At 51.8% G+C, this 69629-nt stretch overlaps 2 protein-coding genes across 4 annotated transcripts; one reads left to right on the top strand and one right to left on the bottom strand.

The window, feature by feature from the left end:
- Window positions 1–20547: 20547 nt before the first annotated feature.
- On the top strand, window positions 20548–58773 carry SMARCD3 (SWI/SNF related BAF chromatin remodeling complex subunit D3). Of its 2 annotated transcripts, XM_007983512.3 has the most exons (14): window positions 20548–20670; window positions 22484–22621; window positions 52051–52262; window positions 54021–54063; window positions 54878–55000; window positions 55118–55240; window positions 55491–55586; window positions 55745–55846; window positions 56070–56231; window positions 57218–57315; window positions 57494–57629; window positions 58000–58122; window positions 58249–58350; window positions 58592–58773. In XM_007983512.3, exons 2-14 carry the CDS (start codon window positions 22583–22585, stop codon window positions 58643–58645), a joined length of 1413 nt encoding a protein of 470 aa, XP_007981703.1. In that variant the 5' UTR covers window positions 20548–20670; window positions 22484–22582; the 3' UTR covers window positions 58646–58773. The 2 variants fall into 2 exon arrangements, with proteins under 2 accessions (XP_007981703.1, XP_007981702.1); XM_007983511.3 differs by lacking the exons at window positions 20548–20670; window positions 22484–22621 and adding an exon at window positions 48585–49241.
- A 160-nt stretch (window positions 58774–58933) lies between these two features.
- Window positions 58934–65206, bottom strand: CHPF2 (chondroitin polymerizing factor 2). 2 transcript variants are annotated; one of them, XM_007983509.3, is made up of 4 exons: window positions 63475–65206; window positions 62123–62687; window positions 61147–61329; window positions 58934–60382 (listed from the first exon to the last, which is right to left on the bottom strand). In XM_007983509.3, exons 1-4 carry the CDS (start codon window positions 63735–63737, stop codon window positions 59075–59077), a joined length of 2319 nt encoding a protein of 772 aa, XP_007981700.1. In that variant the 5' UTR covers window positions 63738–65206; the 3' UTR covers window positions 58934–59074. The 2 variants fall into 2 exon arrangements, with proteins under 2 accessions (XP_007981700.1, XP_007981701.1); XM_007983510.3 differs by lacking the exon at window positions 61147–61329.
- Window positions 65207–69629: the final 4423 nt, after the last annotated feature.

Below are 69629 nucleotides of genomic sequence, written 5' to 3'. Positions count from 1 at the left end.
GAACACTTGACCAAAAAAAAATATAGATGGCAAATAAACACATGAAAAGATGCTCAAAATCATTAGTAACTAAGAACAATAAAATTTATTTATTTATTTACTTATTTAGTTTTGAGACAGAGTCTCGCTCTGTTCCCAAAGCAGGAGTGCAAAGGCGCCCTCTCAGCTCACTGCAACCTCCGCATCCCAAGCTCAAATGATCCTCCTGCCTCAGCCTCCTGAGTAGCTGGGACCATAGGCATGTGCCATCATGCCTGGCTATTTTTTGTATATTTTATAGAAATGGGGTTTCACCATGTTACCCAGGCTGTTCTCAAACTCCTGGACTCAGGCAATCCGCCTGCCTCGGCCTCCCAAAGTGCTGGGATTACAGGTGTGAGCCACCATGCCTGGCCAAAATGAAATTTAAAAGAGATATCACTACACACCCACTGAAGTAGCTAATATTAAAAAGACTGACTGCAAATATAGAGCAAATGGAACTCCCATACACTGCTGGTGGTATAATCACATTGCAAGAAAGCTTAGCAGCTTGTTAAAAGATAAAACATACACCTACAATATGACCCAGTCATTCCTCATCTAGGTATTTATCCAAGAGGAATGAAAACATATGAAATGAAAACGGAACGGGCATGGTGATTCATGCCTGTAATTCCAGCACTTTGGCAGGCTGAGATGGGAGGACTGTTTGAGGTCAGGAGTTCAAGACCAGCCTGGACAACACAACAAGACCCTGTCTCTACCAAAAAAAAAAAAAAAAAATGTAAAAATTAGCCAGGCCTTGTGTGTTGCACCTGTAGTCGTAGCTACTTGGGAGCTGAGGATTGCTTGAGCACAGGAAGTTGAGGCTGCAGTGAGCTATGATTAGGCCACTACACTGTAGCCTGTGTAACAAAGCTAGACACTGTCTAAAACAACAACAACAACATAGTTTCACAAAAAGATTTGTATAAGAATGTTGTAGCATTTTGTTTCTTTAATAGTCCCAAACTGGAAACAATCCACACATTCAACAGAAGGTAAATGGACAAATTGTGGTATATCCACACAATGGAATACTATTCAGCAATAAAAAAGAATAAGTTATTGATATATACAATTACACAATAAGTCTCAAAATAATTATTCTGAGTGAAAGAAGCCATACCAAAGACAAATACAGTGTGATTCGATTTATATAAAATTCTAGAAAATGCAAATGAATCTATAGTGATAGTTCAGTGGTTGCTTGGGGATGGTGAGGGAGGACATAGAAAGCAATGGATTACCAAGGGACACAGGGAAACTTCTGTGGGTAATGGATACATTCATTATCTTGATTGTGGTGATGGTTTCACAATAAATACATATGCCAAAATGTATCAAATTGTATATTTTATATGTGTGCAGTTTATTACAAATCAATCATACCTCAGTAAAGCTGTAAAAAAATTACTAGGCATACCAAAAATCAAGACCAAATGAGAGAGAACCAAGGGGAGAATAGAAATAGAAACAGGTTCACAGGTGATCTAGATATTGGAGTTACTAGATGTAGATTTTTAAAATAAATACGTTGACATGATTTGGATCTGTGTCCCCACCCAAATCTTATGTCAAATTGTAATCCGCAAGGTTGGAGATGGGACCTGGTAGGAGGTGATTGGATCATGGGGATGGTTTCTCGTGGTTTAACACCATCCCCCTTGGTGTTGTCACGGTGAGAGTGAGTTATCATGAGATCTGGTTGTTTAAAAGTGCGTAGCACCTTCCCGCTCCCTCCCTGGCCTTGTGAAGATATGCCAGCTTCCCCTTCACTTTCCACCATGATTGTGTTTCCTGAGGCCTCTCCAGCCATGCTTCCTGTACAGCCTGCAGAACCATGAGCCAATTAAGCCTCTTTTCTTTATAAGTTACCCAGTCTCAGGGGTTTTGTTTTGTTTTGTTTTGTTTTTTGAGATAGAGTCTCACTCTGTCACCCAGCCTGGAGTCCAGTGGCACAATCTCGGCTCACTGCAACCTCTGTCTCCCAGGTTCAAGTGATTCTCTCACCTCAGCCTCCTGAGTAGCCGGGATTACAGGCGTGTGCCACCACACCTGGCTAATTTTTGTATTTTTAGTAGAAACGGGGTTTCACCACGTTGGCCAGGCTGGTCTCAAACTCCTGACCTCAGGTGATCCACCTGCCTCAGCCTCCCCAAAGTGCTGGGATTACAGGCGTGAGCCACCATGCCCAGCCAAGTATTTCTTTATAGCAATGTGAGCGTGAACTAATACATATGTTCAAGAAGACAAATAATTATTAAAGAATATTTTAAAATAATATTTTCAAGAAAATGGGAAGGAAAAAGTGGGAAGTATTATTAGAAACCTCAAATCTAAAAAAGGAGAATTTAAAAAACCATAAACTGAAAAACAAAATAGCTAAATTCAAGACTCTAGTAGATGAATTCAACAGCAGACGAGAACTGCAGATAAGAGGCTTTGTTAACTAAAAGTTAGCTCAGTAGAAAATATTCATATTGAAGGACATAGACAACGGAGAAAAAAGTAAGATACAGAAAACAGTATAACAGACATATAAGACCCAGTGAAACAGCCTAATATACATGATTCTGGTGTCCCAGAAAGACAGGAGAGACAATGAAGCAGGAGTACCATATGAAGGGATAGTGGTCAAGAATGTTCAAAAAATGATGAAAGATTTCAGCCACAGATTTAAGAAGTCCCATATGACCTGTAAGCAGGATAAATACAAAGAAAACCATGCTTGGTTCCACTGTAGTAAAACTGCAAAAAGCCAGAGTCAAAGAGTAAATCTAAAAAAACAGCCAATGGAAAAAGATATATTACCTTCAAAAATAAAGGCAAAATAACGTGTTTGTTTTTTTTTTAATAATCATGCCAACAGAATTTTTACCAGCAGACCTGCACTAGAGCAAATAATAAAGCAATTTATTTGGGAAGAAGGAAAATGATACCAGATGGAAGCACAGTAATGCAACAAAGAATAATGATCCCAGGAAAGGATAAATAGGCGGAAAAATCTAAATCTAGATCCTGTAAGGACTAAAGTAACCTTGTCCTTGGAGTACCAAGTAACAGTGGGGCATGAGCTGTTCATCATGGGCTGAGTTTATCTAATCCACCAAGTCATAAAGCTGAATACGTGCAGCTTGCGTTGCATAGCAGCTATAAGAATAAACTCGCTCAGGTCCAGAAGGTACAAAAAATTGCCTGGGTCAGCGGCTCAAACTCCAATGGTATCCACTCCTACTTTTTTGCTACCTCTCCCTCAACTCACAACTATGGCTCCATAGTGAGCTCCCTCTGCTTACTTAATAGACAATGAAGAAAAATCAATCTATTGTTTACAGAAGAGTCATCAGATGGAAATGTATGACCACTGCACTAAGTTCAACCCAGAAATGGGCCCAGAAGACAGTAGTGAAGGGAAAACCTCCCAGTAGACAAATTTTAGCCAATCTAGTTGTCTGCTTTGCTTGGAGGCAAGATGACTTAGGGTATGGCTCTACACTGACTAATGGGTAATGGGTAATAGATTGTGTGGTTGATCAGGAACTTTGGTCAAAGCCAGAAGACTGGTGACCAGGAAGTCTGGGAAAGAGGTAATGTGGACAGAAGTCCCAGAATGGGTGCCATGTGGAGATAGTCATGTATCATGCACATTCCCATTAGAGTCACCCACTGCAGAGGAGGCTTTCAATGATCTGGCTGATGAAATGATAAATTCCTCCTGTGAATATCAGCCAGCTTGTTTTCCCCCTACCCAATCCTTCCTCAGTAGGTACCCACCACTAGGGCTTATATGGATGCCATTACCATTGGTTCCCAAACTGCTAAATACCAGCAATAACCAACATTGAATTCCTGACATTGCAGCATCCACAGGAACTAGCAAGCCCCCTGGAAATAGGTTGATGCTAACTTTGTATCACTCCTTCATGAGGAGGCTATCAATTTGTCCTCTTAAGAAAGGAGTCTTTTGGAGTAACTAACAGGATTGTATTATTAAAACAAAGAAACAACAACAACAACAAAAGAACAAGCACAAAGAGTGGAGTCCTATTCCAGATACAGACTTGTTTTCCCTACTTTCACTACTTCTGCCAGTCCCACTGTTTGAAGATTTCCAGAATGCCCTATTTATTGTCATGGTAACCCCCACAACACCATCTCCAACCAAAGAACTCATAATAACAAAAGGCCTGTGGCACTGAGTTTATGTCCAGAGAATCCACTGGTCTTACGCTGTGCCTATCACTCAGTTGCAACTGTGTAGGTGGATCTGGGAAATGGCCCACTGAAAGCTCAGTTATGGCACTGAGTGGAGGACAGAACTCCGTGAGGCTGGGGTGCTCCCCTAGAGGATGTGGTAGATACTTTAAGCCAATGGCCAATATATGGTGCTGTTTCCCCTATAGTCAGAATACACAGGTTCCTGTTCTTTGATAGAGTATTCCCGGAGACTCAATTTATTTGCTCTGAGAGAGATGTCAGAGATTTGAAGAGAGTGGAGAAGGCAGGAAACAATCGTTTAGGAGTAGAATGGCTGGGTCATATGGGAGACATATGTCAAGAAACTGCCAAGCCTTTTTCAGTATTTGCTCTGCATTCCTGCCAGTGCTTGGGTTGGTCAGTTTTCTTGATTTTAGCCAACATAATGGGTGTGAGCTGGGTCCTTTTATTCAATATTTTTATTGTAGTAAAATACAGATAACATAAAATTTATCATCTTAACCATTTTTTAAGGCAAAGTCTCACTCTATCTCCCAGACTGGGGTGAGGTGGTACAATCATAGCTCACTACAGCCTTGAACTCCTGGGGTCAAGGAGTCCTCCCACCTCAGCCTCCTGAGTAGTTAGGACTACAGGCATGTGCCACCAGGCTTGGCTAACTTTTAAAAAATGTTCTTAGAGACAGAGTGTCACTCTGTTGCCTGGGCTGGTGTCCAACTCCTGTCCCCAAGAGATCTTTCCACCAAGGCCTCCCAAAGTGCTGGGATTACAGGCAGGAGCCATGGTAAGTGTTTTCTCTCAACCACTTTTTCTTTTTTCTTTTTTTGAGACAGAGTCTTGCTCTACTGGCTAGGCTGGAGTGTAGTGGCATGATCTCGGCTCACTGCAACCTCCATCTCCTGGCCTAAGCAATTCTCCTGCCTCAGCCTCCCAAGTAGCTGGGATTACAGGCATGTGCCACCATGCCTGGATAATTTTTGTATTTTTAGTAGAGTCGGAGTTTCTCCATGTTGGCCAGGCTGGTCTTGAACTCCTGAGCTCAGGTAATCTGCCCACCTCGGCCTCCCAATGTGCTGGAATTACAGGCATGAGCCACTATGCCCAGCCGCCGTCACTTTTAAGAGAGAACACATCTTGATTTCACTCCATTGTAAGCTAAAGCATCCTACTGGCCAGGTTGGGCTTCTCATGCTGCTGAATCCATAGGTGTCGAAGGCGGTCACCATACTGCTCAGGTTGATAGATCCCAGTTACCAAGGGGAATTAGCTGCTGCTGTGGAATAGGGGTAAAGAGGGTTCTATCTGGACCAGAGGACTTGCTGGGGTACCTCATAGTTCTTCCTGTCCAATAGTGATGGCCACAGTGGTAACCCCATAAAGATAGGGCTGCTAAGGGCCAGGTGCAGTGGCTTATGCCTATAATCCCAGCACTTTGGGAGGCCAAGGCGGGCAGATCATGAGGTCAGGAGATCGAGACCATCCTGGCTAACACAATGAAACCCCATCTCTACTAAAAATACAAAAGAGATTGCACCACTGCACTCCAGCCTGGGCGACAGAGCAAGACCATCTCAAAAAAGAAAGAAAGAGAGAAAGAGAGGAGAGAGAGAGAAGAGAGAGAGAGAGAGAGAGAAAGAAAGAAAGAAAGAAAGAAAGAAAGAAAGAAAGAAAGAAAGAAAGAAAGAAAGAGAGGGAGGGAGGGAGGGAGGGAGGGAGAGAGAGAGAAAGAAAGAAAGAAAGAAAGAAAGAAGAGGAAAGAAAGAAAGAAAGAAAGAGAAAAGAAAGAAAGAAAGAAAGAAAGAAAGAAAGAAAGAAAGAAAGAAAGGAAAGGAAAGGAAGGAAGGAAGGAAGGAAGGAAGGAAGGAAGGAAGGAAGGAAGGAAGAAAGAGTATAGGGAGAGTGATCAATTATGAGAAGCTTTGGATGCTGTGATAACGTCAGCTATACGAGGCATTGGGCAAGTTACCTAACCTCCCTTACCCTCAATGTCATCACCTATGGAATAAGGGCAGTCATCAGACATGCCTTTTTATTGATAAATAAAAAGCCTCCAATATTTCAATGTAGGTTCTTTCTATTTTCCCTAAGTGTTGGCTGGTCTCAGAAATAAAGAGAAAGAGTACAAAGAGAGAAATTTTACACCTGGACCTCCCGGGGTGTCATCACATATTGGTAGGACTGTGATGGCGACCCCAAGCCGCAAAACCAGCAAGTTTTTATTAAGGATTTTAAAAGGGGAGGGGATGTATGAACAGGGAGTAGGTCACAAGGATCACATGCTTCAAAAGGCAATAAAGATCACAAGGCAAGGCAAGATTGGAATTACTGATGAGGGTCTGTATCTCACTGTGCATGCATTGTCTTGATAAACATCTTAACAGGAAACAGGGTTCGAGAGCAGACAACCAGTCTGACTAGAATTTACCAGGCTGGAATTTCCCAATCCTGAGGGTACTGCAGAAGACCAGTGCATATTTCAGTCCTTATCTCAACCACATAAGACAGACACTCCCAGAGCAGCCGTCTATGGCCCTACCCCCAGGAATGCATTCCTTCCCCAGAGTCTCAATTATTAATATTCCTTGCTGGGAAAAGAATTCAGCAATATTTCTCCTACTCGCTTTCTGCAAGAAGAAAAATATGGCTCGATTCTGCCCGACCCCACAGGCAGTCAGACCTTATGGTTATCTTTCCTTGTTCCCTGAAAATCGCTGTTATTCTGTCCTTTTTCAGGGTGCACTGATTTCATACTGTTCAAACATACATGTTTTACAAACAATTTGTACAGTTAACACAATCATCACAGGGTCCTGAGGTGACATACATCCTCAGCTTATGAAGATGATGGGATTAAGAGATTAAAGTAAGACAGGAGTAAGAAATTATAAAAGTATTAATTTTGGAAACTGATAAATGTCCATGAAATCTTCACAATTTATGTTCTTCTGCCATGGCTTCAGCCAGTCCCTCTGTTCGGGATCCCTGACTTCCCACAACACCTTTTGGAGTGCCTATGAGGATCAACGTAAAGAATACACATAAAGCACTCAACACAGTGATGGCCACAGCCAGGGACTGACAAATGTGAGCTGATTATTGTTAGGGATGGTAGCTCACGGCAAGATTTTAAGCAAGGAAGTGATCAGGGCCGATTTGGTAGTTCAAGAAGTTACACTGGAGGAAATGTAGAGAAGCGATGAAGTTTGTCAGAGGCCACATGAAGTGCAGCAAGACTAGAGACAGGAATACCAGTAAGGAGACTACTGCACCAGTCTTAGCAAAATAATAATAAATAAATAAAATACAATTATGAGGATCACCCCAATAAGGAATTAAACTAAAAAAGAGGAAGACAGGGAATACAAGAAACAAGAGTTCTGATGCAACATCTGGGACCTATAGATAGTTGTGTTTTGCTGAAGCATCGAATGTGAGGCTGCTCCTCCCCAGTTCCACCCTTCCATTGACTGAGATCCACAGAGAATCCTCCCATATCTGTCTCTCTGCTACCTCCCCTGTCTTAATTCCTGATCATTTGTCTTTTTATTTTTTTATTTTTTGGTTTTTTGTTTGTTTGTTTTTTGTTTTTGTTTTGTTTTGTTTTGTTTTTGAGACAGAGTCTCACTCTGTTGCCCAGGCTGGAGTATACAGTCATGATCCTGGCTCACTGCAACCTCTGCCTCCCAGGTTCAAATGATTCTCCTGCCTCAGCCTCCCAAGTAACTGGGATTATAGGCACACACCATCACACCCAGCTTACTTTTGTATTTTTAATAGAGACAGGGTTTCATCATGTTAGCCAGGCTGGTCTTGAACTCCTGATCGCAAGTGATCTGCCCTCCTCAGCCTCCCAAAGTGCTGGGGTTATAGGCATTAGCCACCACACCTGGCCAATTCCTGATAATTTGAATGTCCATGTAGAGGATCCTTCCAGGACCCTGGTCTCTCAATTCTTACCCTCCTCTCATCCAATGAGCCTGCCCTTTATTCCCCCTTTGCATCTCATCTCCCTAGCCTTACCCTAGACCTCATCATTACCGATGACTGCAGCCTTTCCACACCAAAGTCACCATTTCACACCTGCTCTTCCCCTCAAACCTCCAAAATCTCCTCCCCTATCATCACACTCAGTTGATAATTTTGCTTCCTATTTCACTGAAGAAATAGCAGCTGTCAGAAGAGAACTTCCACACACTCCCACAACTACACCTCACACCCACCTGTTTGGTGCCCATATACAGTTCCTTCCCCACGTTCTCTGTCAAGTCATCCCCACAGACTCTGATTTCATGGGTCTGAGGTGTACCCATGGTGATTTTTAAGTGCTCTCCAGGTGATTTTTAATATACATCCAAAGTTCAAAACTGCTGCTATAGATGAATGGCCCCTGCTTTTGTCTCCAGCTTACTCAAGAAAACTACCCCAGCTATGGTCTTCTCCCTCCCCAGCATCATCAACATTTCCCTCTACTGGCTCATTCCCAACAGCTCACAAACATGCTGTTAATTTCCCCACTTTAAAGAAACCTTTGCAACCCTATTTCTCCCTCCAACTCTTCTTCACAATAAAACTGCCCTAAAGGGCTGTCTCTAGTTGTTGTCTATAATTCATCTTCTCCCCTTCTGGCTTTGCCCTACAGACCCATCAAAACTTTCACCAAGGTCAACAAATGACCTCCTCATTGCTACAGGCAACAGCCAAGTCTCAGTCTTCAACTTACTTGACCACCTGCAACACGTGAAATGGTTGATCACTCTTCTCCCTAAAATGCTTCCTCTAGAGTTGGTTTCTAAGATGCCACATTCTTCTCTTGGGTCCTTCTCAGCCTCCTTTCCTGGCTTTTCCCTGTATCTGACCTCCTAGTGTTGAAATACTCTAGGACTCAGGCTTTGGGCCTCTTCTCTTTCAATGTTCATTCCCTTGGTGAACTCACCCAGTCTCATGGCATAAACTACTAGCTAAATGTTGACTCCTAAAAGCAGATTTCCAGCTTAAGCTCCAGCCTCCTACATCCAAGTGCCAGTTTGACATCTCTTTTGGATGTCCAATAAGCATCTCAAACTTATCCTCTCAACCTTCCTCATGTGAGTAACAGCAACCCTACGCTTCCAGCTGGGATCAGGCCATATCTTTAGGGCCATCCTACCTTCTGTCTGTCTTTCACACCCATGGGCAATCTGAGAGCAAATCCCACTGGCTCTAATTTGAAAATATACTCGGAATCCAACCTTCTATTCAAAACATACTCAGAATCCAATCCATCTTATTCAAACCAGCCATTGCCTCCTACCTGATTGATGGCACTATCCTCCTAACCGGTCTCCGTGCCTTGAGTTAAGGGCCGTAGACTGTGTCCCTCACAGTCTATGCTCAGTATGGCAGCAGATTGGTCCACTTACATGAATATCAGATCATGTCTATCCTTGCTCAAAATCCTGCAATGGCTTCCTGTCTGATTCAGAGTGAAGGACAAAGTTTGTTTTCTTTTTTGAGATGGAGTCTTGCTCTGTCGTCCAGGCTAGAGTGCAGTGGCGTGATCTCGGCTCACTGCAAGCTCCACCTCCTGGGTTCACGCCATTCTCCTGCCTCAGCCGCCCCAGCAGCTGAGACTACAGGCGCACACTGCCACACTGGGCTAATTTTTTGTATATTTAGTAGAGATGGGATTTCACCGTGTTAGCCAGGATGGTTTCAATCTCCTGACCTTGTGATCTGCCCACCTCGGCCTCCCAAAGTGCTGGGATTACAGGCGTGAGCCACCATGCCCGGCTGGGACAAAGTCTTTAAATACCCCCACAAAGTCCTGCACAACCCATCCTCTTCACTGCCCCCTACACATTGAGGCCATTATCTCTCTGACCTCACTGTCCATCAGTCACATTGCTGTTCATTTAACACAGACCCTGAAAATCAAGGGACCTTGTACTTCATTCCCCTCCTCCCCCTATACTGAACTTTTCAGCTCCCATCCTTCAGTTAAATTTTTTATGTGGGGATAATTGCAGATCCACATGCAGTTGTAAGAAATAATGCAGAGATGTGTGTCTTTTGTCCAGTGTCCCCAACAGTAACATCTTGCAAAACTACAGCACAATATCACAAGGAGGAGAGTTGTGTTGGTTTCCTATGGCTGCTGTAACAAATTACCACAAACTGGGTGGCTGAAAACAAGATAAATCTATGCTGTCGTAGTTCTGGAGGTAAGAAGCTTGAAGTCAAGGTATAGGCAGGGCTGTGCTTCCTCCAGAGACTCCAAAGGGAATCTGTTCCTTGCTCTTCTAGCATCTGGCAGCTGATCTAATCCATCTTTCTGTGCTCCACCTTCCCATCACCTTTTCCTGTGGGTCAGGGTGTGTGTGTGTGTGTGTGTGTGTGTGTGAAATCCCTCACAACACTGGTGATGCCATTTAGGGCCCACCCAGATAATCCAGGATAATCTCCTCTCCAGATCCTTAAGTTAATTATATCTGCAAAGACTTTTTTTCCAGATAAAGTAACATTTAGATGTCCTGGGGATTAGGATGTGGACATATTTTTGGGAGCCATTATCAGCCCAGCACAAGAGTGAAGATTCTGGATGTTTCCATCGCCATGAGAGCTCCTTAGACTGCCCTCTCATAGCCACACCCACTTCCTTCCTACCCCGTCCCCTCCTTAACTCCTGGCAAGCATTAATGCGGTCTCCATCTCTCTAATTTTGCCATTTCAAGAGTGTTATGTAAATGGAATCATTGAGTATGTAACATTTTGAGATTGGCTTTTTTTCACTCAAAATAGCTTTTTCACACTTTCAGTTAACTCAAAAAATGGAAATAATTTTTAAATTATTTGGGAGTTCCCCTGTGTGGCTGTGTTTTCTTTCTTTTTATTACTTAGTAGTATGCAGTGGTATGAGAGTGCAACAGTTTGTTTAACCATTTACCCGTTGAAGGAATTTAAGTTGTTTCCAATTTTGGCTATTAGAAATAAAGCTGATCTGAACATTGGTATGTAGATTTTTGGGGGAACATGAGTTTTCTTTTTTTCTGGGATAAATGCCCAAGAGTACAATTGCTGGATTAAGTGCATGTTTGGTTTTATAAGAAACTGCCTAACTGTTTTCCAGAGTGTACCAATTTGCATTCCCACCAGCAATGTATGAGTGATTCAGTTTCTCCACATTCTCGCCAGCGTTTGCTGTTGTTACTGGTTTCTATTTTAGCCATTCTGAGAGGTGTGTAGTGTAACAGCTGCTGATGTTGAACATCTTTTCAAAGGCTTATTTGCCATCTGTATGTCCTTGATGGTGTAAGTCTATATGTGTTTTTTGCTCATTTTCTAATTGAGTTACTTGAGGTTTTTTTTAACCTCTGAGTTTCAAAACTTCTTTATAGTCTAAATACTAGTCATTTGTCTGATACGTAGCTTATACATATTTTCTCCTATTTTGTGGCTTTTATTTTCATCCTCTGTCACAGAGCAAAAGTCTTCACAAGACACAAGTTTTTCTTTTTTTAATGAAATCCAATTTATCAGTTTTTCCTTTTATGGATTGGGCGTTTGGTGTCAAGTCTAAGAATTCTTCACTTGGCCCTTTGCCCAAGATCCCAAAGATTTTCTCTTATATTTTTTCTAAAAGTTTCATAGTTGGTTTTTTGTTTTAGTGTTAGTTTTTTATTGTTTGTTTGTTTTTGGTTTTTTGTTTTTGTTTTTTTGCAACAGGCTCTCGTTCTGTTGCCCAGGCTGAAGTGCAGTGGCATGATCATAGCTCACTGCAGCCTTGAACTCCCGGGCTCAAGGGATCCTTCCTCCTCAGCCTCCCAAGCAGCTAGGACCACAGGTGCATGCCATAACCCCTGGCCAATTTTTTCTTTGTAAAGATGTGGTCTCACCATGCTGCCCAGGTTGGTCTCAAACTCCTTAGCCTCCTGAAGTGCTGGGATTATAGGCGTGAGTCACTACCCTTGCCCTACAAGTTTTATACCTTAATCTTTTACATTTATGTCTGTGATCCATTTTGAGTTAATTTTTGTATAAGGTGTGAAGGTTAGGTGGAGTTCTTTTTTTTTTCTCCTTTGGATGTCTGGCTGTTTCAACACCATTTATCGAAAGGCTATCTTTCCTCTATTGAATTACTTTGAACCTGTGTCAAAAATCAGCTGGGCATATTTGCATGGGTCTATTTCTGGCTTCTCTGTTCTGTTCCACTGATCTGTGTGTCTATTCCTTTGCCAATGCCACATTGTCTTATTACTGTAGCTATATAATAAGCCTTAACATGGGGCACGGCGATTTCTCCCACTTTATTCTTCTATTTTTAAAATATCTTAGGTTTTTAGTTCCTTTGCTTTCCATGTAAATTTTAAAATAATCTCTTTATCTACAAAAACTCTTGCAAGGATTTTGATAGGAATTGAATTAAACCTGTATACCAATGTTGAGAGAATTGACATCTTTACTATGTTGAATTTTCCAATCCATCAATATGCTATGTCTCTCCATTTATTTAGATTTTCCTTGACTTCTGTCATCAATGTTGTGTAGCTTTCAGCATGCAAGTGCTGTACATGTTTTGTTAGATTTGCACTAAGTATTTCCATTTTATTAGACAATTGTCAATGATATTGTATTTTTAATTTTAGTATCTGCTTGGTCATTGTTAGTATACAGAAGCATAATTATAATAATTTCGCATCCTTTATCCTTTTATTTTATTTTTTATTTTTATTTATTTATTTATTTATTTATTTATTTGGAGACAAGAGTCTTGCCCTGTCGCCCAGGCTGGAGTTCAGTGGCGTGATCTTGGCTCACTGCAACCTCCGCCTCCCAGTTTCAAGTGATTCTAGTACCTCAGTCTCCCGAGTGGCTGGGATTACATGCGTAAGCCACTATGCCCAGCTAATTTTTGTATTTTTAGTTGAGACGGGGTTTCATCATATTGGCCAGGTTGGTCTCAAACTCCCCACCTCTTATGATCCTCCCACCTCGGCCTCCCAAACTGCTGGGATTGTAGATGTGAACCACTAGGTTTGGCCTCCTTTATCCTTTCATATCCTGCAGCTTTGCTGACCCTATTTATTAGTTCTAAGGGGTTTTTTGTAGTCTTATTGGTGTTTTCATGTCATCTGCAAATAGGGACACTTTTTTCTTCTCTATTATCTCTATGACTTTTATTTCCTTCTTTTGCCTTGCACTGGCTAGAACTTCCAGCAATATGCTAGAGAAGCATGGTGAAAGTAGACATCCTTGCCTTTCCTCGATTTTAGGGAGAAAGCATTCAGTCTTTCACTTGTCAACCTAGATAATAAACAGAGAGGGAGACCCGCTGAAAGAAAATGATATTTATTTGGGAATAGAGTACTGCAATGGGAATATGCACATGATAGTAAATTACGTGCATATTCAGGGAAATAAAGGAAGACAAAGGTTTTTAAAGGAAAAATGAAGAGAATTAACATAATTGTTTTGAGATAATTATCCTTGGCTGCAAAAAATCAATAACAAGAGTGGCCCCAATCTGAGACTGGACAGGCAATTGGCAAGTGGATGTCCTCACAGAAGGATTTGTGTGTGTGTAACGTTGCAATGGCCTTTGTGCCAGGTTGTGGTTTTTGGAGTGTTTTGTGATAGTTCTTGTTATCAGGCATTGTGGGTGAGAATTCTCCGTCGATGGCCTTCCCTGGCTGTTTGTCAGGGTTTTTAACACACGTGACTCCATTTTGATTCTCATAACTTTCACACACCAGTCAGGGTGATATTAGCCCAAAGTGCTTTGTAGATGCCCTTTATCATGGTGAGGAAGTTTCCCACTTTTCCTATGTTTCTGAGAGTTTTTTTATCATAAATAGTTGCTGAATTTTGTTGAACGCTTTTCCTGCATTGCTCAGTGTGGTGTGATTTTCCTTCTTCCATCACTTAATACGGCAGATTACACTGCTTGATTTTGAAATATTCAACCAGCCTTGTATGACTGGAATGAACACCTCACATATTTTTCTCGGCTGTTGTCTATTTCTTCCATTCGATGATAAGTTCCGACAGGGCAGAAACTTTTGTTCATTTTGTTCAGTGCTGTATTCCAGTGCCTACAACAATGCTGGGCGTAGAGTGAGGACTCAGTACTTATTTGCTGAATAAATAAATGAACAGAAGAGAGGTGAATGGAATCCCCATGGCTATGGTGAAGGGAGATTCCAGGATGACAGCTGTGGGCAGCCAGTCTGATGAGAGATGTTGATTGTGGAGAAGGCTGTACCTATATGGCGGCAGGTTTATGAAAACCTCTGCACTTTCTGCTTAATTTTGCTGTAAATCTAAAACCGCTCTGAAAAATAAAGTCTATTAAAAAAAAAAAAAAAAAAAAAAAAAAAAAGCTGATCATTAACTCCAGGGAAAACAAAAGGGACCCAGGAAAAAAAATACTCATGGTTTACTATCTGGCTCAGCCAGGGGCCGGTCCAGGTCCAGGCTGTGGGGCCGTAAGCTTATACGACTGGGGAGGGGACTATTTAAGAAAAGAAAAACACTAAATAAAAAATTAATCTGATTTAACCTCAGAGCAATTTCTGAACATTTTTTCTTATTTTTTATTTTTTTAGAAATAGGGTCTTGCTCTGTTGTCCAGTCTGGAGTACAGTGGCATGATCAAAGCTCACTGCAGTCTCAAACTCCTAGGTTCAAGCAAATTTTCCGGAATTTTTGACCCAATCTGTGGGGATATTCGAGGGACCATCAGGAATGGGGTGATAGGTGCTGAAAGTCTTCCGGAAGCAGGACCCAAGAGCTCCAGGAGGTATGGCGCCAGTCAGACAAGTTAAGAGCTTTGCCTGCCAATGCCCCATGGCCCAGGACAAGCCCACACCTCCACGAGCATCTCAGAGCCTCCGCCTCAGGCGTGCCCCTTGCTGGCCTTATTTCCCACCCCACCACACTGGTGGGTCCACAGGCACACCATGCACCATAGCAGCTCAGACTGCTCCTCTCAAGACAGGCTCTCTCCTACCCTTCTTGCCTACTGGTAGTGACTCAATGGCCCCTCAACACTCAGCACCAGGGCTGCCTCTTCTGTGAAATGCCCCCACCCTCCAGCTCGCACTCCCTTCCCCAGTGGCTACCAGTTGAGGGGGAAGAAGTCTGACACACGTGGATTTGAATCCCAGCCCTGCCACGTGTGGGTTATGTGGCCGCAAATATGTCACTAGATCTCCCTGGGCTCTGTGTCCTATCATCTGTAAATGTGAATAATAATGTCCCCCCTGCAGGGCCATTGGAAGATCAAACACTTTTCACAGAGCCCAACAGGTGGTGGGTGAATAAACACTTCTTTCCATCCTTCTGGCATGTTTTCACTTTTGTTTTTTTCTTTGAGATGGAGTCTTAGGCGTTGCCCAGGCTGGAGTGCAGTGGCATTCGGCTGACTGCAACCTCCGCCTCCCGGATTCAAGCGATTCTCCTGCCTCAGCCTCCTGAGTAGCTGGGATTACAGGCGTGTGTCACCATGCCCCGCTAATTTTTGTATTTTTAGTAGAGGAAGGGTTTCGCCATGCTGGCCAGCCTGGTTTCAGACACCTGACCTTAAGTGATCTGCCCGCCTCGGCCTCCCACAGTGCTGAGATTACAGGCATGAGCCACTGCGCCCAGTCTTCACTTATAATGTTTTTAAAACTTGGTAGAGCCGGGCGCGGTGGTTCAAGCCTGTAATCCCAGCACTTTGGGAGGCCGAGACGGGCGGATCACGAGGTCAGGAGATCGAGACCATCCTGGCTAACACGGTGAAACCCCGTCTCTACTAAAAAATACAAAAAAAACTAGCCGGGCGAGGTGGCGGCGCCTGTAGTCCCAGCTACTCGGGAGGCTGAGGCAGGAGAATGGCGGGAACCCGGGAGGCGGAGCTTGCAGTGAGCTGAGATCCGGCCACTGCGCTCCAGCCTGGGCGACAGAGCCAGACTCCGTCTCAAAAAAAAAAAAAAAAAAAAAAAAACTTGGTAGAATACACACCACATACAATTTGCCATCTTCACTGTTTTAAGTGTACAGATCAGTGGCACTGAAGAAATTCACAGTACTGTGCAGCCACCACTGCCGTCCACCCACAGAACGCTCCTCATCCTGTGAAACTGAAGCTCAGTGTCCTCATTGCATAGTAACCCCCCTCCCTCAGCCCCTGGCATGTCCCATTCTACTTTCTTTCCTCTGGCATTTGGCCTGGCCTCTGTGACAGCACTAGCCCCTTCTAGCTCGTGTTGCCAGTTGTTAAGAAGTCTTAACCCCACCGTAGGTCAAGCGGCATCTCATTCATCCTCACCCCTATTACTGAGGCACACGTTGATAATAGATGTTTGAGGGGAAAATGCAAAATGAACGAGGGAATGAGCACAGAGAGGGTCACGTGTGGGTTCATGGTTAAAGGCAAAGAGCTTTGTGTCTGATTTTATGTAGCAGGTGCCCAGAATATATTGAAAGTCTAAATGATGACACGAGTGGTTTTTGTAAATGTTTACTTATTTTTTGAATAGGTGAAATATTTGAAATTCAAAAAGGTACAAAAGAATACACAGGGGAAAGTCAGTTTCCCCCTAACCCAGTCCTCCAGCTTCACTGGAGGCAACCACTCTGGCCAGTTTCTTCTGCATTTTTCTGGAGGAGTGTACACACACCACATGTGCACGCACTCATACGTGTGCATGCACATGTTCACACAGCACACGCTCGCACACTCACATGTGGAAGCATGCTTTACATACTGTTTGCACATCCTGCTTTTTCTCACTTGACAGATCTTTGGGATCCTTCTAAGATCGGTATAGGGACAGTTTCCCTGTTGTCTGATAGCATTCATTGAATGATAAATTTATTCTGTCACCTGTTTACACCTGCCACAGGATTTATGTCATCTGTCACCTGTTGATGACCATTCAGGCCATTTCTGAATTCTTGCTATACAAGACGTGCTGCAGTGAGCAGCCTCGGACACTCATGAATGACTGAATACCTGAATGTGATCCCTAACCCTAGCCCAGTCTAACCCCTGCCTGGTCTCCCTGGCCCCCAACGCACCCCATCCTCCCAGGACTCCCACCTGCCCCCATGTGGCCATGGCTTGGGATCTTCCTCTTACTCCATGCCAGGTGCTGTGCTGGGCCCTAGAGTGTTTAGGCTGATGGGTTCCAGTCCTATCCTCATGGAGCCACAGCTCAGAGGAAGAGACAAATGAGGAAAGAGATATTTAGAAATCGAGTCTGAATGCTGGGATAGACCTGCCGCCCTAACTTTATGTCCCTTCCCCGACTCCTGGGGAGCCACAGACTTATCCTTGGTAACCTTATCCCCAATCCAGGCTCCCAGGGCAGAGGAGGAGGAAGGGAGGCTGCGGGGTGTGCGGCCAGAGTCAGATGGGACCGAATGCCGATCTGGCCGCTCTTCCCTGCACTACCCAGGCCAGGCCTGTCTGTGTGATGCTGCCTGTGCCCATCGATTCCCCACTGTGTCTTGGCTGCCTGCTCTCCCTCTGGGCCCACTCTGCCAATCTCCATGTCAGGACCCTGCCACCTCACTGCCCTCCTCACTTTTGAAACTAACTAGCTGTCTCATTGGAAGGGCTTTTCCACCCTTATTCTGCAAATTAATAGCTGGTGACAGTGGGAGGGGAAGGCAGCATTAAGCCATTCAGATGGTGGGGAGAGGGCAGACACCGCCTCTACACAGGTTATCCTCTGCCCAAAGGAGTGAAGCCAGCGCTGACCTCTGGGCACCAGGGTCTGGATCCCAGGAAGCCTTTTGAGCTTCATCAAAACCCACCGTTCAGAAGCTCTCAGCCTCTCCCAGTTCACTGGACAATGCTCTTCCCACTCAAAATACCCACCCCATCTCTCCCTTCCCTGCCACACCTGCAGTCCAAGCACTGTCTCCAGGTTTATTTCCTGGGGTTATAAGGCTCTGCACCTCCAAAAACCCCTCATTCAAAGGGAAACGTCTCCGGGAAAGGCAGCAGCATTTCTCCTTAGCATGGACTCAGGCCCCTTTATGAAAATGCGTACAAGAATCAGTTTTGATGAAGGATATTAAGTAAGCAAATTTGGTTAAAATGTCCATAGCGGGTCCTCTGAGTAGCCAGAGGTGTAAGAGTGCCTGGGGTAAGGGTCCTGATGGTAGAAACACAGGCGCCGGGGGAAGGGGCAGGGGAAGGCTGAGAACGTCTTCTCAGGGCTCAGTTTCCTTCCTGTTTGATGTCAGCATGTTTTAAAAGGGGAGTAAAAGCACGAATCACAACAGCCAGATGATGGAAGCATCCCAAGTGTCTCACAGCAAATCAATGGATAAACAACAGTGCAGTGGCTCACGCCTGTAATCCCAGCACTTTGGGAGGCCGAGCTGGGTGGATTGCCTGAGCTCAAGAGTTCAAGACCAGACTGGGCAACATGGCGAAACCCCATTGCTACAAAAAATACAAAAACTAGCCTGGTATGGTGGTGTGCACCTGTAGTCCCAGCTAGTTAGGAGGCTGAAGCAAGAGGATCGCTTTAGCCCAGAAGTCTGATGCTGCAGCGAGCCTAGATCATGCCACTGCACTCCAGCATGGACGACAGAGTAAGATCCCATCTCTAAAACAACAATAACAACAACAACAACAACAACATGGGTGTATACACACAATGGAATACATTACGGCCTTAAAAAGGAAGAAAATCCCGACTCATGTTACAATGTGGATGAACCTTGAAGACATTGTGTGAAGTGAAATAAACCAGCACAAAGGCACTCTATGAGGTACATGGAGTAGGCAAATTTATGGACAGAAAGTAGAACGTGGTTGCCAGAGGACAGGAAGGGGGAAGGGGGAGTTCTTGTTAGATGGATACAGAATTCCGGTTTGGGATGATGGAAAGAGTTCTGGAGATTGATTGTACAACAATGTGAATATACTTTACAATACCTAACATACGCTTCAAAATGGCTAAGATGACAAATTTTACATTATGTTTATTTTATCACAATTAAAAATTTAAAACATGCTGGTTGCGGTGGCTCACGCCTGTAATCCCAGCACTTTGGGAGGCCAAGGTGGGTGGATCACCTGAGGTCAGGAGTTCGAGACCAGTCTAGCCAATGTGGTGAAACCCCGTCTCTACTAAAAATACAAAAATTAGCCAGGCATGGTGGCAGGTGCCTGTAATCCCAGCTACTCGGGAGGCTGAGGCAGGAGAATCGCTCGAACCCGGGAGGCGGAGGTTGCAGTGAGCCAAGATTGCACCATCACACTCCAGCCTGGGGGACAAGAGAAAGACTTTATCTCAAAAAAAAAAAAAAAAAAAAAAATTTAAACAATGAAACATAAATATTTTCAGATGGAGGGATGATAGGAAGGTACCAGAAAGGGAAGGGGTGGAAGAGCTCTGTCTCTGCCTTGGGCCCGCCCATCACGGAGACAAACCCAGGCAGTGCAGAGCCCAGACCCCAAAATACCCCTAAGTGTTGAGGGCGTGGTCTGGCCTGGGGAGTGGCTGGATATCTGGGAGGGCAGAAGTGGGAACCTTAGGGAGAAGGACCTAACCTTGACCTCAGCCTCAGACCATGGGTCCCTGCTGCCTGCCTGCCTCCTACTGGGGGCCTGCCAGGCCCACCTGTCCCCAAATGCTCCAGGCTCCCTGCCCGCTGGCTGCTTAGGGAGGTGCTCCCACTTCCCCTGCCCTTGCCTGTGCTCTCTAGGGCTCCTTCATTCTTCAGGTAGGCTGGGGTCCCCCTCAGTGCTGGGCACTGTGGAAGCTCAGCCCTGTGAGACCCGGCCCTGGAAGAGCCCATGAGATGGCCAGAGATGGGCTTGTCTGGCTGGAAGTTGGGAAGAGGCTTCTCCAAGCTGCAAAGTTAAGCATTGAGTACATAAAAGGGGAAGACTGGCATTAGTGAGAACATGGCCCTGAGGCTTGATGGACCCAAAGCCTCCCAGGGTGTGTGTGTGGAGGGTGGGAGCGGGTATGCACATGGGTGCGGGACCTCATCTAGGTAATGTCTGCAGTCACATAGAATGATCCGACTCAATCTGTGTGTGAGCGCAACTGTTTGTGTGCCTGTGTGTGCGCGCCCACGTGCATGCGCCTGTGTGGTCCTAGTGTAGGTGATGTCTGCGGCCACACAAGATGCTGACTGCGTGTGTGACTCGTGGGCGTGTAGACGCAAGCACAGACCTACGACACATCTGTGTACAGGCTGAAGATCACAACGGGTCTGGCCAGGGCCCGCCGCTGGGCTCCGAGCTGGCCAGCACACCGACGGTTGGATGGGGCGACGCTTCCTGCTCCGGTCCCTAACTCATTATTAAGCTCCTCGCTCTTTGCAGACGCTCCCTGCGCCTCCCCCGCTCCGGGCTGCAGCGGCGCAGGCGCCGGGCCGAGCCGAGCGCCGAGCCGGGAGCGGGCGGCCTCGCTCCGGGCCGGGGTCCCGGGGGAGCAGGTGAGCGACCCGCGCCGCGCGGCCCCCACGGCCCTTGGCGAAGGCGCCTCTCGGCCGCGCTGCGCCGGCGCCCCCGCCTTCCCTGCCTGGCAGTCTCTGTTCGCCTCTGTTGGCATCCTCCTCCTCCCCCCTGCCTGGCATCCCCCTCCTCCCCCTGCCTGGCATCCCTTCTCCTCCCTGCCTGGCATCCCTTCTCCCCCTGCCTGGCATCCCCCTCCTCCTGCTGCCTGGCATCCCTTCTCCCCCTGCCAGGCATCCCCCCTCCTTCTCTTGCCTGGCACCTTCCCCTCACCTGGCACTTCCCCTCCTCCCTACCTGGCATCCCCTTCTCCCTTCCTGGCATCTTCCTCCCCTCCTCCTTTCCAGGTATCTCCCCTACTCCTGACTCTTTCCGTCCCCCCGCCTGGCACCTCCCTCCACCCCCACCCCAACCTTCTACCTCTTCCTCCTACCCCTTCCTTGCACCTCTTCCCTGACTGGCAGACTCCCATTCAGCCCCTCTGTGACAGCACCTCCTCCCCATCACTGCCTGGCATCTTCCCCTCCTTCCCTCTCCAGTACCTTCCTATCCTCCTTCCACCTGCATCTCCCCTCCTTCCCTCGTCTGGCACCCTCCTGCCTGGCACCTTCCCCTCCTCCCCCTGTCTGGCACCACCTCCTCCCATTGCCTGTCACCTCCCCCCTGCCGAGCACTTTCTCAACCTGCTCCTGCCTGGCATGCTGTGCTTCCTACTCCCCCTGTCTGGCACCTTCCCTCCTTCCCCTGCCTGGCATCCTCTCCCTCCTTCCCCTACCTAGCACCTTCCCATCATTCCCCTGCCTGGCACCTTCCCTGTCTCCACTTGCTACCGTCTTCCCTGGATACCCCTCTCCTATTCAGGTTGTCCCTCTGTCCCCCACCTTCCTGCAGGGCACTTCCTCCCAACCCTGGGCTGGTAACCCCTCCCCTATTGCATCGTCCTCTCATCCTCCCCTCCCACTGTGTCTCCCAGACCCCACAAGCTCTCCCATCCCCAGCACTCCCTGTCTCCAGCCTCCTCCCTTCTCATCCCCTTTCCTTCCAACCCTAGTCAGGGTTCATCCATCCGCAGCAGCCCCTTTTGTCCACATGGCTTAACCAGACCCTGAGCCACTCCCAAGCCCCACCTCTGTCACCCACACCCCACTCCTACAGCACTGCTCTCTTCTTGGCTCCCATGCCCCACGGTCTGCTCAGGGACTTCAGTTCATACGTTGGGTCCTGACCCAACAAGCTGGAGACCTTCCTGCTCTTCCAGCAGGGAAGGAAGCAGGACAGGACTGGACAGAGCAGGCACTAGCAGGGACCAGGAGAGAGGTGCCTAGGCCAGCCAGTGGTCGTGGAGCAGGCTGACTACCTGCCTGCCACCTCTGGAGTCCCTCCATGCCCCTGGGCTCCAGGGCCATCCTGGTTACCATCCTGACCTGCCCTCTGGTCTTTGCCTCCAATGCCCAGCTCTCTCCCTCCAACCATTGCCACACCCCAAAAACTGGCCTCTCCAGTCAGGGTTTGGGCTCTGCCTGGGGTCCCTGCTCTGTCTTTCAAGTTCTTTGTCCCACAGGACCCTGGGGCCGGTATCTGTCTGCTCCCTGCACATAGTGCTCCCACCCACTCCCTGCCTTGTGCCACCCTAGACCCAGCTGGCCTGTGCTGGTTACCTCCATCCTAGCCCCTTTTTTCTGCACAGCATCCTGGCTTCCTCTGACCTCTGCTCCAGGGACTTTGGCTTCTTCCCAGCCTCCCGAGGCCTCCTTGAATCTACCTTGGGGCTCAGGGTGTGACCTCTCCTTCCAGATCCTCAGAATGGCCCTTGGTGCTACAGGCGCAGTGGGCTCCGGGCCCAGGCACCGAGGGGGCACTGGATGACTCTCCAGGTGCAGGACCCTGCCGTCTATGACTCCAGGTCTTCAGCACCCACCCACCGTGGTACAGGTAGGTGCCTCCTCTCCTGGGCTGGCAGGAGCTCTGGGCCCCATGGAGAGTCGGCCAGCCCTTGGCCCCTGCTCCCACCACATGTCCCCTCCTGCCCATGGCAGGGCCTCTCTGTCCCTCTCCCCACCCCTGCTGACACCTGTCATTAATGTCCTTCCCTCCATCCCACACTCCCTTTTCTGTGTGCCCTCTCACCTCCTGGTGTCCTTAGGTCCTGCCTCTCAAAGCTGTTCTGAGCCAGGGACAACTAGCCTGAAACCAAGTTTTGGGTTCATGTGAGCATAGTCTGGGCTCTGGCATGCTCTACTTCCTCCCCACCCAGACACCCAGACAACACCCCATCTCCTCTCACTGTGCATGCGGAAGCGTACGCATACGTGCACATGCTCACATGCACACACACCACATGCTCTCTGCGAGCTGGAAGGAACCTGCTGATTCCTTGGCACAACTTGTGCTCAGAAACCTCTAAAAACCCTGCAGGGCCCCAGGCAGGGTTCTGCTTGTGGCAGGAGGGAGGTGGCAGTCGTCTATTGCACAGCCCATGGTGGGAGCCAACCCCGCCCTGGCCCAGGCGCACCTCTAGCTCTGATGCACTCTGGGACCATTGCTTGCTTGTAGGGCCCTCCTAAGCCTCCTCCCCAAGGAGTGAGAGGAAGATGGTCCGCACTTGTCCGCATCAGTCCCCACTTGTCCAGAAGGACACACTGAGGCTCTGGGCAGAAAAGTCACCTGCCCCAGAGCCCCACCCAGCATGGTAAGGGGTCGGATCTGAAGTCTGGTCTGAGCTCTGCCTGCCCAGCCCTACCCATCATCACGCTGGCTGGCCTTACCGGTGGGAGGCACCTGGCAACAGGGTAGGTGCTGTCAGGGCCTCAAGGCACGTGGAGCCCAGTCCCTGTCCTCAGGGCCTGCAGCCTTGGAGAGCAGCCTTGGCAATCGGGCACAAAGGGCCACAGACCACACAGGCCTCAGCACTGAGGAGGGAGACGTCAGGAAAGTCCTGGAAAGGTGCAGTTGGAAATGACTCAGAGGAGCCTGAGGTTCGGGGAGGCCTGGGGCTGTGGGCAGAATGAGAGTGCTTTCTGCTTCTCCTTCCTCAGAAGTTGGCAGAGGAACTCATCCTCCTGCCAGGCTGCTCTGAAGGCCAGGGACAGCCCTGTTCCCCTTCAGACTCCCCCAGTGCCCCTCCTCCTCTAGTGAGGTGCAGGCCCAGGGAAAAATGGGGCAGAGCACTGGCTGCTGGGGAATCTGGCCTGGCCCAGAGGATCCAAGCCACACAGGGCGGCAGCAGGCACCAGTCACCTGGTACCCATCACCAAGGAAACACGCCTGGTGCCGACATGCCTAGCCCCACACCTGAAGCCCTGGGCCACCTGCAGGAAGGTCAAGGCCTCCAAGCAAAGGTCCCAACCTCATCCCCAACACCTCCCCAGCACCTGAGGTGAACTGGGGACTGGTTGCTCAGTTTGTGGTGGTTGGTGTTTTAGCTGTAATTCATAAAGAAAAGGTGTGAGCTAATATATTAAACCAAGCACTCTACAGTTCTGGGGTGGCTGAGGGTAGAGGCCAGGTTGAATAGGGGGCAGGCTGATGGGAGGCAGCTAAGCTTCCTGGGGGGGTGCACCTGAAGTGGTCCCCCACATGGAGAGTCCTCCTGATACTTGACATGCACTGAGTTAGGCCCTAAGGGGCTCCCCAGCAGCAGTTGGTGGGAGCCCTGGGCTGTTCCAGACCTTTCCTGAAGGGTCACTGCAGGATGGGCACAGAGGAGGAGGGCAGGGGAGGCCTGCGAAGATTGGAGCTGGAGCCCTGGGGCAGTAGGTCCATCCTTGTGACACCTGGCCCCAGAGTGGCCCTGGCCATGAGTCAGAAGCCCCAGCTCCAAGAGTGACAAGGTGGGCTAAGTTTGTCACTTTATTTTGGAATCGCATTAACATGCAATCGGCGGTGTGCGTTGCAGGCTTTTGGCAGCCAGGCAGGCACTTGGGCATTTGGATGCTGACAGGCCTGGTGCTGGTGCCTAGGCATCCGTCCTCACCCCAAGCTGGCAGTGTGATTGCAAGTGATTAGTGACAATTAAGTGGTGGAGGTAATGAGCTAGAGGTGTCACCGGGAGGAGGCTGAGACACCCCTCAGGGATGAGTGGACTTCCCTCAGCTGTGGCTGGACTCAGAACCATCTGGGGCCAAGCTGAGGCCACCGCCTGCTTCTGACAGGTACTTGGCTGAGGGACGTCTTGTAGGGACCATTGCTGTGCCCCCCAGTGCTCCTTGCTAATGAGGGGTGTGGGAATCCTTGGTGACTCATAAAGGACCATAGGGGAGGGCTGATCACTTCGGCCAGGCCCACCTTTTGGGATAGCACGTTCTATTTATTGACTTTCCAAGCTGTGACACCAATTCTTGGCACCCTACACTTACTTCCAGGGATTTCAGAACGTGCCTCATGAGCATGTGCCCCACACAGGCCTCCTACTGGAACTTAAAAACTTGGACCATCTCCCACGTGAACCTTTTTCCCAGACCGAAGAGCGTTCTGGGCAAATGCCCTGGAGTGAGGGACACTGTGCCATGAGGGAGGGAGAGGAAGACACAGGGAGGTGTTCTTATGCTCTGCCTCATCCTGAAAAGGGTTTCAGGTAGTTTTCAAAGATACATATAGTGAGGAAACTGAGACAGAGATAGAGTACAGAAAACATGGTGTCACCTAGGATGTGGCTATGGCACCAGATGCAAACCATGAGGCCCGGAGACCCTGATGCGAGCAGAGAAGCAAGCAGTTACATGATTTACACTGTGCATAAGATAAAAAATCAGACAACTTGCTCAAATCACTGTGATTTCTGGTCCCGAGCCCTTGGGAGGTCTCTCCTGTATGAGGAAATGAAGGGGATACCATGTGACAGAGTTACGCAATGTTCTCAACGATGTCACAACTGCTTCCTAGGGCTAAGGCAAGGACCAACACAATACTGCCCAGCCATAAACATATTGGTAATATTGCTTAACCCAAACTTAAAATTCGGAGCAACTAGAGGAATGCATTACTACCTTCAGGAAATACCCTCTTTCTCTTTTGTAAGAGACAGGGTCTCACACTGTTGCTCAGGCTGGAGTGCAGTGGTATGATCATGGCTCACTGCAGCCTCGAACTCCTGGGCTCAGGTGATCCTGCTTTAGCCTCCTGAGTAACTGGGACTACAAGCGCAAGCCACAATGCCCCCTAGCTTTTGCTCTTTTTGTTTTGTTTTTATTTTAGTAGAGATGAGGTCTCACTATATTTCCTAGGCTGGTCTCAAACTCCTGGGCTCAAGCAGTCCTCCCACTTCAGCCTCCCAAAGTGCTGGGATTACAGGCATGAGCCATCGAACCTGGCCAGGAAATACTCTGTATGTTGATATTTACAACCATGTTTCTGATAAATATCAGGCAGCAGGAAGATTTATTTAAAATTGGAAATTAAGTACAGTCACATTCTCCAGTAGGGGTAATATCCTTATAGGAAATAAAGAGCTCCTTCAGCACGTAGGCCCCACAGGTGAGTTTGGGTATGAGGAGGGACCAGCCCTGGTCTTTCCCCACAGGTCCTGAACCCATGCAAAAACAGGCACAGGCATCAGTTAACTTAAGTGCAGGGAAAGTCGAGCTGAAGAGAGGCTTGAACCTGAGGCCCAAGTATAGAAGGCAGGTCCTATTCCCTAACCTGGGTTTGCTTACCTGGGCACGGGAGCAGAAGGAGATGATCTGTGTCCTAAAACAGACTCGCCTGGAAGGGGAACACTGGCCACAGGATAAGCAGCTTTGCCTTCAGCACCTTTACCCCACCCTCCCGGGAGAAGGATTGTCCAGCTGGCGCAGGCCCTTACCACCTCATCGGACAGAGCCTCCTCCCACAGGGAAGAAGGGTGGGGAGAGGGCCAGGGTCATTCCAGCATCTCCTCTCCTGGGAATAGAGTACATGTTTCCTTGTGAACACATGAAGACAAGGGAGTAGGGCCCCTCCGCGGTGGGGTGGACAGGCCACATTGCTGAACAGTGATATCGAGGCTCAGGTCCAGACCTGGAATGACCAAGTCCACCCCCTTTCTTATCTCTCCATTGGAACAAGTGCCACATCCTTTTATTTGATGTTATTTCCTAGATAAGTGTCAATTCCCTCCGCTTCTGATTTCCCACGTCACCGCCCTAGTCCACGCACTGTGGTCTTCTGCTGCCATCTGAGTGCTGCATACTCAGCCTTGCCCCTGCATCAGACCCCAGCCCAGCACTGTAACCAGAATGGGCTTCCTAAACACAAATTTGATTTGTTCCGCCTTCCACTTCCTTGTGGCTTCATTCTTGTGCCCTCACTCAGGGCCCTCACACCTGCTGTTCCCTGCACCTCCGACACCCTTCCCAGCTCCCTTCACCTGGCTAACTGCACTCATCTTGAAGTCTCCACTTCAGTTCCACCTCTTCCAGGGAGTCTTTCTCCCACCCCTGCTTGGGCGTGAAGGCCCACCCACTCTCTTCTGTCTTGCAGCACCTACCAAAGAGTCTCATGCTGAGCTGTAGGGCTCCTTAAAGGCATGGCTGCATCTGTCTTGTTCCACACAGTACAGAGAAATGTTTCTTGAATGAATGAACAGATGTGTGAGGCAGTGGACAGAGAGGGGATGGCTCTATGGCTGATTCTAAAATGAGCCCCAGATCCCTCTTGGTGCTGTCAGCCTCACCCTCTCAACACTACCACGATGCAAGGGTGGGCATTTCTTGCCTGCCAGCCTTGTCCTGCTGTTGCCTGAGCTGCCCCACACCCCATGCCCCACGCCCAGCAGCCCTCCCCGCTGTAACTCCGTGGTTGGAGGAGTGCTCCATGCTCATTCCCTCTTCAGTTATTCCCATGGTGAAGGAGAATGTCACTCCCTCTGACCTTGGTTTTGCCTTTTGGAGTTGCAGGGAGAAACCCCTTTCTCCCTCCAAGCCATCTGACCACCTTTCAACATGTGGAGGCAGTTTTCCCACAGGACCTGTGTCTCTGCCCGGAACATCCAGCTCTGGCTCTTTCAAAGATTCACTGCCTTTGTGCCCCCTGGGGAGCATTGGAGATCCCCCGCCCAAGGCCATGGCCCACGCTTGGAGCCACCTGGGCCTGTGCTAGAAGGTGAGTTCTCCCTCTCCAGCCAGCCAGATGAGGAAAAGGTACTCAGTTTTCTGAGTGACATGTCTCGTCTGTAGAATGGGACATGATGCCCTTCTATAAAGAAGCAATGGGGATGCCAGACCTTCTGCACAATGCCTGCATTCACCGAGCGCCCCTTGCCACTGCAAGTGTTCACATGGGATGCTGAGTGCTGTCCCTGCTCTAGGTGTCATCTGCGTACCCCAGAGCACCATCTAATGCCACCGATGCCTCCCTTGGTTGCAGGTCCCAGCCTGCCATTCATGCTGCCTGCTTATACCACTGGCCACCACCCAGGCACCCAGCAGTCCATTCTTCCTGTTCCATATCTGTCAGCCCCAACATGGAGCTATCTTAGCTTTAGCCCATCTTTCCAGCCCACAGCTCCCATCTAGCCTGGTGCGGTCTGCGGGTGTGAGAGGCCTGTCTTCTTTGCCTTTCATAAAGTTTTTCATTGGAAAAAAGAAAAAGTGAGTCAGCAGGCCCAGGAGAGAACCCTGTGGTCCGTGGAGATGGCTCAGGGTGGGTCGGCAGCTGAATCCACAGCAGGGGCCTCGAGGGTGGGTGGGCTTGAAGGAGGTGCCAGTGGGTGGGAAGGTGGCCCCTGTGGGGGCCTAAGTAGATGCAAGAGAAGCTGAGCTCCAGTTTCAGGTCTACAGCACCCACTCCACTCTCCCCAGCAGGAAGCAGCACTGTACTTTTGCCTTTTCATGCCTCAGTTTCCCCTCTAACTCCCCCTCCACCATCACCCCACTTGCATCTTACCCAGGCCTCTTCCTTCAGAAGAAAAGTCTGTCTTTGAGACACTTTTGATCCATTCAGTGGACAGAAATGTCTCCCCCTGCCACCCGCCACCCACCATCACAGCCCCCACCTCAGATTCAAGAGCAGCTGCCACAAACACAGTGACCTGCAGGAAGTGAAAGAGTGAAGTGGCTGGGGGCAGAGTAATAGCAGCCAGTAGAGACTGAGGGCTCATTGTGGGCTTTGAGAACTATTTCAAGAATTTTAGGCCAGTCGCAGTGGTTCATGCCTGTAATCCCAGCACTTTGGGAGGCCAAGGCAGGAGGATCGCCTGAAGCCAGGAGTTCAAAACCAGGCCGGGCAACAAAGCGAGACCCCATCTCTACATTTAAAAAAAAGAGAGAGAATTTTATGTGGTTTAATTTTTCCTAGCCACAACACTATAAGGTAAGTGCTGTTATAATCATCATCACTCCAGATAAGGAAACTGAGGCACAGGGCATGAAGGAACTTTCCCAGGGGTCAAGGCAAGAGTCCCAACTGGTGTCTCTCCACCGCATTTAGCCCTCAGAAATTTGCTGTGCCCAAACCTCAGGGGCCCTCACAGGGATAAGACAGCCACCCCGTTATTCAGGGTCTCAACTCAGCCCCTCCTCTTTTGCCCCCAGCACTGAGGCTCAGTCAAAGACCATTTATCATCTCACACACAGTCTGTTCCACTCATTGACTGTCACTGCTGTGCCCCTAGGAGTATTTGAGTTTGCAACCCCTAAAATAGGGAATGGGGAGGAGATGTGGCAAATGGGAGGGCTCTCGCCCCTCTGAAAAGGTACAGCCCCTTCTCAGCTCCACCTGATTGTCTCTAAGTGGACTGGTGGTCTGGTCTTGCCAAATTTCTCATTTTTTTTAGAGATTCTGGAAATCTGGCTTTGATGCGAAATCTCTGTCTTTAAGGTTGGTGTCTAATTAAAGTGTTTAGGACACAGTGAGGGCTGAGCAAAACCTGTCTGCCCTGCCCAGTTTGTAACACTCACCTTGAGGTCTCCTTGCCTGCCGCTTGTCCCCTTCCCTCCCTTCTATCCCCTAGCCCAGAAAACAAACCAGCATTTCTCACTGAGAACTCAGGGCCCCCAGTTTGAGAAACACTGCATTAAGAATTGCTGTCACTTTATTGGTTTGTTTGTTTGTTTGTTTATTTATTTATTTATTTATTTATTTATGAGACAGGATCTCGGCTCCATCGCCTAGGCTGCAGTACAGTGGTGCGATCATGGCTCACTGAAGCCTCAACCTCCTGGGCTCAAGCAGTTCTCCCACCTCAGTGCCCCACGTAGCTGGAACTACAGGTGTGCACCACCACACCCAGCTAATATATTTGAATTTTAGTAGAGAGGAGTCTTGCTGTGTTGCCCAGGCTGGTCTCCAACTCTTGAGCTCAAGCAATCTGCCCACCTCAGCCTCCCAGAGTGCTGGCATTACAGGCTTGAGCCACTGCACCTGGCCTGCTGTCGCTTTAGTTGGCTTCTTGTCAGCTACATTATAATTACAATGAAATTATAAACAAAATGCAGAGTCTTTTCAAAAACTTGAGGACCCTCTCCCACAACAGACCCGATTCCCAGTTTGAGAAGCAGTGCTCATAAATCCTCATGATGACTGCTAATGGGAAGGGCAGGGCTGTTGTAGAATCCCTCTCAACTTGTCTGTGTCTTAACTTAAACCCAGAGTACCAACCCCTGAGGACTTCAGAGTACATTTGATAACGAATGGGGGAGCAGTCAGATAGTGACTCAAAAAGAACATGGACCTTATGATCAGAAAACAGGAGTTTGAGCCTCACTTTCGACACTAACTTGCCCTCCAGCTCTGAGTCAGTCTTTAAAGAACTCTCTACGCCTTGTGTTCCTGTCTTTAAGATGGATATAGTAATAGTCATCCTTTCAGCTTCCTGGAGTGTGGAGAGAACCAAATTGGATAATGCATGTTGAACTATTTTGTAGGCTAAGCTCCATGAAGCTCTATGTGTTAATTTGGAGGTGTTTGACAAAGTGTTTCCCTATATCTTTAGGGTATGATACATAAACGTGGGCTGGATGCAGTGGTGTGCTGGTAAATGTTTAACAACTGGCTCTTGGCAGGACGGGGCGTGGGAGCAGAGTTCCGGTTTGTATCGTTCGCCAATTCCTGTGGTATAAATAGCACTAGCTGGGTGCAGTGGCTGAAGCCTGTAATCCCAGCGCTTTGGGAGGCCACTGCGGGAGGCTCACTTAACGCCAAAAGTTCAAGACCAGCCTAGGCAACAAAGCAACACCCCATTTCTACAAAACATTTTAACAGTTAGCCAGGCATGGTGGCATGCACCTATAGTCTTAGCTACTCAGGAGGCTGAGGCAGGAAGATGGCTTGAGCCCAGGAGGTCCATGCTGCAATGAGCCATGATCACACCACTGTACTCCAGCCTAGGCAATAGCCAGACCCTATCTCAAAAAAAAAAAAAAAAACCTCCCACAGTGGCTGATGTTCTGACATGACACACTAGCATATTGCTGGCTGGATGTTACTATCATTGGGCAAATTTGCTGAGAATTGAAGAAAGACTAAGCCCCAAAGGGTGTACATTAGTCTGGAGAGAGAGCCTTGTCTTGCTTCCTGTCCCTTTCTCAATACATTCAGCAAAGATTTAGATGCAGATTGATGGTCACACTCACTGGATTTATGAATGACACACAGCCAGAAAAGATGGTGAATATTTGGATATTTTGAATTAATATTCAAAAGCTGTCAGCATTCACCTTCTAAGAATTATGGGCTAATTCTTAGAAGATGAATATTAACAGGAGTAAATGTTAAGTGTCCCTTCTTGAGACAAAAAGACAACTTTACAAGTAGGGGATAGGGAGACATGTTTTGCATAGAGTAGGAAAAAAAAATTGGCTGGGTGTGGTGGCTCACGCCTGTAATCCCAGCCCTTTGGGAGGCTGAGGTGGGCGATCATTTGAGGTCAGGAGTTTGAGACCAGCCTGGCCAACATGGTGAAACACTGTCTCTACAACAAATACAAAAATTAGCCAGGCATGGTGGCACACGCCTGTAATCCCAGCTACTCAGGAGGCTGAGGCATGAGAATTGCTTGAACCCTGGAGGCGGAGATTGCAGTGAGCCGAGGTCGCGCCACTGCACTCCAGCCTGGGCAATAGAGCGAGACTCTGTATCAAAGAAAGAAAGAAAAGAAAAGAAAAAAAATGAGGTTAAATTGACAATAAGGTCAGTTCAAGTCCACAGTGCAATGAGTGATTACCAAAGAGTGATACATTAATGGCCATGATGACTTTACTCAGTACTCTGTGACTTAAAGAGAATTTTCACATATGGCAAATCATTACTATTTTGCTATGCACAATAACCCGGTGAGAGAGGTAAGATGATAAATGGCCACTGATGAGGAGACTGAGATCAGAGAGGTTAATGGTGACTTGGCACTTTTATACTCCTGTCAATGGATGATGGAATAAAGGCTCAAACTCAGGCCTTCTGGCCTGGATTCTGCCCTGTGCTTTGCACCCTGCTCGGAGGGCTTGCTTTCATCAGGCAAACCAGAGGATGTTCCGAGGGGAGGCCCAGGTGGTAGGTGGACTAGCAGGCAGATCTCATGACGACCACCCTGGGAGTCCTGAAGAGCAGGCTGTGGGGGTGTTGGGTCACTAGGGCCACCCCAACAAAGGACCACAGACCTGGAAGCTTAAACAACAGAGATTCCTGGTCCCAGTGTGGGAGGCTGGAAGTCTGAAATCAAGGTGTCAGCAAGGTTGGTTCCTTCTGAAGGCTGCGAGGGAGGGATCTGTCTCAGGCCTCTCTCCTTGGCTAGAAGTTGAGCATCCTCTCCCTCTGTCTCTTTACATCATCATCTCTCTGTGCAAGTCTCTGTGCCCAAATTTCCCTTTCTTGTAAGGACACCAGTCCTATTGGATGAGGGCCCACCCTAATGACCTCATTTTAACTTAATTACCTCTTTAGCGACCGTATCCCCAAATAAGATCACGTTCTGATATATTATGGGTTAGGACTCCAACATATGAATTTTGGGAGACACAGTTCAACCCATAGCAGGGGTACTCTGACAGGTACCTTCAGAATTTGGAGATGTGTCTTACAGAGGAGCAAGATGGTCAGAGCCTCAGGGAGCTGATGGGGTTCAAAACCCTGGGCTATCCCCATCACAGAAAGAACCAAGGCCCCAAGGGACAGGTCGACTCCCTGCCACTGTCCAGTCCTTGGGCCCCTGGGCTGCTGGAACACTAGTGCCCCACCTGGCTCCATGAAGAGCCAGAGGGCAGCCTCCAGCCTCCCGTTCCGGCAGTTACCCTGGGCAGTCAGTATGCCACCTTCCCAGCTAGTCCTGGGCCTGGCCCCACGGTCTGCTCCCCCTCCGCCACCACCACCACTGCTGCTGCTCCATGCTGGCTTCCGACGCTGCCTCCAGCAGAGGCTTGGGCCCAGCTCCGCTGGACTCCCCAGAACTCCATGGATCCCACCATTGACCTCCTCACCTTCACATCAGGGAGAAGGAGGTGGCCTGCTGAGGAGTTAGGTGTTTAGCAGGTGATTGCCTCCATCCTCCAGAGGAACTCCCACAGTTCCTACCCTAGCCGCTGGCCTGGCCTGGCCTCGTGGCTTCTTGTGTGAGACCATCTTCAGAGCACTTATCTTGGGCTTCGGAATGGCTTAGAATCATGCTCTCCTCTTCCGATACCCTGTGCCAAAAGCCACTGCCATCCTGGGGCACTTTCCAAGGCAGGAGCTGACATTAGCTCCTCCCTCTCTGTTTCGGGGCAAAATCCTGACTTTGGCCGGGTGCGGTGGCTCACACCTCTAATCCCAGCACCTTGGGAGGCTGAAGCAGGCAGATCACTTGATGTCAGGAGTTTGAGACCAGCCTGGCCAATATGGCGAAACCCCGTCTCTACTAAAAATATAAAAATTATCCGGGTGTGGTGGTGGGCACCTGTAATCCCAGCTACTCGGGCGGCTGAGGCAGGAGAATCGCTTGAACCCAGGAGGCAGAGGTTGCAGTGAGCCAAGATCACACCACTGTACTCCAGCCTGGGCAACAGAGTAAGACTATGTCTCAAAAAAAAAAAAAAAAAAAAAATCCTGTCATCAGGAACCTGACCTTCAGACCCAGTGGCTGATCACTGCAGGTCAAGAGAATGGCAGGTGCAGAGGTCCTGAGGTGGGCAGGGACCCAATGAGTTTGAGGACCAGATAGGGACTGGCGGAGCTGAAGGCACCCACAAGGTGGAGTCAGCCCTGTGAGCCCTGGCAAGGAATTTGGATTCTGTCAGTGCCGTGAAACCACTGTCAGATCTTCAGCAAGGATGTACTGTGGTCCTCACTGCATTTTTTAAAAGATCACTCTGGCCATGCTGTGGAGAGAGACAGAATGGAGAGACGGGACCATCAGTGCAGAAGAGAAATGCTGCTGGCCTGGACCAGGGCAATGACAGAAAAAATGCCGAGGCCAATGGGCTTGAGAGAGCAGATAACAGTGAAACTAATAAAATTTGCCTGTGGATTAAATATGAGGGCCAAGGGAGAGGAGGATGTTCATAATAACAACCACAGAACAGCATGGAAAATGGTCGGACCCTGGAGTTGGGCTGAGGGAATTGGATGGCTTGAAAGATATGGCGATGTAGATGGGCAGGATTGAGGTTTGGAGGGATAAGAGGGACATTCTCCAAGGTGGAACCTGGGGAGGGCAAAGACAGGGCTTTGAGGCTGGTGAGGAGGCCTCCTTGGTGAAAGTGGTAGGGCCTTGGTGGACACATGGACATCCTGCCTCTCTCTCCCCTCCCTCCCCAGCTGCCTCCCAGGTTTGAAGTTGTGGTTATAGCTTCAGCCTTGATTTAAATCCCTCAGAACACCCCTTGGCATTTTTTTAATTAAAAAAAATCCGTTTAGCAGGAGTGTCTGGCACATTCCACTTCTTCCCATCAAGTCTGCCCACAGCCTCTGGGCTAGGATCTAGGCTAGACACAGGCCACCCGGATGAAAATCCCAGCTCCACCCCTACCAGCTCTGCAACCTTGCACCAGTCATTTTGCTTCCTTAGGCCTCAGTTTCCCCACTTGTAAGGTGGATTAAGGATTGTCCTCGCAAGGTAGGGGGACTGTGGACATGAACTGAGCTTGGAACAAGCAGTGGCTGCTCACAATAAGAGCCATGTGTGCTGGCTTCCCTGTCACTAGTTTTAGCCTGCTGGGCTCTGCAGGGCACCTGTCCTGCCCTTTCCACTATTCATGACTCTCGCCAAGATAAAGCATGAGTCTTGGGTGCCTCTCCCCTGACCTTCACAGAGGTGCCCAAGGAGGCAGAGCCCCTGCGACCCACAGCACCCCATACCAGCCTTGGGCATCCCGCCCAGCTGGGGCTTTCCTGGCTGTGCTCAGGGTCCTGCTTAGGTGTCGCTACTCTGAGACACCTGTTGGGGTAGCCCTGCCCCACCCTGTTAGGGGCCCCTCCTCCCTGCTCCCACAGGGCCCTCTGGACACACCTGGCACAAAGGCCTCTATCCATCTTGTCTTTCTCAATGACCACCAGGTCTCAAGGCGGAGGCCATGTCATGCATGTAAATGGGCAGCGCTTCCCAGGAGCCGCCCCAAAGGAGGTGCTCACTAAACGCATACAGAGAACAGAAGGCAGAGGAGCGCACGGGGTGGGAGGAGGCCCTGCTTTTCCTCAGATGCCGTTATCAGCAGTTCCCAAACCTCTGCTTTTCTAGGCCGTAACTGGCCTTACAGAGTCTTTTTAAATTTAAGTCCCAAAGCTGGGCATGGTGGCTCATGCCTGTAATCCCAACACTCTGAGTGGCCGAGGTGAGAGGATTCCTTGAGCCCAGGAGTTCGAGATCGGCCTAGGCAACACAGCAAGACCTTGTCTCTACAAACAATTTAAAAATTAGCCGGGTATGGTGGCACGTGCCTGTAGTCCCAGCTACTCAGGGGGCTGAGGTGGGAAGATAGCTTGAGCCCAGGAGGTCCAGGCTGTAGTGAGCTGTGATCACACCACTGCACCACAGTCTAGACGACAGAGCAAAACCCTGTCTCAAAAAAAAAAAAAAAAGTTTAAGTGCAGTGGATGTGCTAACGTGTGGTGGCTTCTGAATGTCTCCCTCCTGTCCTGCAGCCCGAGCTGCAGCCCCCACAGCTCAGTTGCGGGACCACGGGTTTCCCATGGCATAACCCCTGCACGCTAACACCACTTGTGGCTGCTCTCTGCCCAAGGAAGGGTCCAGTGGTTTGAGTAGACCCTACACTTCCCGCAGGGCTCCCAGAGCCGCCGTAATTAGCCACTCTGAATGATCACCTGGCTGGCTTCTAAAAGCGGCAGCTCGGCCCTCACCTGTACCTGCCGTGGTGTTTGTGATGAGACTGCCGCTGAAGGGCTCTGAGAGCTCCCTGGTTCCACTGTGCCCCACCCTAGCTGGGGGTTGGTTGGAAGCAGAATCATTCAAGTCCGGGAGATAAGACAGATGAGCAGCAGCCGAGGCCACAGGGAATCCAGGCTGTGGGACAAGCAGGCAGGACCAATGGGAAGCTGATGCTAACAGCTGCTGCTCGTTAAGTGTTGACGCTGTGCCAGGCACTGTGCTGAATTCTGCACATGCTCAACCACATTTTAATCCTCACATCCACCCGTGCATCATGTGAGGGACCCCCAGTTTTGCAGATGGGGAACAGGTCAGGTAACATGATCAGGGTTATGGTCACTCAGTGACTGGGTGGGGTTTGAACTCAGAACCAATTGACTCAAGGGCTGTGGTTCTCAACCCTGGGGCAATTTCACCCTCCAGGGACAAGGATCAACATCTGGAGATATTTTGTTTGCCACACTGGGTAAAGAATAGAGGCCAGGGATGCTCCTAACATCATACAGTGCACAAGGCAACCCCCACAATAAAGAATCGTCCAGCCTGAGATGTCAGCAGTGCCAACTGGAGAAACCCTGTTCTAGAATCCAGGCTAGGAGCCATCACACTGTGGACTGCAGAGACCCTGCCCAGGGCAGTGGGTTCAGGCAGGGGTGGAGAGCATAGCCAACCTTAGTTACAAGGGTTTGCCGAGAGCAGGCCCCAACATCTGCCGTCTCCCCACTGCATGCCCCATGGTGAGTCTTCACGAGACTTCTTGGTGCCACTGTAGCCATTTGAGCCCCAGAGTAAAGTCTGCTGAGTTACCAGTGTGCTGTGTGGGACCGGCAAGAAGCTGAGCTTTCTGTGAAGTCCTTGGTCATGGACAAGCCTCACAAGCCCCATCTCTTCTGAATCCCACTTACTTTTGCCTGGTTCTCCAAGAAATTGGTGGTCCACTCGGCATAGACAGAGCCTGTTGCTGTTCTCATCGCTTCTCCTACCCCTCTTAAGGGCCAGCTGGATCCTCTTTAAGTTCTCCAAACCTTGCACCAAGTGGCACCAGGAAGGCAAGGCGAGGTGGTAGGGGGCTGTCCCAGGGCACCCCTTGGCTATGTCGGGGTAATGACACATTCCCAAAGGATAGCCGACTGAGGTCCAGGTAGGGGGCGGGGTGGCGTGTCGCCATGGGATTCGAGCATGTATAGGAGTTACACTTGGTCGTGAGGACCAGAGAAGCCACAGGAACAAGGGGCTTGTTCCAAGTTTAGCATTCATTTTTTTATTTTTTCTTGTTTTTGGCTAAAAAGTAACAAAGGGAACCTTCTCAAATGCATTGAAATTTATTTCAGACACCTTGGTGGTAGCACATTTTCTAGAATTTGTATTCCCAATGTTTCGAACAATCAGCTTGAGATTTTGAGGGGTATGTTTAAAAGGATAATTAAGGGTAATTCAGCTTAGCTCTACAGGCTTTCAGGGATCTTGATTTCCTTCTTTAAAAGGCAGGTGTTTGGGGAAGGTGGGGTGTGTGTGTTGGTGAGTCTGTCACTACCCCCAGCCGGCAAGCTTTAGCATGGGGACACTGGGGAGGCAGCTTGGGGTAAAGGAGAAAACCCAGGAACCTTGAGGACAGGAAACCTGATTTGCAATCCTAGCCCCACCCTGTGATAGCACAGTGAATTTTGGCAAGTCACACAACTTCTTCTAGCCTCATTTTCATTATCTTTATAATGGGGACCCTGCCAGGAACCTGATAGGGTTGTCTTTTGGGATCAGACAGGTTACTGTGTGTGGAAGTGCTTGGTCAATGGTAAAGTCCTATACAAATCTAAACCAGTGTTATTACTCCTATGATAACAAGTCTCGGCCAAGCATGGTGACTCACGCCTGTAATCCCAGCACTTTGGGAGGCCAAGGCGGGTGGATCACCTGAGGTCAGGAGTTCGAAACTAGCTTGGCCAACATGGTGAAATCCCGTCTCTACTAAAACCACAAAAATTAACTGGGCATGATGGTGCGTGCCTGTAATCCCAGCTACTCAGGAGGCTGAGGCAGGAGATCATTTGAACCCAGTAGGCGGAGGTTGCAGTGAGCCAAGACTGTGCCATTGCACTTAAGCCTGGGTGAAAAGAGTGAAACTCCATCTCAAAAAACCAAAACAAAACAAAACAAGTCTCAGGTTGTAACCTCAGCTGGCATTTGGAAATCTGTGCTGAAGATCCTGCATGGGGCCGGAGTGGGCTCTCTTCGCCTCCACGCATCACATGTTGGAGGCTCTGCCATGTGCCAGGTACTTGGGATTCAGCAGCAAAGAAAACAGATAAAAAGCCCTGCCTCCTTTAGAAAACACACACACACACACACAGCCCCTACCTTTTCGGAGCTTACATTCTTTTTTTATTTTTTATTTTTTGAGACAGAGTCTCACTCTGTCACCCAGACTGGAGTACAGTGGTGTGATCTTGGCTCACTGCAACCTCTGCCTCACAGGTTCAAGCGATTCTCCTGCCTCAGCCTCCTGAGTAGCTGAGACTACAGGTGCCCGCCACCACACATGGCTAATTTTTGTATTTTTAGTAGAGGCGGGATTTCACCATGTTGGCCAGGCTGGTCTCAAACTCCTGACCTCAGGTGATTGGCTTCCCAAAGTGTTGGGATTACAAGTGTGAGCCACCGCGCCCGGCCTGGAGCTTACGTTCTAATGGAGAAAAAAAAAAAAGTTAGGCATCAATGTAGGGAGTAGATGATATAGAAAGGTGGAAGGTGTAGGGTCCTGTAGGGAGAGTGGAGGGGAATAAAAGAGATGGGTGTGTGGAGGGGGAGGGCTTGCAGTTTTTAATCAGGGAGACAGACAGACAGTGCCTCATTGAGAAGGGGACATGTGAATAAAGGCTTTTGGGAGGTGAGGAGTGCGCCATGTAGATTGCCAGAGGAAGAGCATCCTGAACTGGCATGGACCTGGAGTTTCCAAAGCACCGCAGGGAGCACAGAGGCCAGGGCAGAGAGAAGGTGGTGAGGGAGATAGCAAGAGGTGAGAGCAGAGGGGACAGGGAGTAAGGATGAGACCAGATCCTGCAGGACCTTCAGGACCTTGGGCCTTGCTTGGAATAAGATGGAAGCCCTGGAGGGTTTAGAGCAGAGCAATGCCATAATCTGACTCTCTTTTTCTTTTTCTTTTTCTTTTTTTTTCTTTTTTGTTTTAGGCAGAGTCTCACTCTGTTGCCCAGGCTGGAGTGCAGTGGCACAATCTTGGCTCACTGTAACCTCTGCCTCCTGGGTTCAAGCAATTCTCTTGCCTCAGCCTCCCAAGTAGCTAGGATTACAGCTGCACGCCACCACACCTGGCAAATTTTTGTATTTTTAGTAGAGATGGGGTTTCACCATGTTGGCCAGGCTGCTCTCGAACTCCTGACCTCAAGTGATCCACCCACCTCCAGCCTCCCAAAGTGCTGGGATTCCAGGCATGAGCCACCGCGCCGGGTCCTGACTTCCTTTTTAAAGAACTTGCTGCCATGCTGAGAGCAGACTGTCGGGGCGAGGCTGGAAGCAGGCTACCCAGTAGTTGTGGTTTGGAGCTCGGGCGGCATCCGGGGAGAGGTGAGAAGCAGTAGGCTGCTGGGTCCAGAGCCAACAGGATGTGCCTTCAGAGTGCATGTGGGGTGTGAGGGAAAGGCAGGGGTCCAGGGTGTTCCAAGGTGTGGGCCTGGGCAGCTGGAAGGAGGGAGAAGCTGTGGGTGGAGGATGGGGTTTGAGGCAAAAGAGCAGGAGCTCATTTTGGACAGACCACTGTCCACTGAAGATCCAGGTGGAAACGCTGAATAGGTGATTGGATAGATGTATCCAAGGATTGGGAGAGAGGACTGGGCTGGAGGAAACTGTGGGAGCTGCTGACATACGGGTGGTGCTGGATGTGATGAGACCGCACAAAGGATGAGATCTCCGAGGAAGTGAGCATGGAGAGGTGAGGAGGACCCAGGCCTGAGTCCTGGTGCTCCTGCATGGAGAGGGAAGGAGAAGAACTGGATGGTCCCCAGGGACTGAGAAAGAGCAGCCCAGGAGGCAGGAGGTCAGCCAAGAGGGGGAAGTGTCCTCCCTCCACGGGAGGAAATGTTTGAAAGAGGACGGAGTGTTGTGACTTTGCCAGGTGCAGTGGCTCACACCTGTAATCCCAGCACTTTGGGAGGCCGAGGCGGGTGGATCACAAGGTCGGGAGTTCGAGACCAGCCTGGCCAATATGGTGAAACCCCGTCTCTACTAAAAATACAAAAATTAGCCGGGTGTGATGGCGGGCACCTGTAGTCCCAGTTACTTGGGAGGCTGAGGAGGAGAATCACTTGAACCCAGGAGGTGGAGGTTGCAGTAGGTTAAGAACTGACGTCCGCATTTGCCAATGTGGAGGCTACCGGTGGCCCTGCCAGGAGTGTTTCAGTGGAGCAGCCGGAGCTGCATCTGACAGGATTGGGATTCAGGGAGAATGGAAGAGCACAAATGAGACAACTCTTTTGAGAAGTTTTGTTGCTACTGGGCAGCAAACTGTAGGATAAGTAGGGTTAAGAGAGATTGTTTCAGGAGGCCGGGTGCAGGGGCTCATGCCTATAATGCCAGCACTTTGGGAGGCTGAGGCGGGAGGATCACTTGAGCCCAGGAGTTTGAGACCAGCCCGGGCAACATAGTGAGACTTCACTTCTATTTTTTTAAACGTAATAAAAAATGAAAGAAGAGCGTTTGTTTCCAGTGGGGATGTAACAGAACTTATGCATGCTGCTGGGGGAAGTCCAGGGGAGAGGGGAATGTTGATGAAATGATGGTGTGGGAGAGAATTGCTGGAGCAGTGTCCTTGGTGTGGAGGAGGGACAGAGCTGGCACACGGAGGCACGGCTGGCTGTAGTCGGGAGCACAGAGAGCTCATCTGGAGGAACGGGATCAGCTGCTGGCAGGCAGAGGGTGTGGTGGGAGGCTCTGGAAGTTCTTCGGAAGCTTCTTTTTTCTCAGTGAAGGGGGAAAACAGGGACATGAGCTGGGAGTGAGGAGGATGGAGGAGAGGTTGGAGGTCAGAGGAGGGAGAAGATGCAAAAAACTCCTGTCAGGGTGTGGGAGCAGGCATAGATGTGACTGTGCTGTGGGAAGAGTGGCCTGCCGGGCAGCACGATGCCAGCTGAGCTCATGCCAAATCTACAATGAGACCGGGAGGGGTAGCTGTGTGTCTTTCTCTGGCCACATTCAGGTGCATGGTTGCAGGGGAGGAGTTGATGAAGCTGGATTTACCTTTTAAGAGAGTCAAGAGTATATGCAAGGGGCCGGGTGCAGTTGCTCATGCCTGTAATCCCAGCACTTCGGGAGGCCAAGGTGGGCTGATCACTTGAGGTCAGGAGTTCAAGACCAGCCTGGCCAATATGGTGAAACCCTGTCTCTACTAAAAATACAAAAAGTAGCTAGGCATGATGGTGTGCACCTGTGGTCCCAGCTATTCAGGAGGCCGAGGCACAAGAATTGCTTGAGCCCAGGAGGCAGAGGTTGCAGTGAGCTGAGATCACGTCACCTGGGCGACAGGGTGACACTCTGTTTCAAAAAAAAAAAAAAAAAGCCAGGCGCAGTGGCTCATGCCTATAATCCCAGCACTTTGGGAGGCTGAGGCAGGCAGATCGCCTGAGGTCAGGAAGTTTGAGACCAGTCTGGGCAACACAGTGAAACCCAGTCTCTACTAAAATACAAAAAATTAGCCGGGTATGGTGGCAGGCACCTGTAGTCCCACCTACTTGGGAGGCTGAGGCAGGAGAACTGCTTGAACCCGGGAGGCGGAGCTTGCAGTGAGCCGAGATCGTACCACTGCACTCCAGCCTGGGTGACAGAGCAAGACTCCGTCTCAAAAAAAAAAAAAAAAAGAGTACATGCAAGGGAGGTTAAAATGGTCAATTGTGTGTTATGTGTCACCGTCAAAAGAGCCAGGAGATTCAATGTGTAAGAGCAAGGGGTAGCTGTGGGGAGGGGTGCAGAGCGGTGAAATGAAGCAGAGGTTCCAGAGGAGTTGCAGGACTTGGAGGTCAGGGAGCTGGACAGGGTGAACTGGAAAAAGGAAAAAGAGGAGATGGTGGTCAGCAAGTGGGGCTCATGGGACTGAAAGTGGGGGGCTGCGGTTGCTGCAGTTATCTAAGAGATGACCTTGGGAGTGCGTGGCTGAGGGAACGGGGAGGATCCCTCAAAGGGGAGCTGCCAAGGAACGGAGAGGCCAGAGATGTCCAGAAGAGCATGCAGACTGGACAGGAGTGGTGCTCCAGAGAGTGACATGAGCCAGGAGCCAGAATCCGCAAGAATGAAGGCTCCCTAGCTGGGGGTAAGATGCAGAGCCAGGGGTCTGGAAACAGCAGTGAGGGGCAACGGGGGGGCGTACCCACCCTGAGGCCAGTGGTCAAGCCACTGCTGGAAGGGAGCCTGGCTTCTGCTTCTGGAAGGCAAAGAGGATGCTTCCAGAAGAGGTGGAGCATATTGGAAATGTTCCTTAGGACAGACCACAGAGTAGGAGGGTTTCAGGGGTTGGGGAGAGATGGCAACTGTAGGAGGGTCTAGGGCCTTGTGGGGCCCAAAATGCAGGAGTTGAGGGGGTCTGGGGATTTCTGTGGTGACTGACGCAGTTGGGGATAAAGGGCAGCGTGAGATTGAACCTGGTGCCCTCAAAGCCGAGGGCAGGTGGAGGGCTCCCCTGGCCCCGTGGGTGCAGAGTGGAAGGTGCAGCATCAGACCAGCAAGGACAGCTGGGTGGCGAGTCCACGCAGCACTTCCACGGGGGGTTTATTTACACATCCCACTGCCCACTGCCATTTGATTTCATATTCCCAAAAATTTGTTTCGAGAAATGCAGCGGGCTTTTTATCACTATTCAGTTCTCTTCACTCCAGTGACACCCAGACCCCAGAATGCAGTGATTGGCAGGAATCCCCCTGAACACCTGGTCAGAGCAGTAACTGAGGCCTGTTCCTGCCTCACAAGTCCTCAGAAGCTTCCCAAGGTGAGGGGCAGGACGCCAGGCCACCAGGATTGTCCTGACACTGTCATGGGGAGCTAATAGCTGCAAAAGACAGAGAGGAGAATTGGAGGTGCCAGAATGGGGGTCCTCTCACTAAGAAAGAGGAGGACTGGGGCCTGGGGAACATAGGGCACACGTGGAGACAGCTAGCAGGGCGGTCAAAGGCCTCCCCACAGAGGCAGGGCCCTGGCGCAAAGCCCCGGTGAAGCAGGCAGCACTCTGTGCCTTGCCAGCATTTCCAGAGGCAGAGGTTGGAGGGGAGGCAGCAGCACCCTCATTTCACAGATGAGGACAGAGTTCCAGGGAGGAAGTGACATTCCCAGGGCCACACAGCCCGACATGAGCAGACCCCAAGTCAACCAGAAGCCACAAGGCTGCCCCCCAGATCCGGGTGCCCAGCTCCCTAGCAGCCAACATCTGGATGCAGTCAGCATCTGTAGAGAGATGGGGAGGTGAGTAGGATGTCTGGGACATGCACTGGGTGACTCCCCTGGCACCTCAGGCATTTGGGACACGGCTGGGGCAGGGCAGGAGTGGGACCTTAGCAGAGCCAGGGGATATTATGGAGATGGGTGGACTCCCCAGCCCTGGCTGCCTGTTAACCAGGAGGCCGGTGGAGCCAGACATGGCTCCCACACACCTGGGAGGAGGAGAGGGGAAGACTGGCTACTGTTTGGAGTCCCAACCACCCTATGAGTCCCGAGGCCATGTGATCCCCGTGTGTTTGCCCTGGGTTTCAGCCACATCTAAGCTGCTGAATCTGGCCAGATGTGCCAGGTGTTGATCTGGAGGGAGACAAGAGGAGAGTGAGGATGGCTCTGAGTGACCCACCCTCCCTCCAGGGGCCATACAGCCAGCAGATCAGGGCACTGCCCAATTCAGGGTCCCTGGATGCATCCCTGTTGCCTGCCAGGCAGAGCCACACCCTGGAAGGTGGGAGAGAGGTTATAGCACCCCTCAGGATCCCACGTAAACACTGTCCCACAGCCCAGCTCTGTCCTTGCAGAAATGGGGACCAGGCCTGTGTGGCACATTTTTATGGGGTGCATGACCTGCTACAAGCGACCACCTCATTAATGGGGGATAAGAAAAAACCTGCTATGGATCCAACATGTGCCTTCCCCGTGGGCCAGCGGGAGGCTCAGAGCCCAGCGGCCCAGCCCAGCTCTCCTCCTGCCACCAGCAGTTGATTGTGTTGTGTGTGGTGGGAGGGGTGTCAAGGAGCATCCCATTAGACTGAGGAATCCCACGCACGCAAAGAGAGGAAGGAGGCCTCATTCATTCCACTAAGCTTCGCATGCACCTGCCTGCCGCACAGGACCCTGGGGACCCCAAGGTAAGGCCTACCCTGCTGGCTGGATGCTGAAGGTGTAGGGGTGAGGGCTCAGCCAGGTGTGTATGACAGGGGCAGAGCCACCCAGAGAGAGCTACTCTGAGGGGAGGATGGAGGGAGTGAGTGGGAGGGCCGTGTCCCTGAGGACCCCAGAGAGGAGGGGGTGCTGAGCTGGGACCAGCCCTCACTCCTGGTGAGCAGCCCCCACTCACTTGGTGCGGGTCTGCTTCCCGGCACAGCTCCCTCTCTCTGCTCTCTCCCTCTGCCCCCTCCTTCCTCCCAGTCTGCCTTGGTTCCTGCCTCTGTCTTAGGAAATTCTTGGATTTCAGAGCTGGAAGGGCTCTAGGAATGCTCTGACTTAAGCCTCTCCTTTCACTTCTGAGGCCACTGAGGGACAGGGAGGTACAGTGACTTGCCCAAGGTCGCACCATTATTTTGGTGTCCTAGTTTTTCTTTCTTTTTTTTTTTTTTTTTTTTTTTGCTTCCATCTATTGCATTTGTCTCTTTCGGGTGTGTTTGCAAAAGTGACACAGAAAGACAAAGTCACAGAGAAACAGCCCACTTGATAGCAGCAGAGAGTGTAGGGATTACAGAAACATCCCAACACAAACAGGGAGGTGCACAGCTGCCCTGGCCTGGGAGCAGCACGGGGGCAGCCAGGAGGAGGAGGAGGAAGGTGGCCTCCGGGTCCCCTCTGCTGACCCTCACCAGAGGCGGAGGTTGAGGTACAGTCTCCCCTCCTGCCATCTCTGGGGCTGGGCCTGACCCCAAGGACTAGCCAGAGGTCCCCTGGGGCTGGGGCTTAGCCCGGGCCGGTAGGCTGGATGGCGGAAAGTGGGGCCTGGTTTAGGGATGGCCAGAACACAGAAACCAAGGCTTTGTGGTCCTCAGAGCGTCAAGTGGTCTCACTTTCTCCCTCTTTCTCTCTCTCTCTTCCTCTCTCTCCCTCTCCTCTCACGTTTTCTCTTTCTCTCTCTCATACACACACACACACACACTCACACTCAGGCCGCCCCAGTGAGGGTGATCGTATTCCCCTAAGGAAAGCTTTATTGCTGGGAGTGTAGGGAAAAGGGAGTAGAGGAAAGAGCTCTCTCCCAAGCAATCCGTTTTCCCTCCAGTCTCGCTTCCTTTGTTCCTCCCTTCCCTTCCTCCCTCTCCCCTCGCCAGCTTCTCTTCTCTCCTTCCAGCCCCTTCTTCCATGTTCCCCGCTCTCTCGCTCCTCTTGCCGCGCCCCCCGAGCGGAGTCCTGGTGGTGGGAGCTTCACGGAGGGCAGGAGGGCGGGACTGCAGCTGGGGCCCAGCCTCGGTGGCCATCTTCCCGCAGGGAAGGGGTTAAGTCTCTTCCCCGCATCCCTCCTCCCTCCGCCGCCTCCCCGGCCGCCGCGGAGTCCTGCAGCTGGGCCCCGGGCTGACCTTCACCGGGAGGGAGGCCGCGGCGCGCATGCCCAGGTTGGGGACCGGCGCGGGCGGAGGGAGGGGCGGCGCGGGCCGGGCCGGCCCGGGCCCCCCAGCTCCGCGGCCGCCGCCCGCTCGCTCGGGCGCGGTGGGGGCGAGGCGGCCGAGCCCGTCCCGCAGGCCGCGGCGCATCTCTCCCTGCGCGGGGAGCGGCGCTTTGCCATTTGGTGCTGGTACTGCTTCAGCGAGGGAAGGAGCGATGGGGGGACGGCAGGGGGGACTGCGGCTCCTGGCGCCGGGCGGCCGCCCTCGCCCCCGACAGGCGCACGGCCTGCCCCAAGTGCGGCGGGAGCCCTATTGCGCTGGGAAGAATCCAGGCTCTTCCCGGGCCTCCTTCCCACCCGCAGGAGCCATCGGCGGCGTGGCACGGCCGAGCCCCTTTCTGGGGTTGAGCCATTGGGAATCCTGGCCTTTGTGAGGAGGGAGCCCTGGTCCGGGCCCCCACCCTGGCGCCGCCCCAGTTTTCTGGTCTGAAGGCTCCTCCTGTCGCCCACCTAAAAGCAGTATGCAAATGTGTCTGGGCCTGCCTTTGGAATGGGGCCCACCACGGGATCTGGAGGTGCTCAAGGTGTGCCTGTGTGTGCAGAGCCGTGTGGCTTCCTCGACCTTCTGGCGCTTGCATTGGTGTGTGTGCCTGGTGTGTGTGTGTTGGGAGGGTATGTGTGCACGGTGTATCTATTGTCTTTGTACATTTAAGGATGTCTTCCAGAGGGGTGGCTCAGGAGGGGGCTTATGTATGGACTTGAGTGAAGCCCACCAGCTCCTCCACAGGGGCCTAACCATAGCCCCTGCTCTAACCACCTCCTGCAACCTCTTCCACCACCAAGACCAAGCCCCGGATCTCCCAGGCCCTGCCTCAAATTTCCCAGCTGCCCAAACTGGAGTGCCCAGCATCTCCTCTGCTGTCTTCTTTTCCCAAGAGGTCTCTCCAACAGTTGAGAACACTGAGCTTTAACAAAGCCTAGAGGTGTCTATCCCCAACCCCCAGAACCTCCGAGGTCTGTGGTTTCCCACACCCCTGCTAGACGCACCCGTGGTGGGTGGGGGTACCCATGAAACTCACACCATCAGGTAAATGGCAGAGTACCAGCTCCATCCATTGGCTCACTGAGCTTTGCAAGCATCAGGTATCCAGGGTATTGTTGAGTTCCTGTGCCCAGGCATGGAGGAAGAGTGGGAGTTAAAGATCAGTCCCTGACCTCATAGGGACCTAGCCTCTTTGGGAAAAAGCAAAGCTAATGTCCATGAAGCACCGTGCACATCAGGCCAGTCCAATGCCAATTCATGGTGCTGGGTAGTTGGCAATGAGCATTTGGAGAAGAGAAAAATCTTTGCATACAAGTAGGACCAGGGAAGGCTTCCTGGAGGAAGTGGGGCCTGGGCTGGGCTTTAAAGGATAGATGTGATTTGGACAAGCAGAGGGAAGGCAGAGGGCAGACAAAGGGCATTCCAGGTAAAAGAATCGTGGGCAGGGGCTAAGAAATGGGAACGAGCAGGGATTTTGGAGGTTAGCAGGCAGAGTGGACAAATCACTTCCCCAGGTTCCCAGCAGCTACCTGCATGACCTGTGGCAGACAGAGGCAGGCCACCCACCCATCCCCACCCTGTCAGGGCCCAGGCTCTGTGTGTGGGTGTGGAGGGGGGGGGTCTAGGCTAAAGCCCTGGGAGAGATTTGGCAGCAAGGGTATCTCTAGGTCCCCTTTCAAGCTAGGGGTGGTGGAGGAGCATCCTGGACCAGATGCCCTCCCTGACATTTCAGATTGACAGTGGACACCCAAATGAACAGTGACAGCCAAGAGCACAACCAGGGCCAGCAGAAATCAGGCTGCAGGCAGAAAAGACCCCTAGGCAAAGGCATTCTGAAGGGTTTAGGGTCAGGACACTTCAGTCTTCAGGACCCAACTTCAAATAAGTGTTTCAACAAACTCCCCTAGGCACTAGGCTATGGCCCTACCCTCACCTGGATTCTCACAGTGAGGCCCCAGCAGGCCCCCAAACTTGACCCAAGGGGCCTTGTTCCAAAGCCCACGGGCTCCTCCCCCAGAAGGAGGAAAAAGGGGCGTGGCCTTTGGGGACCTGGGTAGGCCCAGGGCTCCCAGCCTGGGTATGTCAGGATTTGCCCCTCCTCCTTCCGGTCCCTCCTCCACTCCAGGGACTGCCAACTTCTTCCACACGCCCCTTCTGGGGCTCCCTTGACACCCCACCCCACACCGCAACCTCAAGATCCCTCTCTTTGGGGTCTTGAGGCTGGCCCAATATACCCACTATACCCAGCCCAGCTGCCCCAACTCCTCTGGGTCCCCTAACCCCACTCCACCCCCACCCCAAGAAAACCAAGCCCGGCTTGCCTCGTTCTCTCCACGCACCCACCCAAGCACCCCCCTGGCGCTGCGCCATTCCCCACATTCATTCGCTTCCTGTTCTCATGAACACAATCCCTGTCCCTCTTTCTGAAATACTTCCCCTATTGCCCTCACTTTCTCACAGAGCGGCAAACAAAGACTCACATACCCAGAAATAGCCTTGCACAGAGCTGAAAGGCACAGGCCACGTCCTGCCACACACGCAGGCGCGCGCGCACGGAGGCTGTCGTGGAGGGAGGCACACAGACAGGGCGTCTGTCTGCACGCACATAAGCTGACACACCACAAAAGGGCGCGGACACACACGGCGTGTGAGACAAGGGCACACACAGCTGTGGACGCAGGGCCACGCCGCCGCCCGGGCACACCCACCGCCGCCGGCCCCGGGCAGGCGCGAGGCCTCGCGGGCCGGGCTCCCCCGGTTCCTGCCAGCCAATATTTCCCTGCTCGGCCTGCCAGGTCTCTGGGGAAAGGGCCTCAGAAATGCAGCAGGAGCCCGCTGGGGGAAAAGTTGGAACTGACTGTTCCCTGCCTGGCGCGGCCGGCGAATTCCCTGACGGAGAAACTATTTGTGGCGAGAGCCGGTGGCCGGCGACCCCCCGCCGCCTCCCCTGGCGTCCCCTCCTCGCGCCGCCTCCCGCGGGCCTCGGCGGCTTCGGGCTGCAGCACTGCTGCCCAGCGCCCGCGGCCGGGCTGGTCGGCGCGCCTCGCCGCTTATCTGCGCTGTTTGGACAGCGGGCTTGGAAAGGCAGGCGGCCCCGTCCCCGCCGAGTCAACAGGCAGACCCCGGGCCGCCGGACTATTTCTGTCTTATCAGTGCAGGAATGCGGCAGCCGCGGCGGCGGCGGCGGCGGCGGGCGGGCGGCGGCGGCGTGGGCCGTGGGCCGTCAGGGCAGCCCTGAAGGGGCCCCCTCCCCACTCCGCTCGAGTAGAAGTGTGAGAGAGCCCAGCAGGACTCAGAGGGGAGAGTTGGAGGAAAAAAAAAGGCAGAAAAGGGAAAGAAAGAGGAAGAGAGAGAGAGAGTGAGAGGAGCCGCTGAGCCCACCCCGATGGCCGCGGACGAAGTTGCCGGAGGGGCGCGCAAAGCCACGAAAAGCAAACTTTTTGAGTTTCTGGTCCATGGGGTGGTGAGTGGGGGAAAGTTAGAGGGGGAGGGCGAGCGAGCTGGCTCGGGCTGAATGGAGGGCTGATCGGGAGGGGCCGGGAGGGCACTCCCGCTCTCCCACCCCTCTAGTGGGGGGCGCCATGGCCCACGGCCCGGCTTCGGAACTGTGCTGGCGCCCTGGCACCCGAACACGTCGCCAGGCGGCCGGCCGGGTCTGGTGCGAGGCGGGGAAGGGAGGCGTTTGCATGGCTCTTGTCAGGGGCGGGGGTGGGACTTGGGGACTCTCCCCCCCAAGTGGGGAGTCCTCGCTGTAGCCGACAGGTTGACTTTCGTTCTTTTCCTTGTGGGCCCAGGTGTTGCCCCTGCCCTGGGGGTGGGGGTGGGGGATGGGGACATGGCAGAGGCTGGGCTGGGCTGTCTGTTCATCCGTTGGGACAGTGTCACTGCTTGTGTCTCCGGAGCAAGGAGCAGGTGACCCTGGAGGCACTGTAGTGGGAAGCTCGCAGGCTGAGCCACCTCTGCATCCCAGCGGGAGGGCTCTGGAGCTTCTGCCTCAGGGTCGGGGAGAGGCCCGCTCTAGGGACTTAGCCCAAGTTAGGGGTTCTGAGGGTCCCCTTGGCGGACTCAGCCACCAGGAGCTGATGTCCTTAACTCCTCGAAGGTGTGAAGGAAGGGCTGGAGTTGGGGATGTGAGGCCTAGAGACCGAAGGGACAGGGGAGCACTGTCCTGCCACAGGCAGGCTGCAAAGGCACGTGGGAGCCCGGGAGGCTGGAGCTGAGTCAGTAAGGCCTGGCTGGGAGGGGTGTGGAGGGGTGTGGAATGGGAGAGGCAGGGGCTGCGACTCTTGAGATGGGTGAGGGGGTGGAGGCCCTGTGTAGAAGAAGCTGTCAGGTTTACTATGGCCAAATTTGGTTGTGACCCCAAGGAAGGCACCTTCTCAGTAAGACCAGAGTCCCTAGGATTTTGGCCTTTCATGGGGGTGGGGCTGGAGGTGGGCACAGCTCTCTGGGGGCTCTGGAAGCCTCCCTCTCAGGGCCTCTTCAGCAGACGAGCCAGTATCCCTGGCCTTGATAACTGGGGAGAGCAGCTGACAGGAAGAGGGGGCCTCCCTGGAGTGGCCCATCCTCCAACCCCAGGGACCCCTGGGGGTAACTTCCCAAGGTGTCCATGTCAGCTAGCTGAGTCACCAATCCTAACCTGGCTGCTGGTGGGAGCCCCTTTAAAAAGGCCCATCTAGTGGGGAGAGGCTGCACGCGTGGACTTTTTTTTTATCTGGTCAACTTAGAGCTTCAGTTATTGAGTGACTGTGAGCCCCAGTGCCCCATCTAGCTGGTGGCCAAGCCTGGGTTCCATTCTGGGCCGCTACCCTGGAGGCGTGAGTGACAGGGTCAGGTGGGGTGAGGGAAGCAGACACATGGACAGGCAGGTTTCACTGCAGGAGAGATAGGCAGAGACAGCTGCTGACCGAGGGTGGGAGGACATTAGGGTTAGACACAGAGCCTGGAGGGCCAGGAGGGAGAGGTAGCAGTTGGAAGGAAAACAGCAAGCCCAGGGGGCCCCTCCTCATGCCTGGGGATGAGGTGGGTGGTGTGTCCATGTTAACAGGGCCAGGGTCTGCATCCCCTGCCCTCTGATCTTCTTCCTGCTCTCATGGTCCCAGTCCCCATCCCACCCCACTCGTTCTGTTTCACAGCCCCTGAAACTCTCTCTGGCCCTCCCCATCTCCCTTCTGGAGTCTGGACAAGTGGGGTTTGGAACACTTCGCTCGATGCATTTGCATCTCATTTACACCCCATCTGACCACCCAGGGGTAGTGGCAAGGGAGGAGGAGCCGCCTCCTCTCAGTCTCCACAGCCCCCTGAACCCTGACTGCTGACCTTGCTGGGGTGGGGATGGGAAGAGGAGGAGGTGGCTGCTGACCTGGGCAGACAGGAAGGGAAATGTGAGTGGAAGTGTCACTGCCCTGACCCACCTCAGGCCCCCTGGGCAGCCCACCTCCAACGCAGCTCCCCTCCTCCCAATCAGATAATCCTGGCAGGGTCTAGGGTGCCCCCGCAGGCTGCCCTTGCCTGCCCTGCCTCCAGCCCTCACCCTGGGAGCAAATCATGAGGGCAGCTTAGACCCTGGGTCAGCGAAGACCCTGGGTGTGGGGACTTGGAGTCAGTCGAGGGGAGTGGGGTTTGGGACCGAAGGGTCAAAGCAGGGAGCAGAGTGGCTGAGATGAGGAGCTAGTGAGTGCCAGGCAGAACCGCCCAAGAAGTGAAGCCTGAGAAGGAGGAGCAGGAGGAGGAGCAGAAGTCGGAGCAGGGAGCCGGGTACCTGACTTCAACCAAGCTGCAGAGTGCAAAGCCCTGGGCCCCCAGGAGGCAGTCCTTCAGGGGCTGGCCGGGCCTGGATGAGCTGTGTGACCTTGGCGAGGTCGTTTTTCTCCGTGAGCCACAGTGGCCCCATCCGTCAAGTGGGGATGAAAGGACCTGCTCAGACTGTCTTGTAGAGGAGCATGTGGATGTGAACATCTTTGAAAGGTTGAAAGGAGCCATTAATATTCATTTTGCGGTACCTTCCGCAGCCCCGAGGCTCGCAATGCCCTGTGCGGTGCCTGGCTTCAGTTAGCTTCCTACAGCCAGACGCCAAGCCCCTCCGCCAGAGCCGCGCGTATTCCGGCGCCCCTGCCCCTCCTACCCATCGTTCCCACCCATCGCTCAGCGCTCAGGGTCACCAGCCGAGGGTCTGGTGGGGGAGGGGAGACGCCGGCTCACCGCGCCTGGAGCTGGGGGCCCTGGTCTGACCCACAGGCGCCCGTTTCTGCTTCACCCCCGCCCACCCACAGCGCCCCGGGATGCCGTCTGGAGCCCGGATGCCCCACCAGGGGGCGCCCATGGGCCCCCCGGGCTCCCCCTACATGGGCAGCCCCGCCGTGCGACCCGGCCTGGCCCCCGCGGGCATGGAGCCCGCCCGTAAGCGAGCAGCGCCCCCGCCCGGGCAGAGCCAGGCACAGAGCCAGGGCCAGCCGGTGCCCACCGCCCCCGCGCGGAGCCGCAGGTGAGTGGGAGGCCTGGCGCGGAGGGGGCGTGCAGGGGCGGGCCCTGGGGACCCGCAGGGACCAGGTGAGAGAGTAGCGGGGATTGGAAGAGGTGAGGAAGAATGATTAGCAGGGAGCGAGGCTTCCCGGATCGGATGCCCTCTGGGGAGGTGGGCTTAGGGGGCACCGGCCTGATTCTTTTGTGTGCCCACGGTAGAGACAGGCTGTGGCCGTCGGCAGCCGGTACCGCTTCCCTGCACGCTCCCCTCACCCTTCTCCTTGTCACCTGCTCCGTCCCTCTCTCCACCCATCAGGTTCTGGGTGATGCTTCAGTCTTTGGGGTGGGGGCGGGGCTTCCAGTGGGACTGAGGGCAGAGCTGTAGGACTGTGTTGCCCAAAGTGTGGTTCTCCGCTGAGCCTTCCTGCCAGACCCCGGACTGTTTCAAAGCCACTCCAGATTTTCTCAATGGGACTCTCTGGCCCTGGGGGTGGAGCTTGGGGATTTGCCCTGTGGTAGGTGGTCTCTGCCCAGTCCCGCTCTTAATTCTTAGGCACTCTGGACCAGGTCTGCTCCCAAGCCACCAGGACCAGCCCATTGACTTATTTTCCTCCAGCAGCTGGTGGCACCCTCAAAGCCCCTGCTGGCTCCTGGCAACAGCAGTGCCCCTCTGGATTTCAGTATTTAGCCAAATACACATGCTTTTTTTGCACAACAGATGGATTTCTATAAAAGGTGTAATATCAATTTTACCTCATTATTAAGTATTTTTTACACATGAGGGAAAATTCACCACATAGGAATCCCATGATGAATTATTTTGTAAAGTGCATCGTCATTTTGTACAGCAAACGGTAATTCCCTGATTTATCTTGTATAAATGGAGAGTTACACATAGATAATCTGTTTAAAACAAACCAGACCTTTAATGAAATCTGCTTGTTAGCCTTAGATTTCTGCATAGGGAGGGGGTAGTGGTTGAGAACACCACACGGGGGCAGTATGGAGCTATTCTCTAGGCTGCGTTTTCATCTCTTGACCCGCCAAGGTTTTTCTGGGGGGTTTTGGGTTAGTAAGCAGCAGCTAGTGGGTCAGAAAGAGCTCACATCCAGCTGCTACTACCCTGGGCCTAGTCAATTTGGCCTCAGCCTGAAGTCACACCCATGCACATTCTGGGCGCCTATGGCTGCAGCATGTCCCTCACCTTGTTGCCAGGTAGTCCCAGGGCATGAGTACCCCTGCTCATCAGCATTCTCTTCCAAGCCCAGGGTGCCTGGAAGGGATGCAAGTCCCACCAGCTTCACACCATCACCTCCCGCTCCATGGATAGGAAGGAAGTCATCTATCTCCCTCCCTCTGAGCTTAGAATCCTTTGGACAGGGCACCCCCTGCTTTCCAGAAAAGGTCCTCAGACCTGGCTTCCCTCTCCTTTGTCCTCCCTCATCCCCACCTTTCCTCAAACACTTCTGCAGCTCCCATCTTTTGGCAGCACTACCCCCACTCGCCAGTCCCTCCTAAGTCTAAATTTTTCTGTCCCTAAGGATGTGGCAGGGTAGAAGGGGGCTCCCAGGCCAGAGAATGGACAGGTCACCCCTGTGTCCTTAGAGAGGACAGAGCACCAGTTCCACACACCACCGTCATAGCCCTTGGGCGGGCAGACAAGCGGGCTGTGGGAACCCCAGCCAGGCGGGCGGAGATGTCGGGATAATTTAGCAGGTGGCCTCGTTACTCCCAGATCTGTCGCCATGGTAACCTGGTTTTTTCTTTAAAAAATGTACAGTGCCAAGAGGAGGAAGATGGCTGACAAAATCCTCCCTCAAAGGGTGAGTGTCTTTCACAGCAGCCCCCAGCCCACCCCCTACCCTTTGCTGCTCTGCCCTCCCCTCCCCCCTCAAAAGCAGAGCTTCAGTGTCACAGTCACTTTCACTTTTTGTTTTAAAAAACTCATTAGTGAGGCTCCCTAGGCCAGAGGGAGGGGGTGAGGTGGAGGGAAGCAGCAGAGCCACTGGGGCCAGAACACAGGGGCCTGTCAGGGGGCTGGATCCAAGTGGTACTAAGACAGAGTCGTGGGACAAGAAGGGGGCAAGAGCTAGGGTATCAAAAGCTGCCAGGCAGAATGAAGGGGATAGAAGGTGGCCAGAGATCCTAAGCATCCTAAAGGGACCCAGGTCCAGCTGGATATGGGGACAGCACAGTTGAGACAGGTGTGGGGGCTGAGCAATGTGCCAGCAAAGAAGAAAGCACCGCTGTCCAACTGTCCCAGGGATTGAGCCCCTACTAGGCACTTTGCAGGGGCCCAGGGGAAGCCCAGTGGGCATATGACATAGAAAATGACAGGATGAGGAGACTAAAGGCTAGTGCTTGCTGGGCTCCACAGTTGCTACCTCCTCCCCGATGATGATACACAAGGCTCTTCCTAAAGGGAGAAGCAATTGTTATCCCTACACAGCAAGGCCCCTACTGCTAGATAATGGCATCCTGGGGAGAGGTCCTGTTCCCACTGTCAAAGCTGCATGCCCAGAAGTAGGATGGCTCCCCCAACATCTTTTGCACCCTAGGATTGCACAACATGCATACATTCCATGGTACAACCCTGGACTCGAGCCTCTGACTCCTGTCCTGCTCCTCCTCCTCCAGATTCGGGAGCTGGTCCCCGAGTCCCAGGCTTACATGGACCTCTTGGCATTTGAGAGGAAACTGGATCAAACCATCATGCGGAAGCGGGTGGACATCCAGGAGGCTCTGAAGAGGCCCATGAAGGTGCCTTAGTTCGGGGGTAGGAAGGGGACTCTTGAGTCGCGTGACCAGGATGGGGAAGCAAGGTAGTCAGGGTGGAAGCACACAGCGTTTGCCTGGTTCTACACTCTATTTCTACAGCAAAAGCGGAAGCTGCGTCTCTATATCTCCAACACTTTTAACCCTGCGAAGCCTGATGCTGAGGACTCCGATGGCAGCATTGCCTCCTGGGAGCTACGGGTGGAGGGGAAGCTCCTGGATGATGTACGTCCCGGCCCAGGTCTCTCCAGGTGTCCTGGGGTGGGCACGGGCTGCAGTGAGAACAGAACAAAGTGTCTGCACTAAGGGCTAGGGAGTCAGCCCAGGCTGGGGGGGTGGGGGCAGGCCTAGAGACATTCCGGGTGCAGAGGATTTCATCTAAGCCCACTGCCCTGTCTGCTGCCAACTTGGCCTCCTTCTGCTTCTCCCACCCTGTCCCTGTTCTGCCCCCACGGTCCCTGTTCCTCTCCCACAGCCCAGCAAACAGAAGCGGAAGTTCTCTTCTTTCTTCAAGAGTTTGGTCATCGAGCTGGACAAAGATCTTTATGGCCCTGACAACCACCTTGTTGAGGTAAGACCAAGGGCCCCTCTGCCCTTGAATTGCCACCCTCCCACAGGCCAGAATCCCTGAAGAACCAGCACAGATTTGGGTCAGGGACCGCCCTAGAGTCCTGGGCCCCACCACTCCAGATGGGCCTTTGGGAGACACACCTCTTCTCTCCTGGACAGTGGCATCGGACACCCACGACCCAGGAGACGGACGGCTTCCAGGTGAAACGGCCTGGGGATCTGAGTGTGCGCTGCACGCTGCTCCTCATGCTGGACTACCAGGTCTGCACCTGCCACGCTGCCCCGTACACGCCACACAAGGCTCTCAGGGCAGGCCTAGGTCCCAAAGTGGTGCATCTCGAGAGACCTCCTTCCCCTCCCAACCCTATCCTTCCCCAGGGGCATGCTTCCTCAATCAACACATCCCCACAGCCCTGAATGGCCTGGCCCTGGGGTCCTTCCTTTCTCTCCCTTTGGTCTAACTTTCACGGTCCCCTTTTCTCAGCCTCCCCAGTTCAAACTGGATCCCCGCCTAGCCCGGCTGCTGGGGTTGCACACACAGAGCCGCTCAGCCATCGTCCAGGCCCTGTGGCAGTATGTGAAGACCAACAGGCTGCAGGACTCCCATGACAAGGAATACATCAATGGGGACAAGTATTTCCAGCAGGTAACCTCTCTCCTGAACCCTGGGATCTGGGGAGCAGGCAGAGTTCTCCAGCAGGGGAAGTACCTCTACCAAGGTAACTACCACCCCTCCCTTCTAGATTCCTGAGTAGCAGAAGCAGTACACAGTCATGGTCTTGGAGCCAAGAGACCGACCAGGATTCTAGTTCAGGCCCTACTGTGGATTAGCTCTGTGCTGCAGTCAATCCATGTTAGCCCCCCCCAAGTTAGGAAGACCTGGAAACCCTACAAAGCCAACCGCTTTCTGGAATGTAATATTCTTGGCACTTGGAGTTAGGATCCCCAGGTTCTAGTCCTGAGTCTGGACTCTGGGTAAGTGACTCAGCGATTCTGAACCTTGCTTCCTTATCTTTGAAGTGGAGTGAAAATACCTGTCCTATCTACTCTCCTGGGCAGTTAGGAAAATCAAATTGCTGCAAAAGTGATTCACTTTGCTGCAAAAGTGATTCAGTGATTCAAATTCCACCAAAACAGAGAATATTCTCATTAATGCATTTAAAAATAAATACAGCAGATAAACCTGAGGAGTTAAAACAGCAGTTGATATTTATTGGGCACTTACCATGTGCCAGGCACTGCTCCAAGCACCTTATGTGTATTAGTTCACTGCCTTCCCATGGCAGCCCTGGGAGATGGGTATTCTTTCCATCCCCACTCTAGAGATGAGCCCTGAGGTGTTAACTTGCTCCAGGCTGCACAGTAAGCGGCAGAGGCAGGACTGACACATACACAGGCTGACCCAGGGCCCGCACTCTCAACCCCTGCCCCACAATGATCCACCCCCTACCTTGTCAGCCATACGGGTGGCTCCACTGCCAGACCAGCCCACCCCAATCCCATCCCCATGCGCACTAAGGAATCAGACTTCCTCTCAGCTTCTTGCAGCCTTTCTAGAACAAAAGGATCTACAACTGCGTGATGATCTCTTCAAGAAGAGTGATCTCTCTCTCCCCAATTGTCCTGCTTCAGATTTTTGATTGTCCCCGGCTGAAGTTTTCTGAGATTCCCCAGCGCCTCACAGCCCTGCTATTGCCCCCTGACCCAATTGTCATCAACCATGTCATCAGGTGAGGTGGCCCCAGCTTGCTTCTCAGACCAGGGAATGATCTCGTTCCTGCCTTCCCTGCCCCTCCCTCTCCTCCCACTCCCATCTCTTCTCCCTCCCTGTTGGATCTGCCCCAGCCCCTGGGCCCTGGGGCCTGTATGGGGGCATCATGGACACCAAGGGCTGGACTTCCCTGGCAGCGTGGACCCTTCAGACCAGAAGAAGACGGCGTGCTATGACATTGACGTGGAGGTGGAGGAGCCATTAAAGGGACAGATGAGCAGCTTCCTCCTGTCCACGGCCAACCAGCAGGAGATCAGTGCTCTGGACAGTAAGGTGGGGCCCAAGCCCAGAGCCGGAGTGGGACATTAACCCACAGATGATAGAGGAGACTTTTCTGAGACCAGGGTGTGGCTGCAGATGAGCAGTCTGGGTTAAATTTAAAAATTAAAAAAAAAAAAAAAAAAAAAAAAAAGGAGAGACCAGACTGTGGGCCAATGGGGCACAAATGGCCCTTCCATGCTGCTTGGAGTTGAACCTCATTCCAAGTTTAGTTCTGCCCATCCCTTCCGCCCCTGGGACTTCAGAGGAATCAGGGGCTCTGAGGGGTTGTCCTTCACAGGCCTCCCCTTCCCTCCCACTTCCTTTCCCCTCCTCTCCCACATCGCCACAGCCAGGTTGAAAGCATCTATCTTTCTACCTGCAGATCCATGAGACGATTGAGTCCATAAACCAGCTCAAGATCCAGAGGGACTTCATGCTAAGCTTCTCCAGAGACCCCAAAGGCTATGTCCAAGACCTGCTCCGCTCCCAGAGCCGGGACCTCAAGGTGAAGAGGGAGACTCAGGGAGTACTGGAGTGGAAGACAAGCACATCGGGAAAGACAGTAAACGTTGTACTCCAGGGGCAGGTGAGGGGATTCGGGGCTCAGGGCTCACCCCACGCTCCCTCCCAGGTGATGACAGATGTAGCCGGCAACCCCGAAGAGGAGCGCCGGGCTGAGTTCTACCACCAGCCCTGGTCCCAGGAGGCTGTCAGTCGCTACTTCTACTGCAAGGTATGGAGGGACCCTTGCCCTAAGGCTTCCCCCTCCTCAACTCCAAGAGAAACCTCCCTGTTCAGCTTGTGGGCAGCCCTCACAGCTCCCCACAGTAAAGCTTCACCATACCGCCTCACCATGCAATGGCCCTCCCTGCTCCCAGATGCTCTTCCATGGCAGGCGGTGTCAGTAGGTGGGGGTTGTCCTGATCACTCACCAGGAACACTGACACCTGCTCCTGTTCTCACTTCCTCTAAAGATCCAGCAGCGCAGGCAGGAGCTGGAGCAGTCGCTGGTTGTGCGCAACACCTAGGAGCCCAGAAATAAGCAGCACGACGGAACTTCCAGCCGTGCCCCGGGCCCCAGTGCTTTGCCCTGGGCTCCAGCATCACTCCTCTGCCACCTTGGGGTGCGGGGCTAGATTAAAAGTCATTCATCTGACAGCAGCCGCGTGGTCATTGGAAACTGGGGAGGGCGGGGGGTGAAGGGGGAGGGAAGGGGGAGGGAAGAGGGTGAGGAGACAGTGGGTCCTTTTGGACAAACTCCCCATACCCTTCCCTTGGATTCTCCTCACTCAATTTTCCCTAGACCTAAAAAACAGTTTGGCAGAAGACATGTTTAATAACATTTTCATATTTAAAAAATACAGTGACAATTCTCTATCTGTCCACCATCTTGCCTTGCCCTTCCTGGGGCTGAGGCAGACAAAGGAAAGGTAAGGAGGTTAGGGCCCCGAGGCAGGCTAAGTGCTGTTGGCCTGCTCCTGCTCAAAGAGAGCCATGGCCAGCTGGGCACGGCCCCCTAGCCCCTCCAGGTTGCTGAGGCGGCAACGGTGGTAGAGTTCCTCACTGAGCCGTGGGCTGCAGTCCCGCAGGGAGAACTTCTGCACCAGCCCTGGCTCTACGGCCCGAAAGAGGTGGAGCCCTGAGAACCGGAGGAAAACATCCATCACCTCCAGCCCCTCCAGGGCTTCCTCCTCTTCCTGGCCTGCCAGTTCACCTGCCAGCCGGGCTCGGGCCGCCAGGTAGTCAGCGTTGTAGAAACAGCCCTCTGCAGAAGCCTGCCGGTCAAATCTCCCCCCTATAGGAGCCCCCCGGGAGGGGTCAGCACCAGGAGGGGAGGGGGGGTCAGGGCCAGCCCCCGGGGCCCCTGGGGGTGATCTCTGTGGTGACAGGGCGGGATTGAACTCCTGGAAATGAACTGGAAAGAAGGCCTGCCAGCCAGAGATGGCATTCATGCGACAGCGGTTGAGGACTTCGGGCCCAGGCCTCGTCCACACAGTGGTGAGGAAGAAGAGAGTATCCACAGGGTGCTTCTTGGAGACCACGTCCATGAGTCGCACCTGGGAAGGGGCCTCTGCTCGCACGGCGAGCCAGGCCAGCCTCGTCCCAGGGTACCGTCGCTCTAACTCAGCTGCTGCAGCCTTCACCCCAAGAAATGGGTCCGGAGCTCCACGGCCACCTTCTCGTGGCCCGTAGACCAGCAACAGAGTGAGCAACGCATGTTCTCGTGGCTCCAGGACATTGGCTGCAAAGGCCTCGAGGAAAGCTGGGGCTGCAGCAGCTTCAGCCACCAGGACCGGCAGCACCAGCTGCACTCGGGTGGCCTCAGTGACATAGGGCATAGGTAGGATTTCCACCCGGCTCAGTGGCCGCAGTAGGCTGACCCTGCGAGCCAGGGCCCGCCGGTGCCCACGCTGTGTCACACATTCCAATAGCAGGTCCAGGGTGTACTCCATGCCCCGTGCTGGGTCGAAGCGCCGGTAGCCGTTCAGCAGTCGCTGCTTCTGGAAGCGCAGGCGGGGCTGATAGCGCCGATTGAGCTGCTCCAAGGCAGTCTCCAACGCATCACCCACGTCCGCCCTGCTAGCCCCCTGCAGCGGGCACTTGGGAGCCCCATCTGCACAGGAGAAGGTGTGCTGCTCTGTGAAGTAGTCCCAGCCCAGCACCTCAAAGCGAGAGTGCGGTATGAAAGGAGCAGGGAGCCCAACGGGCCAGCTCAGCCCTGCCTCCCCTTCAGGGGTCAGCACGGTCAGGTTCCGGATCTGAGCCTGGGTTGGAGGGAATGCGCCTCAAGTTAGTGCCAGCTCCAGCTGCCTGGGCTGTGAGATTCAAACAGCTGAGCTCTGTCCCAACTCCATCAACACTTAGTGACAGGTCCCTCGCTAATCACTGAATCCCTTGTACATTATTCTTCACCTCTAAAATGCAAACAGACAGGAATCCTACTCGCCTTACACAAATGCCATGAGAAGGAGGTGGAAAATGTGCTTTTTGCACAGGTAAAAATATCTTGAAATAGAAGCTCAACAGCCTTTCTCTCCCATACCCAAAGGACTCACATCTTCTTCATAATCACACCCTTGTTTTCATCTATACTCCACCTCTGCCAACCCCGACATTCAACTTGAGAATTCTACCTTCCACCCTTGGGCTTTCTTGGGACAGTTCTAGAAGTTAGGGAACTTCAGAGTTTTTGCCTCCCCAGTGGACAGGCACTATTGAGGAAGAGCTAAAACTATTCTGTCTGAACACTGTGCGGAGCTTCCTGATCCTCAGAGTCTACTTGCAAACCCCTTTAGCTGCATCCACGTTGTCCTGGGAGCTTACCTTATGATTGCTTTGGACCCCCAAAGACCTTTGTCCCTGTAGTTGTTTTAAATGCAAGTATGGTCAGCCTCTTCCTGCCCTGCCATTATACAGGGCCTAGACCAGCCCCACTGCCAGCTGCTCGCTCATTGTACGCCTGGACATCTCAGGCTCTCTCTGACCCTCTGACTGCAGTCCTCTGCCCACCTGCTCCTCTTCAGCTCACCTGCAGTTGTTCTATTTCACTGTAAGCCCGCTCCAACTCCAGAGCGCTGAAGCGTTTGTGGAGCCGGTACATGAGGGTACCTTCGGAGACAGGGTGCACGGCGAAGGCACTCAGGAAAGCCGAGCTCCCTTCCTTTTCAGGGTCCCTATTTTTGGCCAGTTCAAATGAGCGATACTGCTGCCCCTAGAGGGACAATCAGACCAATCAATGACACACACAAAAGCTGCCAGTCCCAAACCGCCCTTAACCATACTCAGTGTTCACGTCTGTTAGCACTGCTGCGTTAGAACAGAGGACAGAGGAGGCACCCTTTCCAGCACCTCGCTTAACCCCAGTTCTTTCACTGCCCACATTTTGGAAAGTAGAAAGTAAGTAGGCAACTAAGGACACTCTCGGCTACTCTCAGTGCACTGTCTATGGGCTAGCCCTGCTCTGCAAGGCGCCGTCACACAAATAACATATTGAAAGTAATAAGGATACTCTCTTCCCCCAAAGAGTCCCATTGTTCCTCAAGGGAATGAAAGAAGTAAGCCAGAAAATCTTCCCAATACTTTGGTTTGAGAGGATGAGCCACCTCTGGGTTCTTCCACTCTTCTCCGGGACAATAAACAGGGCAGCTCTCTGGGCTGGAAAAGTGATCACCTCACTTCTCTGGGGAGTAGCCATCTCTAAGACATGCCCACATTGCCATAACTGAAGTGCTGATATCGGGAGAGGTGTGGAGGGCAGGGGGGCAGGGGAGAAGGACTGGTGAGTAGGAGCACCCTTTGGTCTTGCTTACGGGTTCCTAACAAGGTACCACTTTTGATAGCCCCAGGTTCTCAGATTGCCAAAGGTGAGCAACAGAGGGCCCACGGGGGCAGTCAGTGGCCAGGAAGGAGGAACAATGGCCTCCAAGGTGCTGCTGGGAGGAAAGCTAATCACTCATCCCCCACTAGCTTATCAGGGACCGGGAATGACTTGAAAGAGCTGTCACCTGGTGCTGTGAGACACAGCCGACGCCCAGAGAGTCAATGAGGCAGCGTCCAAGCCACTCGTCAGGACGGGCACTGAGAATGTCTCCTCGGCAGCCATCCAGATGTGGCCGCAGACGAAGCAGGAGACTCCGTGACAACAGGTAGCCAAAGCCCCCATGACAGTACCGGGCCTGCTCGCCTGCGCCAATGAACTCCTCCGCCCGGCCTAAGTACAGGTCTTGGTTGATGCTAAGGTGGCCAGCAAGGGCTGCCAGGCGGGGGGCCTGCACATATGTGTCATCCTGCATGATGAAGAACCAGTCGTAGTCGGCCCCAAAGTGTGTGTGAAGGTGGCGCAGGGTCTCTGACATGAGCCAGGCAGGCCGCTCATCCCCATGAGACACCACCTGCATCCCTGCTGGAGCCCGGGCCCCCCGCTGCCCAGTGAAGTAGAGTAACCGAGGGAAGTGATGGGCCACTGTACGGTTCACAGCCACGGCCAAAGTGGACAGTGTAGCTCGGGAGGTCAGAACAGCCACCAGCAACCGCTCACGGGAGCCCAGCTCTGTCTGGATGTACCGAGTCCTGTGGAGAGACCGGTGTGCCAGGGGTCAACTCCCTAATCTTTAGGAACCCAGCTTGTTCAGTATATACATCCCCCTCTAGAAGTGAGTGAGCTGAGGCTGAGAAGGGAGAAACCTCCTTCCTTGTCAATATTAATTAGGTACTCAACTGAGTATCCACTAAGTAGCTGACACTGGAATTGATTTGGGAAGGGAGGGTGTCTACTATGGATAGACTAGATAGGTTAGATACAATTCCTACTCTGTTCAAGAACATCGAACCCTGGCTGGGCGCGGTAGCTCACGCCTGTAATCCCAGCACTTTGGGAGGCCAAGGCGGGCGGATCACCTGAGGTCAGGAGTTCAAGACTAGCCTGACCAACATGGAGAAACTCCGGTTCCACTAAAAATATAAAATTATCTGGGCATGGTGGTATGCGCCTGTAATACCGGCTACTCGGGAGGCTGAGGCAGGGGAATCACTTGAACCCGGGAGACAGAGGTCGTAGTGAGCCAACATTGCACCACTGCACTCCAGCCTGGGTGACAAGAGCAAGACTCCATCTCAAAACAAAACAAAAAAACACAAACAAACAAAAAACATTAAACCCTAATTTAACACCAATGAATGTGAGACTTTCTAAGACCTGAGAAGGAGGGAAAAAACAGGAAGAAACCATGATGGAAAATAAGCCAGAATTACTCCAAGTTGCCTGACGCCAATTGCCAGCGGAAAGGCAGCGGCAAGGATTTACACCAGCCCAAAACAGGGCCAGTGTCTGGGGACTATGCACACATGTTGCTCTCACCTGAGCACCTTCTTGTAGGGCTTGTTGGGGTCCCTGTAGTAGGGGACAATCCGGGGTTTGAAGTCTTCATCACTTTGGTCTAGCCGAGCTCTCGAATCTGGATTCTGTGGCCCTCCTCGCTCCCCCACAGCCTCAACACAGGGATCTTCTCCCTCCCCTTGGATCCAGGAAACCCGAAGGAGGCTCAGGCTGCACCCCAGAGACAGCCCTAGGATGAGGGGAAGCGCTGGCCGCAGCAGGGCCAACAGGGAGCTCAGCCGCATGGTGGTAGGCCCTGCGAGGTGGGTGCCCAGGGGCACAGCCCCAAGGATCAATGGATTGATGGGTACCAGGCCAGTAGTAGGCTTGCAGTTTTAACCAGGGAACCTGGGGTCAGTGAGGCCAATGACAGAGCAAGGCCCGCGGGCTTCCAGGCCCAGCATGCCCAAGAAGATTGTCCTGTCTTCACAACTCCTTCTGCCTGCTCTTCAAAGGTGAAGGTGTCAGATCTAACCCCCAGCCAAAACGGTAATAAATGTAACAATCAAAGTCACTCACACTGGGATTATGGTCTGTCTTCCACTAGAAAGAGGAGGAAGTAAAACTCAATACTGCCAAAGCTAACCCAAAAAGGAGCACTACACACATCTGCAGACTGGGCCTAAGTCAACAGATGACGGCAAGTGATAAGAGGTTAGGGAAAAGCACACGATCCATCAAAACAACAGCCCTCAAACAGAGGAGCCGGAGCCTGCCTCTGGCACCGGTTCTCAGGCGTGCTACTGCGGCAGGCCCGGCGGGCACAAGGGAAGGGGTCAGAGCCTCTTTCTACTCTGCTCCCTGCGTGTGAGGAGACGCAATGGCTATAGGAAAGCGGTCAGGAGCCACTCGCATGGCACACACAAGTTCTGCCCACCCGAATGAGGTAGATCGGTGACTCAGCACTGACAGCCTCTCAGGAGCGCCATGGCCGATGGAGCCATCTTACAGGGCATTCTCCTCGGAACCCCAGCTGCTGAGGAGACAGCAGGCACGGACTGAAACTCCTACTGTGTGCAAGCGATTCGGTGCCTGGTTTTACCAAGGCCCCAGGGGGCAAACGAAACAAACCAAAAGCAAACAGAGGACAAGCAGCAACTAGAGACAACGCCAGGGTCCTGGGAACGCAAAGAGAAGCGCGGCTGGCTTCCGACAGGACCCCTGCCGGGGTCCCAGAGCCCCTGCTCTACCTCTCGGCGATCAGAGACCAAATCTAGCCCTAGAACGAAGGCCCAACGCGAGTCTTCGCCGTTCGTCTCAAAACAGAAACTGGCCACGTCACCGGGCTGCTAGGAAGGGGGCTCGGGAGTCCAGCTCAGGTCGTTCTGCGAGTCGGGGTCGGAGGTCGCGGCTGGGAGACTGGAGCACAGACCTCGTTCTCGGGCCCGTCGGCGGGAGCGGAGGCCGCGCCAGAGACAGCACCGAGGCAGCGAGCGCAGGACCAGGAGGGATGCCCAAGGCCCTCGGGGAGGGGGCCCGGGTTTCAGGGCCCGGGGCCGGCGGACGCCGGATAAAGGACGGCCAGGGGCTCCCGCGTCCAGGGAAGGGGCGGGGCGGAGGCGTGGGGACCAAGAGCGGCGTCTTACACCCGCCTGGCAGGGAACAGGGACGGGGAAGGGGGAACAGACCCCAGTTCCCGCTGAGGCGCCGGCTCCGCCGCTGCAGCCGCTGCCACCTCACAGCCCCTGTCCGCAGCTTCCTCTTCCGCTGCCTGTCAGTCACCCGTCTCTATGGTGACCGCATCCGGCCGTTCGCTCCGCCCGCGCGCTCTCTATGGTCGCTCCCGCGGCTTAACCGCACAGCGCTTAGCAGCCTCGGCCAGGATGCGGGCTGCCTGGCCCCAGCCGGCAGCCCCTCAGTAAGACGCGTGCGCCCCCACATAGGTGAATCCAGGCAAATCCAGAGTGGACCAAAGCTGCCCCGTAGCTTGGGCTGAACCCTATCAGTCCTGGAAAAAGCATACCCCACCCTCGAGAGCGCTTTTCTCCCAATTGGCTGGGGAATCCCATCAGCCTTTCAGTTGCCTAAGAAATGTTTGTTGTTTGCCAGACACGTACCTAAGTTCCGGGCATCTTCGTGAGTGCTGGGTAAACAAGTGGTGGACGAGATGGGCATGGTCCCTGCTCTCAGGGAACTGTAAGTTGAGGGAGACAGGTAATAAACACACTTGACATAGCAAGAATAAACCAGGTAGAAATCCCAATCTGTGATAAGTACCACTGCAGAAAAGCACAGAGTCCTGTGGAAAAACTAAACAGAAAGTATTAAATTAGATTGGGAATTTGGTAATGCTGAGGTCCAATGGTTCAGGAAGAGTTATCCAGACATGAAGCGGACAGTTTTCCAGGCAAAGAAAAGAGCACCGGAATGTCCCGAGAGAAGAAAGAGATTGGCTTGGAGAAGAACTGGGAAGGTCCAGGGGATCTTAGAGCCTGGTGAGGGGAGAACAGCCCAAAGTAAGGCTGGGGAACAGGGAACAGCTAGGGCATTCGGACCACCACAGTGGTTCCCCAACCAGAATGGCACTCTCCCTAAGGAGCAATTTGGAAATGTACGGGGCAATTTTGTTGTCAAATGACTGGGGGAGAGGAGCCAAGGACGCTCCGTGTCTTGCACGTTGCAAGATAGTATCACACAAGAAAACTGTCCTGATCCTGCACAGCTTTCACATGTCCTACTGAACATTCATATAGGTTAAAAAAAAAAAAAAAAAAAAAAAAGGAAAACACTGGTCATAATCATCTAATGTGCCTGTGTCTTACATACAAAAACAAAGTAATCTTGTAGGGGTGTGAAATGTGCTGAATTTTTAAGGAACGTAACCACCATGTTAACAGAAGGAAGATTATACTTTGTTGTGTTCAGGAATTTATTCAGAGTTACCATTTTGGAGAACTGTGTCACTGATAGCAGTGTTACTCATAGCGTTCGGTCTGCAAGTCTGCATTTGCACTGCCACAGTCAAGGTGCTCCTATGCATAAATACAAGCATCTGACTAATTATGCTTTCTAGCATACTGAAATAAAAGTATTATCTTATTATAAAGGATTTCCTTTTATTTCTTCTTTCTGCTTTGATTCAGACACTATAATTTTGTTGAAATTATGTATGTAGTTAGGCTATACCATCTATAAACTTCATTTCAAAATAGTAAATGGGGAGTTGTAAAAATGTTATTAAAATGGAACATTGGGGCTGGTAAAGTTAAGAACCACTCAAGAATATCTTGTATGTATATCTTATATATATACCATTCTAGGAGTATATAAGATAGAAGTCACTGATATACTGCCTATCAGCACGTGTTATCCCTGTTTTTGTCTCATCCTTAGACTGCAACTGAATCTTTTCTCATCAGCTGGCACGTGGTAGGTGGTAAATGACTTGCTGGAAGAGACTCTGGGAAACAGCAGAGACACTTAGCTCAAGGTCAGAAGATTTCTTTTTTTTTTTTTTTTTTGAGACGGAGTCTCGCTCTGCCGCCCAGGCTGGAGTGCAGTGGCCAGATCTCAGCTCACTGCAAGCTCCGCCTCCTGGGTTCAGGCCATTCTCCTGCCTCAGCCTCCCGAGTAGCTGGGACTACAGGTGCCCTCCACCTCGCCCGGCTAGTTTTTTGTATTTTTTAGTAGAGACGGGGTTTCACCGGGTTAGCCAGGATGGTCTCGATCTCCAAGGTCAGAAGATTTCTAGACCAGCGCTGTCCAGTAGAAATCTAGTGCAAGCCACAAATGTGAGCCATATATGTTGTTTAAAATTTTTTAGTAACCACATTTCTTAGAGTTAAAAAAAGGTAAAATTAATTTTAATATTTTATTGTATTATTAAATATATCCAAATCATTTCAACATGTAGTCAATATGAAAAAATATTGATGAGATACTTTACATTTTTTATGCGGAATATTTGAAATCTGATGTGTATTTTACACTTAACAGCAAATCTCAATTCAGACTAGCCACATTTCAAGTGCTCCATAGCCATGTATGGCTGGAGGCTACCATATTCAACAGTGCAGGTCCAGATCCTTTTCAGTTACTAAGTTCCTAGGTAATTCTCCAAGAGACATTTCCTTCCTTGGGTCTCCATTTCTTTGTAATTTAAACAGAATCTAAGCCAAATGTTCTTGTTTCCAGCACTGACCTGCTGTGATTTTTTTCAAATTTAGCCAGTCCTTTTCTTATCTCTCTTTACTCATCTCCTTTTCTCCCCCATTTTCCCATTTCTCTTTCCCTATTTCTTCTCCCCTCATCCCCAGTTCTTTCCTCTGGCTAAACCCAGGGCGGGGTGGGCAGGGGGGGAGGTATGGTGGCTCACACCTGTAATACCAGCATTTCAGGAGGTTGAGGCAGGAGGATCTCTTGAGCCCATGAGTTTGACCCCAGCCTGGGCAGCATAGGACGACATGATCTCTATAAGAAAATTTTAAAATTGTAGCCAGGTGCAGTGGCTCATGCCTGGGATTGTAATCCCAGCACTTTGGGAGGCCAAAGTGACTTTGGCAGATCGTTTGAACCCAGGAGTTCCAGACCAGCCTGGGCAACATGGCAAAACCTCATCTCTGAAAAAAAAAAAAAAAAAGAAAAAACACACACACACACAAAAATTAGCCAGGCATGGTGGTACTTGTCTGCAGTCCCAGCTACTTGGGAGGCCAACATGGGAAGATCGCTTGAGCCCAGGAGGTTGAGGTTGCAGTGAGCCATGATCACGCCACTGTACTCCAGCCTAGGCAACAGAGCTGCCCAGAGCTGCTTGTCACCTTAGTTTCCTAATCTGTAAAATGGTAATAATACTCACCTCAGAGTTTGTTGGCGGTGGCGGGGGGAGGTTAATGTGATGGCATAAATGAAAGAGCATAATAAATATTGTTCTCTGTAAACCACATTTTTAAACGAGGCTGGGAAAGGAGAAGCATATTTCTCCCAGGAGGCACAGGCACTTGAATCTGTGTTTTTTGTTGTGTTTTGTTTTTTGAGACAGGGTCTTGCTCTGTCGCCCAGGTTGGAGTGCAGTGGTACGATCTCGGCTCGCTGCAACCTCGACCTTCTGGGTAACTGGAACCACAGGTGTGTGCTACCACGCCTGGCTAATTTTTGTATATGTATATATTTTTTAATAGAGATAGGGCTTTGCCATGTTGCCGAGGCTGGTCTTGAACTCCTGAGCTCAAAACATCCACCTACCTCCGCCTCCCAAAGTGCTGGGAATACAGTCACGAGCCACCACGCCTGGCCAAATGAGTGCTTTTTATGTGATCTACAATCATAACTCCTTTGCTTCATACAGAAGGGGTTTGCAGTCATTTAACTGTATTCTTTTTGTAACTATCATTCCCATTTTGCAGAGGAGAACATATACTTTGCCCAAGGCCACACAATGAAGCGTAGAACTGGGGTTATGCTCTTAATTATGCGATGTCAAGTGAGGTCTCCACCTAGGTACCCCAGCAACACACAAAAGTCACTTCTTTTAGGGCACTTAATGTCATGGTGTCAAGGTCTGTTTTTGTTGTTGTTGTTGTTTTTCTTCTTTTTTTAAAGACAGGGTCTAGTTCTGTCACTCATTCTGGAGTGTAGTGGTTTGATTATAGCTCACTGCAGCCTTGAACTCCTGGGTTCAAGTGATCCTCCCACCACAGCCTTCCAAAGTGCTTGGATTACAGGTGTGAGGCACCCCACCCAGCTTGTTTACTTTTCACATGTTCCTTATGCATTATGAGCTCCTTGAGGTCAGGGAGTGACTTTGCACCATCGCAACTCCAGCACACATATCTGAGCCTGACAGAGAGTAGGCACTTCGTTGGTGGAGGATATTCTACGAAAATGTATGTTCAAAGGCATGCAGGTGTAAAATAGCATGGTTAATCTCCGAACTATTTAAGTAGGTAAGTTCTACTAAAGCATTTGAGTTTGAGAAGAAAAACTAGTTCTCACTTTTTGAGTCACGGACTGTGGGCGAAAAGGTGCCGCATTTGGAGAATATGCTCACGGGCAGCAATAGCTTCCTTTGCTTCCCCAAGTATCACTGATTGTGAGGCTCCTGCTGCACAGGAACCTGGAGAAGTAACAAAGATCACAACGGGCCTGCCTTGTACTTGAGGCTAAACATTTGGAGTGTACAATGTAGGTAAGGTGAA

Source organism: Chlorocebus sabaeus, chromosome 21, assembly GCF_047675955.1.
Source record: "Chlorocebus sabaeus isolate Y175 chromosome 21, mChlSab1.0.hap1, whole genome shotgun sequence".
NCBI classification, from domain to species: domain Eukaryota; kingdom Metazoa; phylum Chordata; class Mammalia; order Primates; family Cercopithecidae; genus Chlorocebus; species Chlorocebus sabaeus.
The sequence above is the reverse complement of the archived record's forward strand: the minus strand, read 5'-3'. Positions and strand labels throughout refer to the sequence as shown.

Excerpts from the sequence above, each read along its gene's own strand:
- SMARCD3 (XM_007983511.3), top strand. The coding sequence starts at position 49,164 with ATGGCCGCGGACGAAGTTGCCGGAGGGGCGCGCAAAGCCACGAAAAGC. Across the intron at positions 55,241-55,490 it reads AGGGGAAGCTCCTGGATGAT|CCCAGCAAACAGAAGCGGAA; the intron begins GTACGTCCCGGC and ends CCTCTCCCACAG. Across the intron at positions 57,316-57,493 it reads GTCATCAACCATGTCATCAG|CGTGGACCCTTCAGACCAGA; the intron begins GTGAGGTGGCCC and ends CTTCCCTGGCAG.
- CHPF2 (XM_007983509.3), bottom strand. The coding sequence starts at position 63,737 with ATGCGGCTGAGCTCCCTGTTGGCCCTGCTGCGGCCAGCGCTTCCCCTC. Across the intron at positions 62,688-63,474 it reads CCCTACAAGAAGGTGCTCAG|GACTCGGTACATCCAGACAG; the intron begins GTGAGAGCAACA and ends GTCTCTCCACAG. Across the intron at positions 60,383-61,146 it reads GTGAAATAGAACAACTGCAG|GCTCAGATCCGGAACCTGAC; the intron begins GTGAGCTGAAGA and ends CCTCCAACCCAG.